At 37.2% G+C, this 68308-nt stretch overlaps 2 protein-coding genes and 1 long non-coding RNA gene across 3 annotated transcripts; 2 read left to right on the top strand and 1 right to left on the bottom strand.

Annotated features, from left to right (window-relative positions):
* Positions 1-31187: 31187 nt before the first annotated feature.
* LOC308684026 (uncharacterized protein) lies at positions 31188-36148 on the bottom strand. Its single transcript, XM_081355013.1, has 3 exons — positions 35993-36148; positions 35367-35532; positions 31188-33868 (listed from the first exon to the last, which is right to left on the bottom strand). The coding sequence occupies exons 2-3, from the start codon at positions 35495-35497 to the stop codon at positions 31309-31311; spliced, it is 2691 nt and encodes an 896-aa protein (XP_081211139.1). The 5' UTR covers positions 35498-35532; positions 35993-36148; the 3' UTR covers positions 31188-31308.
* Positions 36149-48873: 12725 nt separating this feature from the next.
* On the top strand, positions 48874-51871 carry LOC308683529. Its single transcript, XR_014029254.1, has 5 exons — positions 48874-48983; positions 49711-49805; positions 49889-49937; positions 50058-50208; positions 50849-51871. It is a non-coding gene; the product is annotated as an uncharacterized lncRNA (long non-coding RNA).
* Positions 51872-52362: 491 nt separating this feature from the next.
* On the top strand, positions 52363-55372 carry tdgf1 (teratocarcinoma-derived growth factor 1). Its single transcript, XM_081354005.1, has 6 exons — positions 52363-52704; positions 52797-52846; positions 52931-53086; positions 54099-54213; positions 54291-54400; positions 54936-55372. Exons 1-6 carry the CDS (start codon positions 52685-52687, stop codon positions 55034-55036), a joined length of 552 nt encoding a protein of 183 aa, XP_081210131.1. The 5' UTR covers positions 52363-52684; the 3' UTR covers positions 55037-55372.
* Positions 55373-68308: the final 12936 nt, after the last annotated feature.

Here is a 68308-nt window from a genome sequence, read left to right as displayed (position 1 = left end):
AATTAGTCGCTTACATTTACAAAATGAGCCTATAGCAGACATAATCCATTTTAATAAAATAAAGGTCCACGTTTTATAAAATGAAATGAAATTAGAAAATATTTGAGACCAATAGTGTGGTATTGGTGGTGATGTACTAAAATAAACATTGTCACATGTGGACCTTTCTTCTCACCGTTGATTCCTGATGGTTAAAAGGACAATTACTTGAGTCGCCCCCTGTCGTTTCACAGAATAGTACAATGGCTAGCGCGTCGAGTATAAACGCCTTGTCCGTTTGGAGAGGTGCGCACGCAGTCTGCGGAGACTCACGCTGCGGAGCCAGACAAAAGCATAAACAAGGCTTAACACGTTCGCTAGATTCTATAGCCTCCATGTAAAGCCGGTATCTTCCCGTATACTTGCCCCCAGTGGCCAGTAGCGTGAAGGACCCGTTCTTAGTGTCAGCTTGCAACGCCACTCCCGCCCCGCTGGGCCGGATACGTGTGTCTACTGCTCCAGTAGTGTTCCCCAGAAATGTCTAACCCTGTTGAGTTCCTCTGTCTCCCTGTCTTCCTCTGAAAATTAATGTCAAATGCATTCACATATTATTTGAATAAAGTAGGACTGCACGATTATGACAAAAATCATAATTGTCAATTATTCCCTTGATATTGTAATTGTGATTAATTACGATTATCACAACATTAAATGATGTTGGATGGGACCCACATTTCTCCATGGTCATCAAGCCGCGACCCACCTTTTTAGGAATTATATAGGCCTATTATAATACATTTGTTTACACAAAAATTGTTGACACACAAGTTCTGTCCCCCTTTACTTAACATACAAAAAAAAAAAAAATTGTAAGAATGACAAATACTGATAAAGAGTAGGCACTGCGAGGTTAAGCTATATAGCAGTCCCAAACAAGTTTTTGTTAATACAGTCTTGGTATGAGCCACCACAGTCATATAAAAATATACAAAATAACCACTAAGTGGCATTTTGTTAAGGAAACAACAACAATTAGGCTACCATGGTGATACACAATACTTAGAAGAACTTAACTTACTAATTTACGACGTTGCATGCTCGTATTTCTTTTGCGCTTTAGTGAAGTGATACAGCGCGCGCCGACGCATTTGCGCGTGCAATTGAAGAGTGCGCTACTGCAGTATAGCGGCTGAGAGGACAGGAAAGTCCGTTTTTCTGAGGTGAGACTTCGCGCTCCTTGACTGTTGTCGCGCTGCTGCTGGCGCGTCACGCATGGCGACAACGTCACAGATAGGCAGACTGAATCGAGTAACGTTTAACGCCTTTATCATTAAAAGTGCTAAGAAAAAACATCCATATAAAGTCTGACGTGTTTAAATCCAATGCGTTATTTCCTAGTATCGATACAATCGATTCATTGCCTTTTAAAACGATATTAGATCGATATATGTCGTCACAGATCGATGTAGTTGGATCATAGGAATATAAATCGATACATCGATGTAGTTGAGGAATCATTACACCCCTAGTATTTAGCATAGACAGTAAAAGAAATGGACACAGCGACCCCATTGGATTCAACGGAGACAAAGAGAAGTCAATTAGAAACTCTTACTTCCTGGGGGTCGAGCGTACTGCGCAGACTCAAACTGAGCTTGATGACGTTGATGTGACGTGAGCAACCCGTCTGTCTTCTAGTAGCTGTGCCAAGAGAAATCTGAATCATTCCCTTCCGAAACTTGCAGAGACGGAGATCGTGAGTAGGAGCTGTCCATGAGCTAGGAGCAGGAGCAACGTTTGCTATGTATTCTGATTAATTATTTTGTCACTTTGCCTCCACGTCCCCCCAATTGCCAGTGAGCTTCTCCTCCTGTCCATATGGTAATTCTCTACTGTGCGACAGAGAGTCGCGTGGTTATGACGCAAACGTTAGCCTATTTTTACAAAAACTGCTTCTACAGGGCCATAACGTAAGATACAAGGTAATGAAGCCTTTTATACATTTTCGTGTTTCTTTACAAATAAATAATGGACAAATGGAGTCTTTAAACGCCTCAGATGTGAAGTTATTCGCTGTCAAAGTGAATGGGAGTGAATGGGATGCTAACAGCAGGTGGGGGTCCGCTAGCCAATGACGGCGCCCGGGGGTACCTTCAAAATAATAGAAAACCCTGCCCCCCTGGTATTTAGTCACAGTGTGAACATGTCCGTAAATTGTTTACATTCCCAATCGTGATATTGCAGCTTTTGAAATCTGGCACAGACACAGTGGATGACATCGCTGCAAAGTTCCCCCCAAGCATGCAACAAAGAGGAACGGCACATTTCTGTGTGTGAACTAATCCCAATGATTGACACCCTGTTTACCTGCAACCCTTTAGAGCCTAGAAAGTGAATAGATCTCCTGTCAGGGCTTTCCTTATCTAGCCCTCTTTCCACTAGTTCAATATTTTCTGCAACCACCTGCCAAAAACACACGCTCACAAACAATAAATCTCATGTACGGCTTACTCAATGCCTGCACTTTACCTTCTTCCATTTAAATGACATTTCACGCATCAACAGAAATATTTGTTCTCCTCTGAGGACGCGGCCACGGTCTCTCTCTCGCATTCATCCGAGATGGTTCTGCCACAACTTCTGACATGCACACAGACTGGGGGAGGACAATCAAGCCTCGAAACAGCAAGGATCCCAAGGCTCTGCTGGAGAACAGGTAAACTCACTGAAGATTACTGCAAGCTCTGGAAATGGAAACATCTCATTTAATCAATCACTTACTTTTCTTTGTCTTCACACAGGCATCAAAGAGGATTTAAGAGCGCTGAAAAGAGGCCATCGTGTTTTCTGTTGGTAGCAATTTACAAAGCAAGAAAAACTGCATTCGGATCCTCACAAATGTTTAGAAGCTGTTGTTAGTGACGTTTGCTCGGATAGTACATTGAAAAATATGGTGTAAAAACTATTTTCACTCAGAAATTGCTAGTAAATGAAAGCAATTACAAAGAAACGTCAAGAAACACATTTAATTAAACATGAAATTTTGAAGTAGAAAATTTGTATTTTCTTGTAAAATGTACTTTATTTACATTTATTTTACACTGAAAATCAATTTTCGCTCATAAATTGCTAGTAAATTGCAAACAATTATAAAGAAACGGCAAGTAATGCACTTAATTAAACTTGAAATTGTAGGGGAAAAAATGGAATAGGATTATTCTGTAAAATGTACTCCAATAATCTTTGTTTCTTGTACAAATTTGAAAAATCATTTTTAACAGTGCAGTTAGGGTTAGTGGTTTGAACTGACCTCCAACCACTTCTATATTATATAGGCTAGTAGTATTATCACAGTCAGAGAATATTATTTTACACATTAAATAACGTCAATGAAGCGCATAGAAGCAGGGAGCTAACTCTTGCCATGAGTCCTTGATAATTGCTGTACTGTCCATGAAAATTGGACATAATTAACTGACAAGGCCCGAGATGATTGGAAACAAGATCAACAGAGGCCTCGGATTGAGACGGGTATTATCACGCACTCGAGCATGAAACGAAGGCAATAACTTTTCTTTAAGATATAAATGGAAAGATTTTCAAAGCATTAAAAGGGCAAATCTAGAGCTCAGATTTAAGGATTGAAAAAACTGACACGCATACAGGTTTGCTCTAAAACGACACTCGACATTTTCCATATTGAGGGATTTCGTGCTGAACGTTGCATACACAACGCTTAATTGCTTTTGGAAAACAATTGGGGATTGAAATCCCACATCATTATTCCTCCTATACAGATGGAAAAAAACAGTTGACACCAGCGTTGTTGGAGTGTATTCAATAGTCATTTGCCACTTGCCGGTTGGATTTCTTCAGACTGCAAATTTGCAATTAAATACAAGCCTCACCAGCAACCCTGAGGATACCGAAGCGACATACTCGCTCAATGAACACATAGAGCCTCGGTCAGCAAACACGACGCTCTGGCTTACAGAGCATTATGGGCACAAATTCGCCAACGTCTTGTTGCTTGTCTTGTATGATTCCAAAGCTAATTAAAACGCACTGCCACGGGAGACTGTGCAGAAATATTTGCACCCGTGCAAACGACATGCAACATTAGTCTCAGAGCAATTTCTCAAATGCCACTCAATCAATCAAACTGAACACAAGAGTGTGGCAAGATGGGACAATGATGTCACAGTTAGAGATGTGCACAACAGCACGCTTTGCAAATCAACTGCGAAGCTCGGTTTAATTAGGCTTGTTTAGGGTCATGTGACCCAGACATCGATCAGACATTTCTTAAGGGATGTTCACATAAAACGTGTTCTTGCATTCAAAAACAGCTCCATGGAGTCCTTTATGAATGCAATAATGCAAGATGTGTCAACCAAACAAACAAATGTTGTCATTTTAACAGCTTCTCAGAGATACAGTGTATACATTTTTTGATATATATTTATACTGTAAACTATATAATTTATTTTATGGACCATAAAAATTTAGAAATTAAACAAATTACGTTATGAACTATTTTTAAACTAAAAGGGTGCAAAAAATGTTGGCCTGTCAAAGTTATGAAGTTATTCTAACGTCTTTAAAATGTCTTTAAAATACATCAAATTTTTTAACACATTGCTTTGGAATGCTCTGGGAAAAGAGCTTTATAAACAATCGAATTGAAAATGTCACACTGAAAATGTGAAAGTTATTTCAATCACAACATTACTCTAATAGGCACTAGGCAGAAAAAGTAACTGACTACAAATGCAAAGTAAATCTTTTTAAATAATATTTTCATAATTTGCATAATTTTACAGTGAATATTATTTCATATATTAATGCCAGTTGTTTAATTTAGGAAATCATCTTTCTAACATCATGCTTAATATTTTTTCTCTCATGGATGGATTTGGACCAAAACTGTTTAAAAGTCCTGGTATAAATGGGTTTTTATACAAGGAAACAAATAATATAACTGCCTTGCAAGCAGAACAATATTGGGAAATATAAAGAATAATAAAATATATATTTTTTGTAAAATATATACATTTATACAACAACAACAAAATGATGATCTAGTTGACCATCCTGATCCATCCTTAGGATCACATTCACATCATGTAAAGCAGGAAAATATCTACATTATTAATATTTGAGATCATTATCAGGAGACAAAAGACTTCATAAGAAAGTATGTCACAGAGGTCAACATGAAGAATTACATTTCAAATTAGAAGTGTGCATGACTTTCAAATGATGTGCAGCGATTTGCCGGCCAATCTATAATAACTCCATGCCTCGGCTGATAATGAAATTATTCATGTTTTAGAAGGATTTCTCCAATACGAATTGGCCTGAAATCCAATTATGCGTTTGCTCAGTGGAGAACATTTTTTCACGAAAAAAAAAAAAAAAAAAGGAGTTAATAATGTACTACCAACTGTTCTGTTAAACACTGACAGTACAAAAATTAGCTATGCCAGTATGCAATATGTTGTCTGACGTTAGACCTGCAAAGTAGTAGCCAAGGTCAAAACCTTTAAGATACAAAAATACACTACTTCTCCATAAAAGATATTACAGCAGAACAATGGTCTCAGAGGCCCTGTATCACAGCAGAGCTTAGTGAAGTCTTTATTTTTAATGGCATTAGTCTCTATTCTGTTCAGCACAGTTCTTGTTCTGGGATTTGGCAAAAAAACTACTTTTGCTGAAGGGGTGCTAAATAATATTACTATCATTCAGGTAATTACGCTGAATTTATTTTTGAAACACACTAGAGGTGGGCATAGATTAATTTTTTTAATCTAGATTAATCTAGATTACTTTTGAAATTAATCTAGATTAATCTAGATTAAAATGGCTCATTTGAATTCTGCCGAAGGCATTCAGAATATGTGTGCTACCCAAATAATGACTATAAAAGTAAGTCTTTGAGAACGGGTTTCTCAAGCCAGGTGGCGCATTAGACCAGGGGCTCATCTCCTGTTTCCAAAATGCATCACAAACTGCTTGAGAAAGCTGTTCTACTCATAGACTATAAAAAGTTACTACTGTACTGTTACCGTCCGTAGGCAACATTAGGTAGGCCTATGTTATTATCAACTATATCAATTAGGGATGGGCGATATGGCCTAAAATCCATATTGTGATATACACAGAGGTGGAAGTAACGAATTACAACTACTCACGTTACTGTAATTAAGTAGTTTTTTTGGGTACTTGTACTTTTTTGAGTATATTTTTAAAGCTGTAATTTTACTTGTACTCAAGTACATATTAAACTAAGTAATCTACTTCGCTACTTGTAAAATCACACTTCGTTACTGAGTACAATTTGGATTGATATTCAAATCTTTGACCAGCATTTCGGTAGCCAATAAAAATATTCGATCGTAAACGGACCAATAAAACCCCTGATATTTGGACTGAATTAAAGCCGCCGCAGTCGCAGCAGGTTTTGAAGAGCTGTTCATAATAGTGACGGATCGGGAGCTCAGAGTGATTAATGGCTGGACTGAAAGTTTGGAGAAACAAAAATCTACATAGAAGTATTGTCAAAATATCTATACTTTGATACCAATACTGTAATATCTGTCAATACTCATTTTGGCCTATACACCGATACGATACCAGCTCATACCTGTCAACCCTCCCGTTTTTCCCGGGATTCTCCCGTATTTTACATTGCTATCCCGCTATCATCCCGTTTAAATAATTTCCCGTATTTCTCCCGTATTTTTAATCTTTCTATAATTTTTTTTAAAAAAATCCCAAAGGGCGCAAACCAGTTAAGCGGAAATCCCGCCCTACAGCTAATTTCATTGGTTAAGGTTACAATGACGGGTAGGTTTAGGGGTCAGTGTTTGGTGTAGGCAATCAGTACTGTGATTCACATGACCAATAAAATCTTTAAAGTCGGCTGCAGGGCGGGATTTCCACTGAAGTAGTTTGGGGGGAAAAATCGCGCAAAGAACAGCAGCATCCGAGGATGGGTGAACATGAGAGAGATGGCATTAACCAGACATGGGGACTTGTGACTTGGTGACTTGGACTCGAGTCGACTCGAGTCGCTATTTTTATGACTTGTGACTTGACTTGACAAAAAATAAAATACTTGAGACTTGACTCGGACTTGGAAGTTCAAGACTCGGGACTTGACTTGACTTGAGACACGATGACTTGAATGACTTGAGTGTTAATCACATAATTTTTTCAGTTTGAATATAAAATATATAAATTATTTTAAAAAAATAAAGTTGATTACCCAGCTGGAGCGCAGGCTGAGAATAGCGTTGTCATGACTGGATCACTACACTATCATCAGTCGCGCCCTCTCGTACCTTGCACACCACGCCCACTTAGATCAGATATCACATCAACATGTCAGCCGGAGGGGTACTGAGGGTCATCGCTTTCGGCTTCGAGAATTATTCACAAGATGGCAAAAGACGAACAGCGCTTTGCAAGACATGCACCATTAACATCGCGGCCAACTCTCACGCATTCACCGTGAGACACACGCGACACTGACTTTTCACACGCTCTCATTCATTTTCTCACGCACAGAAAAATCGTGACACAAGAGCAGGTTACGATATAAAAAAATCTCAGCTCTCAGATTCTGTCATTTTTATTACGAAATTCAAACAATAAATACCGTTTTGGCGCTTGTAAATGTGACGCAGATCCCTAGCGCGGCACGTGAACCGATCATCTCTAGCTAGTAAATAAACACGAATGAACAGTGTTGAAAGATACAGTACAGCTGAACTTACCGAAATGTATATTCCTCATACATAATATCGACCAATCAATCAAACAAATGGGTCAATAAAACAGCTGGAGAACAATTATGTCACATAACATTTACCTCAGGAAAGCCATTTGATGACCATATAGGCTATAGCACGTTAGTTGGCTATAAAAAGTATTTTGCTAAATATGTGTACTATATTACATATTTATTATATTTTTACTTATCATTAAATAAAGTTGTTATTATTAAAAAAAACGCATTATATCTCTCTGTATGTTTACAGCATTAGGTGAGTTGTTTTTTTCTTGAAAAAAATTAGTGCCTATCTTGTGTAGCCTACCTAATATTTATCCAAATGAGTCAATATTAAGTCAGATCACAATAATTGAATTGAATTGAAATAATAAAAAAGCATAGCTTACCAGAAATTGTACCATGTAAACATTGTAACATGTTGTCACTAAACCGAATACAAATGTTTATACAAATGAATAAAATTTTAAAATGTTTTGACAATCACAATACACTTATTGTAAACACAGTTTATGTACAACATTAAACTTTGTTACATTTTAAACACTGTTGGCCGAAGTGAAAAATAAATAATTTTATGAAGTTACAATTTTGCTTGATTCCATGATGTATTTTACTGAACATGAGTATTTACAATGCAAATCCAAATTATTGTAATTTATTGACAGTAACTGATATCTTGTCTTTTCACTTTATTAAGATCAGATTCTGCAGGTAAAATTACAATAATAAGGTGACTTGACTTGGACTTGACTTGACCTACTACAGGACTTGACTTGACTTGACTTGACATAGCCTGTGACTTGACTTGACTTGACTTGCCCAAGAAAAAAATACTTGGGACTTACTTGAGACTTGAAGGTTAAGACTTGAGACTTACTTGAGACTTGCATATGTATGACTTGGTCCCATCTCAACACACGCAATTATGTCAAAATGTCCGTTTTGTCGAGTATCCTCATAAGAACAGTCTGAGCAGTCTATTAGTTAAAAAAAAAAAGTCGTAAATGAAAGTAAAGAGTTGTGAGAGAATGAGACGCGTGTGAGATCCGTCAGCGGCTGTTTTTAAAGAGACAGTAGCCAATAAAGCTTTCTGTCAGTAAAGTTAATCAAAGAACAAAGGTTAAGGTAACAGAGAAAAGCACTCACTGCTCTTGACTAAAGATCTTTTTTTACTTTAATAAGGATTAATCTATGTACAATTTAAATTGTATGCAGTGCAAACTGTTTGATAACTTCAATTGCTGTATATTTTTCCTACCTGTTAGACAAATATTTAAAATATACTGTTTTATGTTTTTCTACATTAATTTGGAGATTAATTGTGAAATTATTACATTATAAAATGTAAGTTTTTTAATGGCAATTAATCGTGATTAATTAATGTAGTTAATTGTTGCAATTGATAAAAATAAAGAAAGAAACATGAATAAGTCTTATGTTTATTTTAATTGAATAGTATGTATGTATTTATTTATGTTAATATCTGCGCAATTAATGTCTATTTAGCCTGCCTCTAACCCCCCCCCCCCCCCCGCGTTCAGATTTCCCGTATTTTGGTATCCAAATGTTGACAGGTATGTACCAGCTGCGCGTTCTCATTCTCTCATCTCAACGACAGCGAGTTTGACACACCTGCCTCCTCTCAGCGCGGGATTGCAGGTAGACCTATTACCAGGGGCGTCACTAGGCCCTTTTTAGGGGGGCTTCAGCCCCCCTAAACTTCTGCCCAGCCCCCCTAAAAAATATTTGATTAATACATTTTTGATCGCTTCAGTCCCCTTTAAAAAAACTCATTTGAAACGGCGGCAAGCTGCGTCAAGTTTCGGCTCCACCCCTTGTCTGAGTCTGCTTGGATTTAGCGCATTTTTCAATCTGCAGGGGCGCCGCCGAGCAGAGCGAACATCAGAGAGTACAAGGTGTGTCGTGAGTGCATTTATTGATAGATTGCTATGATATTACATCTGCATCGGTGCAGTTCTTTGTCATAAATGCATTGCAGTTTACATAATGTAATGTTACTGGAGCATTGAGCAACACGGGACGGTTTGGTTTCTCACCCAATACCAATACGTTTCGCTGCGTTCACCTTTCAGCCCTTATCACAGGCTGCGTTCGAAACCGCATACTCAATGAGTAGGTACTTAATTTCAATGAGTACTTACTTAACGAGCGCTAAAAGAGTAGATACTTTATAGCCAGATCTCGTTGAGTATGAATGAGAACCGGACATCTGCCATGTTGACGTTATCATGTGACCTACGACGCGTTATCACAAGCGCAACAACTTAAAAGATTTGAACGACACGCTTAATTAATCTGTCTGTAAATATCATGATATTGATTAAACTTGCTCATTTTGTGGTCTTTTTGAAAAAACTGCTTCCCATTTATTTTGTGAGTACATTTAGGGTTGATTTAAGTTCTTATATTTAACCCTACTAATGTGACCCACCGTTTTATCCTTAACGATATTTATTTTTATTACGAAATCCCAAAATTGTCATCTCTTGAATATGTTGTTAATTTCTTTATTTTATATCCAAACATTTTCATCCATAAGCAAAAGTGGCTTACTGCTTTGTTTTCCTCTTTTTCTTGTTAAATTTAACTCTCGTTTCATCCCTCAGGCCTATAAATAACAGAAAATGCTTTTTTTTTAAATGTATTATATAATTAATTATTTAAGAAAATAAATATTGATATTCAACCTTATAGGTTTTTTCCTGTGTATAAAATATCATAATATGTTTGCAAACCCATGATTGATATATATATATATATATATATATATATATATATATATATACATACATAGCCTACATGATATACCTCATAACATCAGTAACTCGACAGCCCTACCTAGAACGGTTTTCCTCAGCGTTTGTAATGTCTGCACAAAGGGAGATTCACCTTTGGAGAAAACTGTTGATTTTATACTCGAAAAATTTAAGTATCATTATTAAAAATTAATATTACCCCAGAATGAATTGCATTGCTATTCCAGCCCCAAAACATACAATAATAACAACGATAAATGCTGATCAATTAATTATATTACTTTTTACTGTAAATTATATAATTCAATAAAACAAACAAAATGTAATGTATGTCATTTGAAATAGCTATGCATGAATACACTCTAGATGTGTATATAGTGAACATCTACATTTTCATTCAAACAATAAATAAAGCATTAATTAATTGTATTTTATTTACTGACAACAATGAGAAATATTAATAAATTAGTAAAAGAATGAATCAAAGTCACCATCACACAATAAACAAATGCATATACAAGTCAACACATGAAACAAAGCTTTATTAAAACTACAGTCAATCATGTATGTATGTAGGCTACAGGCGCTGAACCACATCCTTCTGCCATCTCAACACAGCGGTTCCCATTCTGCGGCTCTGATGAATCAGCTGACCGCCAGAGGTGAGCCGTGCCTTCGTGCCGGAGGTTGTTGCGTGATGTGTTGTGCTTCACAATCTGAGGCAATAGAGCTTTTTTTCCACAAATGCCGCCACATCATCTTTCCTTGCAGGTCCTGCTCCACCACAAAAGCTGTGCAGCAAATGCACAGAAATCAAGAATCAGAAAAGTGCTGTAATAGCTCTGTTTGAAACTACAATAATTAAAATAAACTACAACTTAATATTTAAATAGTTGTTGTATTCATTTCTGTAATGTCACAGAGCCTTTGATGGCAGCATTCAGCTTCATGAGCCACTCTCCACCGGATAAACACACATCTGTTCATCTGTCCCTGTAACATCCAGACCAGACTCACATTACCTCTGTGATTTATGAGCTCAACACTACATTTACATGTTGAGGTTGTTTTAACTTTTTATCCTACATAAATGTTCCTTAATTTATCAACAGTACTAATGGACAAATAAAATAGATAACTTATGTTTAGTTACTTTATAGATTTGTTCTACATAATAGCACACATACATCACTCAGATGCCTATTTCATATCTATATTAGACGTAGTAATCTGCAATTCTTATAGAAGATTTTCTTGCCAGATATTAAATAGACATTTAGTAATTGTATTTAAGATGTATACGGTTTAAAATGTATGCAAATCCACTTTGGAGACGTATGTGTCCTTACTGGAGCTTCTCTGTTAGCTACATAATAAAATGTGATTTACAGCAAAATCACAAATATAGCGTCTTTACATCTTCAACAATTCAACAGTTTATTGTACAGTAGTTCAACACATGCGATCATTTGATTTGTAATACTCACATTTGAAAACAGTCTCGTCCGTCATCCTTTCCGTCACGTTCGAGTATGACCTATCCTTCTTCTTCTTTTTTATGACGTATCCTCTCGCGTGGCCTCCTGGGATAGAAGAGTATCCATCGGTCGAGCACTCAAAAATCTGGCTGAAAGCAGTAAGCCATCCGGGAACTTCTCGCCTACTCTTTTATGAATACTGATGTTTCGAACGTACTGCTTCCTTCACGTACTGTTTTCGCCTACTATATAGTAGGAAAGTAGGCATATTCGAACGCACTTAAGTCCGAATCTCGCGATAATTAGTACGTCACCCAGGTAATTCTCGCCTACTCTTTTGGATTCATACATACTTTTTCGCTCGCCTACTCTTTTTCCCATACTAAATAGTAGGGAAGTATGCGGTTTCGAACGCAGCCACAGTGTGATAGTTGTTTTTTATTCCTACAAAAATGAAGCGATTAACACCCATGAAAACATACTTTAGAAAACGATCATGATTTATTTTAATTTACTTTTTAAACTTTAAAACATATTATTTTGTATTTCGGCATTACATTATGCAGCCATGCACAGAAATGATTAAAGACACACATAATTGTCTGAAAGCACTAGATGGCCCAGAGAGAGAAACATCATGTGGAGTTATTTTGTTTTGTATTAATAGTTTTGTATTAAGTAATAATGAATCAGGAGGAGTGTATCATGATACATATATTAGAGTAAGAGTAGAGTAAAGGGATTTGTGATTTTCTTTTAACCTGTTAACCGGTGGGCCCAAATTCATTACATATTTAAAACAGTAATATCCTATACTAAACCTAAACTAATCTTGACAAACTATATATCATTTGAAAGCTTACAATCTCTAGTTTTCATATTTGGTGACTGATTTTCAAAATAAATTACAGAGGAGCCGTAATTTATCAATTTGCAACAAGACTATTTTCATATTCCTAGGTGTGTTCAGACCTTTATTTTGAAATAGCAATGAACATTTTTATGTGTTTCTTAGAGGTTGAATTCATATCAAAATCTGCCAAACTTCCCATATTACTTCTGAATAGAATGTCTACTTAATAAATTGTATGAAAATTGTGGAAATAATGGTTCAGATGATCACTCAAACCACATATGGAAATGGAGGCGCCCTTATATGGGCAGTAATGGAGTCTGGTTGTCACCTAGTGAAAATGTTTGGTACTGCGCCCAAACAAAATCTTACTGAAAGCTCATTTTTTGAGATATCAACCTAAATTTTGAAACACAACTTGTTCAGATTTTTTACTTTGATTTTTTTTGCCGTTTTAGAGTCACCCAGGTTTTAAAAATATATATTTTATATAAAATATGAATAATTAAATTTTTTACATTTTACATTTCCATAAACTCAAACTTCTATAACTTTTTTTCTGTTTCACTTCCTTAATTTATTTCACTTCTACAAAAATCTGCCAAATGTTTTCTTTAAAACAAGACCAATTGTACATCTATACTTTCATGTCTACTCAAAAAAAGGGGGGTGACAGTTAACAGGTTAAGTACTTGATTTATAGAAGTGGCAAATTGATAATTCATGTTGTTATTTTTAATAAATAGAAATAAATATAGAACAGATTAATCATATTGCCAATAGACAATTACATTAATACATGTTGGTTAGTTAAATGATTTGAAATTAAATAGATTTTCACGGGGTAACTTGATGAATAACCAACCGTATTGTTGATTATAAAGGCTAAAAAGCTTAAAAAATAAAATAATTTATATTTCATTGTAGATGGACTTAGTTACCTAGCTTTCCTGGTAGCTTTGTCTGAGAAAATGATTCATGAATCAACCTATCAGTTGACCCTATGTTTACTTTCTTCACTGACAGACAAAAATAAAAAGCCTATATCAGTCAAAGCTCAGCTTTAGGAAGGGAAAAGACAGAGCAAGATAAAAACAAAGAGAAAAAGAGTGTGCTGCTGATGAGGTGAGAAAAAAACCCAGCTGCCCGCACATGGTTTTAAAGCTATTGTCATACAATTTTTTTGGCCTTCAAAACATCTTAAAATGCACATATGTAGATCAGAGAAATCAAAATTTTCTCGGGGAAGCATGCCCCCGAACCCCCCTAAATACCTCACATTCGGGACCTCAGTGATTAGAAAACCGTGCCATATGCATGTTGCTGGATGAATGAATGAAACTAGTTAATAATGAGCATTAGACCATAAACTAACTTTTTTTCTTTCTTTTTTTTTACATCATACCCTCATTGGGGGCTGAGCCCCCCTAAAATGAAAATCCTAGAATCGCCCCTGCCTATTACGCATAATTTTATTAATACCTGCAAGTTTCTATGGCATATTTTAATGGCAAATGTCACGAGTGCAATATTATACGCGAGGGCACATTCATGTAATCGCAGAAAACTGGACGAGAGCTCTCAAATACGAATGAACTGGACTTGGATATTGAGTGTGCGCTCTCGGATTGTGTCATATCATGTGCAATCGCGAATCTCTCCAAGTGGTGCTCACTGCAGACTCAAATGACGTCCAGCTCCAATCTTTCCATGCTCTTGAATTAAACGTTGTCAAAAGTTATGAAAAATCTAGCCTTTTTTGCAAATTAAATTTAGTTTGAAATCAAGCTTCCTTGTGCTGTGTGTGAGCTATTGCAACAGTTAACGTTACCCTATGTAAAGACAAATACACTGAGTGAGTAAATATTTAAGTTAGATTATCAATGTTTAAATATGTAAACAAAAGCCTAAATATATCTAGATATCTAAAAATATCACCGTATAATGTGTACGTGTCTCTTCAGAAGACTTGAATTAAAATTTTCCATTCAAATAGATTACTGTTACAATGAGTGTTGTTTTCCATGCTTGAAAATAATGATTGCCTTGACAAAATGGATGGACAAAAATGTAGATATTAAAATATTTAGTATGTGGTAGTTTTCCCGATGGTTTTAAAAATTATAGGGTAGGCCTACTGAATTCTGACATATTTCATGGTGTCAAATTCCAGTAACATGACCACTAATTAATGTCCTTCGACAATAAGGTAAAAACGTGTTAAAAGTAGCTATTTTCTACATAAATCTATGATTTGGTTGAATATTTATTCGTAATACATTAACTATCACCAGCTAAAAAGTAACTAGTAACTAGTACTCCAAATAGTTTTTGAGAAGAGTAATTTGTACTTTTACTTAAGTACTTTTTTGACACCAATACTTTTACTTGTAATTGAGTATTATTTCAGCAATGTAACGGTACTTGTACTTGAGTACAAATTTTCAGTACTCTTTCCACCTCTGGATATACATTGCAGCCTCTTGCGATAACGATATTATAATAAAACCATTTCAGAACAGGTTACACAGACCCTGCTAAACAACTGCTAAATGGTTTTTTTTTTTTTTTTTTAAGGGTGCATGTAGTTTTGAGAACATATATTGTGCAAAACTGTAAGTATACAACATCATTTTGCAGATAAATAAAATGTAAGTACACTAGCTGCAGAGACTTAAGTAGGTCTAATGTTTATTATGGCTTGGAGCTTATGAAACCCCAAATTTAAAATTAGAATATTCTAACTGATGTCTTTTCAGTTAAAAAGAAACAACAACGATTCTTTAAATCAGGCGCAGACAGAGATTATGTTCTACACCACTCAGATATATTGGGAATAATACGCGCGCGCTGGTATTCAGTGATATGTTTCGTTTTGAATTTGAGGTGGTAGAACGGATTAGTCGTGTGTTAACTTACCGAACTGTTACACCACACAGTCTACGTCGGACAGCTTAAATCCGAACCAAGTCCAAATAATGGATGTTGCACCGATCTTTTACACCAGCTTTAACTTTCAGCCGTGTTTACTTAAGATGACGACGAATATGATGCGTTGCAGCCGTGTCTTCCTCGCGGCTGCGGGTAGATTGCGTCATCATAGCTTGTGTAGCTTGAGCCAGCTCCCAACCCAACTTGGAGAATAGATTAACGGCGATATTTTTTTTATCGCGCGATAAGAGTCGCGTTAACGCCGATAACGGCCCACCACTAAAACACACACATTATCAATTCCTGATGGGATAAAATTTTACCCTACGTGTTCAATTAGAGAAGTAAAATGGGTTGGAAATGCCATTTTCGGTGTTGTGTTTTTACTGTCAAAAGTATTTGAGGCCTTTATGTTATAATCTGTTTAACTCAAAGAGGAAATAACAAATGATCACCTTTACAGAACAGTGTGAATGCATGTACCTTCAAGAAAGGCCATGTTTTTGACTGACAGGCTCTAAACACTAGGCTCTCCTTGAACGTCCATTCTCCACACATAATTACCCATAATCACTTGTACATCCTGAGGAGGATTTGCTCCAGTGAAAAGCTTCAAGAGCCAGGGACGAATCCAGGCCTCTCTCTGCTCTAAGTGGCAAAATCAGAGAGAGAAAAAAAAAAGAGAAAATCAATGTGGTCAACAACTCGATGGGTCGAACACACATAGACCTTCATCTGAGCGTGCCTTTCATCCTCTATATGCGGAACAGTGCATTACTTTTCATTTTCTTTACGAGACCTTCATCCACAATTACTCTTCTAGTGCTCTCTTTCCCATTGTCGTCCTTTTAAAGCATTAAGGTGGCTTGTAACAGCTTCACTGAACACTGATGCCGAGCAATTATTTCATATACAGCCACGTCAGTGTTTACATTCCTATGCAACATTACAATTCAAACAGGATTTCCAGAGATAAAACTCACATCAAGAATAAACTTCGAAACTAGTAAATATTATATAATTTCAGCAAACCACTAATGTTGTCAAGATATATTTATCTTATCATCTGCTCAAATTATTTTAGAACAACATCAAAGCAGAGGAACATGATAGGAAATGAGTCTCATTAACACAACACCGGCAACAACTTACAGCACTGTGCATGTCATGTGGATGAGAGGAGATGAACCCAAATGCAGACGGAATGCAATGTACACGGTTTATTAATACAACTAGACAGAATAAACAGGAAAACAAAACCCACGATGGGGCAAAACAGGACAGGGTGGCAAACTAAGGACTAGACTAAGACTAAGACTTTACAGCTAACTAGACTAACAAACAACAAATACGATGTAACAATAACTCTCAACAGGACTCTAGACAAAAGTACTCACACGGAGTGTCTCAGAGAGATAAACACGCAAAGTAGGACAAGTTTAGACAATGAACCGACACAAGACAGCAAACACAAGGGGATTAAATAGGGAGAAACTAATGAAGACAGCAAGGTGACACAGATGAAACAATAATGACAAAACGAGGATAACGAGGCGGGGCAAGGTAACGAGACAACACAAGCACATGGCCCAAACACAAGGCCATGTGCTTGCACACAAAACACAGGTCTGTCATGTTCCTGCCTCAAGACTAGAGAAAATCAAGGACACGAGGGCAGAATCATGACAGTGCATGCATAAATGAGGAATATTTTCACTTAATGTCATTAAAAAAATTAAATCACAGATTTTTTAGGTTTAATATTCATACACAGTAACTAGATATAGACAACACATAAAAACACTAGACTAGAATATTACTAGGATTAAAAGTAGACAAACAAATTTATTATAACCAAAAATCATAATGTGCATGGGCTGTAATTACATGTCTAACACACTTGGTTTATCTGCTCAGAAGCAACTAAAGAGGCCAATATTATGACATAATGATCTATTTCTATGTGGTTAAGTACAAGGATACAGTTCAATGCTGCTTTTCATAACTATAATAAAATACCTGCTTCAGTTTCATTTGTAAATAATGATTTTCAGTCTGCTCCAAAGGACATTCGACTTTAGATTTAGCACGAGTGCATGCATAACCGTTATTTATCTGGAGAGAAAAGTCATGTAACACATTTAAAGGTCCAATGAACAAAACATGAAACACTCCACATACCTATTTAACATGATATCTCAGAGGGGCGTCCACTGGAGGGCGATGTTACAGGCCACCACAGGTTTATAATGGCCTGCAGTGAGAAAACTGAATTATGCATTCAGACTAAAGACCTCTGTGCTACTTTTAAGGGTTGCCTTATGGAGAAAAGCCCCGAAGACTGCTTTTCTGAAGGCTTACTGTTTGGGGTAAATGTGAAAACCAATAAAGCTGAAGTGTGTAATTTTTTGGATGCTAAAACACTTTGTTCTGTCCCAGTTTAATACGCAGTCAATTATACCAGTATGTAAGTCATTTCTCCAAAAAGTGAAACACTATGGCTGCATCCGAAACTACTTCCCTACTATTTAGGTGAAAAATAGTATGTGACAAGTCAAGAGTAGTATGTCCGAATTCACAGTACTCATAAAAGAGTAGGCCAGAAGTACCAGGATCACCTACTAATTCTGCCAAGATTCTGAAGTGTGCATACGATGAACACTTGACTATCCCATGAGGCCACGGGAGAGGATTTGTGAATGCCAGTGAAGTGACGTAACTGAACCGGTACTAGGTCACATGATAATGACAACATGGAGGATATAGTACTTCAAAGGGATACTCCAACTCCCCCAGAGTTAAACAGTTGAGTTTTACCGTTTTTGAATCCATTCAGCCGATCTCCGGTTCTGGCGGTACCACTTTTAGCATAGCTTAGCATACATCATTGAAGTGGACAAGACCATTAGCATTTCTCTCAAAAAAATTACCAATGAATTGCGATATTTTTCCTATTTAAAACTTGACTCTTCTGTAGTTACATCGTGCAGACCGACGGAAAATGTAAAGTTGCGATTTTCTAGGCTGATATGGCTAGGAACTATACTCTCATTCCTGCGTAATAATCAAGAAATTTTTCGCTCCCTGTGCAAGCAGGTTGTCACGTTGGTTATGTTGATGGAAGGTAGCCTATTTTCAGGCGCTGCGTCATATCATTACGCCTGCTGGACTCATGGTACGGCAGTAAAGTTTCTTGATTATTACGCAGGAATGAGAGTATAGTTCCTAGCCATATCAGCCTAGAAAATCGCTACTTTACATTTTCTGTCGGTCTTAGTGCACGATGAAACTAAAGAAGAGTCAAGTTTTAAATAGGAAAAATATCGAAACTCTTTGGTCATTTTTTTGAGAGAAATGCTAATGGTCTTGTCCACTTCAATGATCTATGCTAAGCTATGCTAAAAGTGGGACCGCCAGACACGGAGATCGGCTGAATGGATTCAAAAACGGTAAAACTCAACTGTTTAACTCTGGGGGAGTTGGAAAATGAGCCTATTTCCAAAAAAAGCGGAGTATCCCTTTAATACTACACACACTCATACTATATAATATAAGTTTTAGCAGAGTAAATACTCATTCAAAATAAATAGCTATTTAAAACTGTATGTGATTTCAGACACGGCCTATAACTTTGGCGCTTTCTAAACATTGATTCGTTTGGGGCGGGACTTTCTTTTTGTCTGACCAATGACAAACAGGAATTGCAATTCTGTTTGGAGACACAAATTACACACTTCAGCTTTGAAAATCGGTGAACCACAAACTACAAGCATCAATCATCACTGCAATAGAGAATATAAACTCAAACTTATTAGTTAGAAATCAATAAAGGAATTATAGACATAAATTTGACCTAATGGCATTTCTCAATTGGAAAGTCCAGATCCAAATAATGACAAATGGTTAGGCCTACACAATGGAGAAACAGGAATAGGAAAGAGAAGAGCTTTCCTACACAGCTCACTTTTTATTCTTCTATATCAAAGCAATAGTGAAGTTTCTTTCAAGCTATAGTCAGCAGTCTTACAAATGCCCTCTGCAGCTTCCTATGCATTTCCCATGGTGCATTTAAAAACCAAATGTGGCATCTCTGGAAAAGAGCGGCTTTAATCCGAAGTGCATTACTGAAACAGTGACGGGAGCATGTCGAGTGACAGCACCCCTGCATATTTGATGCTTTATAGTTCCCATTGGCCCGCTTTTCTTGCTGATCTTTTAAATGTACTTAACCTGCTATCATTTCACTTAGTCATGCATTTCATGCAATGACAAAGAACGCACGCATTTCTATTAATACTCTCTTTCTCAAATGCATCTGAATAAAAAAAGGAATAATGTGCATTTATTTATTTTTTATAATTTTTGTATTAGTGCAAAAGGAAGTGAGGATGTGTGATTCCAAATGAACACAATAAATCTATTTCTCTTTGTCAGGTAGTAGGTAATGAGTTGCTGGGGTTTCTGAATAATTGAAAATGAACAAAGCAAAATAAAAATAAATCATATTGCGTTTCCTTCACCAGTTTTTAATAACTGGGTTCCACAAATACAATCTTCCTCATAGCGAATTTGATGCAAATGCAAAACAGAGCTCCTCATACAGACTGTTTTCTCTAAGCCCAAAAAAGCAGAAAGATTCTTTTCTCATATCACCTTCTCAGGTTTTGGTGTGGCAATAAGTTTTTCTCCTCTGGACTGGTTCAGGTACTACTTTGCTGTTCATAGTCAATTTGTTTTTATTGGATGGTCACAGATCAGAGGTTGGTCCTGTTAGTACTGGTGTCCCCCAGGGCTCCATTCTCGGTCCTTTGCTTTTTAGCATTTATACTGTATGTTCCCACTCGGTCAACTACTAAGATCTCTTGAACTTAACTACCATTTTATGTTGACGATACTCAGATTTAGATTCACTCAAACCCAGTCAATGTGTGGACATTTCCCATCTTTCCAATTGTATTTCAGAGACTAAGATATGGATGACAATTTCCTGTGCTTGAATAGTGCCAAAACTGAAGTCATGCTTCTTGGCTCTCCCCATCAACTGTGTAATGCTGGTTCTTTAGCTTTGTCTGTTGATGGTGTTATATTTGATGCCAGCCTGTCATTTGAGCCTTTTGTGGAAAATACGGTTTCTTTCATCTCAGAAATATTGCACGTCTACGACCTATGTTGTCATTCTCGGTTTCTGAAAGGTTGATTAACTCTTTTGTTTTCTCATGTATCGACTATTGTAATGCTCTTCTCGTTGAAGTTTCAAAACCCTATATTAACAAACTTCAATATCTGCAAAATTCGGCAGCAAGAATTCTGTCTGGGGCTAAGGTTGTTGACCACACCACTCCTGTTTTGGCGTCTTGCATTGGCTCCATGTTAGCTACCGTGTTGATTTTAAAATCCTTATGTTAAACATACGAGGCATTGCATGATCTGGCTCCTCATTACTTGGCTAAGCTTCTAGTTAGATCTTTTTAAATCTTGTCTTAAAACTTTTTATTTCAGGATTGCTTTTAACTGATCATTTTTTGTTTATTTATTCAGTGCTATTCTGTTTCTTTTTTGTGTGTGTTTGCTCTGCATTTAAATTATTTGAATTCATATTGTTTTGTTAGCTAAGCTTGTGTTGTAAAGCGATTTGAAAAAGCAACTTTTAAAAGGCGCTATACAAAATAATTGTATATTATTATTATATCGACTTAAAGAGTTTGAACATATATTGGCCACAAAAATTATTAGGACACTTAAGCCACACTTAAAATGTACACATTTCATTTTAATTGCATAAGAAAATATCAAAGAAAGTGTCTGTGTCTACACTCAAATGAGACAGGAGTCCACAGAACTCTCTTTCATTTTCTCTGTAGTTATTGCATTTTTTCATCTAGTGCAATGGCATTCAGGTGTTACTTTACTTTTACTATTATTACTTTTATTTTTTATTACTTATTACTACTTGGGTATTACTTTTGGGCTGCTGAATATGCGATAAACAAGCTTATCCCAAGTTGATCCTTTCCATAGTATATAGTACAAAAATCTATTTTTGAGTATAAAAGGGAACTTTATGTATACATACATCACAGAAGTTTCGGGTCTGAAAAAAATCAAGAAGCAATGTTTCAGAGAAGATAAATCAGAAACACACGACTGAATGTACGTTTTGATGTTTCCCACATCCAACGAGACTTGTTCTACTCTGATATTCTCAGTCAGATCTGAGTCAAGGGCTCATTTTCACAGGAACGTCAGAGATCTGTGGTCATTACTGCTCAGTCTGTGAGTCTCTGGAAGAGTGAATTCAAAACTGTACAAGCCCCTCCTGAGAACTCATTTAAGAAGTCCTACCATGCAGTTAGAGGGACATTTCTTTGCTGTGATTCGGTTCTTTTTTATCAAGCATTAATGATGTGGTCTACTGGTCTGGATATGCAAACGCTTGTATTTCCTCAAGCAAGAATGTGTTTCTGAAGGCAACTTCATGCAACTCGTCCTGAGGTGTTTGTGCTTCAGACATGGATGATTCCTCAATTCGTCTTGTGCTACTTTACTAAGTGATCAGATTAGTTTTTTCCTCAACTGGCAGATGATAAAATAAACCAAATAAATCCCATTCTGGGTATCAATCTGGGATTCATCGAGCTTTTAAACTGTAGAAAGAGTCAATCAGCTCAACAGGCCTTATTGAAGCACTCTCTAATGCTGCACCTGCCTAATAGTATGATATAAACCAAAACCATATATTATTGACAATGACAACTGTAAATAATTTAAATTAAAAGCATAAAACAGCCTAAATCGCCGACAACACAAAACAATATGGCGCTGTAGTTTTCGGCCGAAGTGTACGGCCACGTGCCGCGTTGCCATGGAAATGTAATTGCGCGGGCTTTCAGTGTTTTATGAATTCACATAACCGGACCTGGATCGTTTGTCAGCTCCTTTATGAAGCCATTTTAACCCAGAGAGTTTCACCCCAATTCACACATTCAAGGAGGCAATTCCAACAACCATTTACGAGTTTTATGCAGGCTGAATGGGTTCAACACAGGGTCTCCCTACAAACATTCACATCATGAAGTCTCTCGGGTGACTGGAGGAACGCCTGCAAAAGAAATGGAAAACCTTGGTGGTTATGAAAAATATATTTACCTTGACATTTCATAGTTTAGATGGTCGATATTTTCTAGATGAAATGCTTTTGATATTAAGTAGGTAATCCGAGTAACAAGTGTACGCTGTACTGAAGTCTGCTGTACTCGCGTGTGATTGGTCAGCGTGTGACAACCCTCACTCCTCATTGGCTGTTTAGACTGTCCATCACATATATCGGAGATAGGGTTCTTAGAAGTCATTTAAGTTGCAGTGTCTCCACATTTGTAATCTACTTCAGTTTGAAAGAGTTGATATTTTTCGGAGAATATATGTAAAAAAAATAAAGCAATGACATAATCAGAAAATAATTGTATTGTGCAAGATGGTGTTTGTTGCCATGTAATAGGTTTAGTAGGCCTATATTTTGTGGATGAGGTGATTCTCAACATATTTTCTTGCAAGTGAACAAATAGTGATCATACAGCACATTATTTCATGCTTCCCTGTTTATCTCGAAACCCCTCAAAAATCCTTAAAAAACCCATCAGTTGTGGCAAACAATAATTCTGCCATTTATGTTATGAATGCCTTGAGTAGAACCGCATTAGCAACGTGAAGCATATGGCACTGCTAAAATGAATAACGCGCAGATGAAGTCATTACAAGTTATAGGTGCATTAAGTGATCTAATGATGACAAAGTTTGGGCAAAGACAATAAGTAACATGAAATTCTGTGCTGAAGGATAAAGTGAAGGATAATTTTGCGAATCGGCAGCGAGAGGAGAATTGATGGATGTGAGCAGCTTCAGCCCACTATATCTCACTGATTTTTCTGTTCAAGAACAGTAGGACACCTCGAATGCTGACAGTAACCAGCCCAAATTGGCTCCTGAACACAGCCTGGGTTCCACCATTGGTGAAAGGGGTCTTAGAAATGGCTATATACTGGGTTGGGGGTCGACAGGTCCTGTACGCTGGAGACAAGCGGCTCAAATGTGGCTGCATCATTAACGATGCTCCTGCACAGGAACCTAGCATGAAAACAGAGCAAGACCAGTTTGATGTCAACCTGCTGTGAAACCTGATAGAAGGGCCTCTAGAAACGATTGTTTGGCCCGGGTGTTTATAGATAAATAAAACTAAAACCGTATAGAAACATTTTCATAATTTGAAATACAATAAACATTTAAATACATTTTCAATAAATGCAAAACTCAATTAGACTCCGCAAATTATTTAAAATTTAATTTTCAGTTAGTTGGATGTTAATGAAGTGCACTTATAAGATCAAGGACACAAATGAACTCAATGGTGTTTCGATTTAAATGTTCCACTTCTGAGCAGCAGCAAATGACTATGGACAATAGCAGGATTTTTTTTCATTAAATAAAACAGCTAAGCCTTTATATTGTATAATTTATTTCTAGTCTACTACAGCTCAGTTTCATGCAGTCAACGGTGAACAGAAATTAATCTCAGTCTGATCAGTGGGTGACTATCATTATGAAAATGATTGGTACCCAGAAGCTTTAGATTGGACAAACACACCTGCTGGAGTTTTAAAAGGCTTATTATTTTAAATCTCTTCCAGGATTAGACTTAAACTCGATTCCTAAGAGATAAATAAAGGATTATAAAACTACAGATTGGGGATTTAAAATGTTTTTTTTTTTTGTTTTTTTTTCTTGAGACCTGTGACTACTGCAAATACTAAAATATCTTAGTGCTTATCATGTCTTGTTTGAATGCTTTTTAATATATCCCTTTGTGTTCTTTTGAATAGAGCAGACTGGAGACTGTAGATGGCAAAATAATTTTTCTTAAAGGGATAGTTCACACAAAAATTAAAATTCGCTCATTAATTATTCACCCTCATGTCTTCCAAACCAGTACGAAAAAAAAATAAAAAAAATTATACAAACACAAAACAGATCAAAGTCTCACAAAATGTCAAATGAAGATATTTTTGATGAAATCTGAGAGCCTTCTGTCCCTCCATCAACAGCTATGCAACTGACACTTTAAAAAGTTTATAAAGAGATCTTAAAACTAATTCGAATTGAGCGGTTTAGTCCAAATTTTCTGAAAAGACTCGATCGCTTTATATGATGAACAAATCGAATTTAGACTTACTCACACATAAGTTTTTGTAAACAGAATATCAAGCATGTTAGCTTGACGTGCAGGAAACCAATGAGGTTCATTCTCGTGTTACGCATCACGTTTGAGCTTCAGCAAGAACCAATGAGGTTCATTCTCGTGTTACGCATCACGTTTGAGCTTCAGCAAGAACCAATGAGGTTCATTCTCGTGTTACGCAGCACGTTTGAGCTTCAGCAAGAACCAATGAGGTTCATTCTCGTGTTACGCATCACGCTTGAGTTTCAGCAAGAACCAATGAGGTTCATTCTCGTGTTACGCATCACGTTTGAGTTTCAGCCAGAACCAATGAGGTTCATTCTCGTGTTACGCATCACGCTTGAGCTTCAGCAAGAACCAATGAGGTTCATTCTCGTGTTACGCATCACGCTTGAGTTTCAGCAAGAACCAATGAGGTTCATTCTCGTGTTACGCATCACGCTTGAGCTTCAGCAAGAACCAATGAGGTTCATTCTCGTGTTACGCATCACGCTTGAGTTTCAGCCAGAACCAATGAGGTTCATTCTCGTGTTACGCATCACGTTTGAGTTTCAGCCAGAACCAATGAGGTTCATTCTCGTGTTACGCATCACGCTTGAGTTTCAGCAAGAACCAATGAGGTTCATTCTCGTGTTACGCATCACGCTTGAGCTTCAGCAAGAACCAATGAGGTTCATTCTCGTGTTACGCAGCACGTTTGAGCTTCAGCAAGAACCAATGAAGTTCATTCTCGTGTTACGCAGCACGCTTGAGTTTCAGCAAGAACCAATGAAGTTCATTCTCGTGTTACGCAGCACGTTTGAGCTTCAGCAAGAACCAATGAAGTTCATTCTCGTGTTACGCAGCACGTTTGAGCTTCAGCAAGAACCAATGAGGTTCATTCTCGTGTTACGCATCACGTTTGAGCTTCAGCAAGAACCAATGAGGTTCATTCTCGTGTTACGCATCACGTTTGAGCTTCAGCAAGAACCAATGAGGTTCATTCTCGTGTTACGCATCACGTTTGAGCTTCAGCAAGAACCAATGAGGTTCATTCTCGTGTTACGCATCACGTTTGAGCTTCAGCAAGAACCAATGAGGTTCAGTCTCGTGTTACGCAGCACGCTTGAGTTTCAGCAAGAACCAATGAAGTTCATTCTCGTGTTACGCAGCACGTTTGAGCTTCAGCAAGAACCAATGAGGTTCATTCTCATGTTACGCATCACGTTTGAGCTTCAGCAAGAACCAATGAGGTTCATTCTCGTGTTACGCATCACGTTTGAGCTTCAGCAAGAACCAATGAGGTTCATTCTCGTGTTACGCATCACGTTTGAGCTTCAGCAAGAACCAATGAGGTTCATTCTCGTGTTACGCATCACGTTTGAGCTTCAGCAAGAACCAATGAGGTTCATTCTCGTGTTACGCATCACATTTGAGTTTCAGCAAGAACCAATGAGGTTCATTCTCGTGTTACGCATCACATTTGAGTTTCAGCAAGAACCAATGAGGTTTATGTGTTACGCATCACGTTTGAGCTTCAGCAAGAACCAATGTGGTTCATTCTCGTGTGTCAAGCAGGTTCAGTTGAGCTTCTGTTTGTGTTTGCTGATTAATGTTTAGATGTGAATAAAAGCCTGAATTAAATCTGTTCATCATAAGGTGATTGAGTCTCTTCAGAAAATTTGGATTAAACCGCTCAATTCATATGGATTAGATTATAACTTTTCAAAGTGTCAGCTATGTAGCTGTCAATGGAGGGACACAAATCTCTCAAATTTCATCAAAAATATCTTCATTTGTGTTCTGAAGATGAATGAAAGCAACATGAGCGTGAGTTATTAATGACAGAATTTTCATTTTGGGTGAACTATCTTTAAATGTCAAAACAGTGGTTTCCTTTGACTTTTTTTCATTTTTTTCGTTTTGTTTCGTTTTGTTTTGTTTTGTTTTTTGTTAAAAACCTTTTGGAACTTTTCTTTATTAAGAGTTTAGACATTCACGCATTACTGTGTGAACTGCACAGGAGGCGAGTTGCAAACGATCTGAAAATAAGCTGGCTTCAGAAGCAAACAGGATAACAATAAAACTACTCTATACATTACCTGCTTAAATGTCCCTGTGGGATGAACGCAGAGATGCTGCTGAAGTGGAAGCAGTTTGATGATATATCGTGTTTGTTTCTGTGTGTGTGGTGGAGAGAAAGAGAGAGGGCTCTGTGCTGAAGGCATGTCTCTTTGCAGGAAAATTAACTGTCTGTGCGCTGCCTGAGACATCCACACTACCCTCTATAATTCGGTGTCAAACCCTCTGCTCATTAATTTTACTGCAGTGTTTCCAGAAGGCCTCTCGAGCGATGCGTGTGGGGTAGACAGTCCTGTTCTCCCTGCCATAACCATAGCAAGCAAATATGTGCTTAAAAATACAAACAGGGAGGCCTGTATATGTGTGTCTGATGGCGTTTTGCTTTATTTCTGTCCTAGAGAGCGATGACTGTGTCACTTCATGTGAGGTTGAGGAACTAATAACCAATAAAGACAGTCTTGCAGAAACAGATGTTGTATGGATGTTGAAATGCTGGGTTGTTTTAACCCAGTTTGTGTCAAATATGGACAAACCCAAACGTTGGGTTAAAAATCTAATTAAAAAATGTAACCCAATGGCTGGGTTTGTACATATTTGACCCAAAGTTGGATTGAAACAACCCAGCAGTTTTAGAGTGCAACAGTGTTGTTATTGTTAACTAAAACAAAAACTATTACAAATAATTTAATTGAAATAAAACCTTCAACATATAAAACTAGTGGGACACTTATTGTTCTTTTTTATTGCCTTTTTTCCCTATCACATATTTTAGTAATCATCATAAATTAGAAGGGGTGTAACGATACCCTCATGTCACGATTCGATACATATCACGATACTAAACTCACGATACGATATTATTGCGATACTCCAAGACATGTGATAAAAGGTTAGCAAAAAATGTACTGTTGATTAAAATGCTAAATTTGGTGTTACATTGGGTGTGTAAATGAATAGACTTGGACTTGTGCTGATAACCCAAAGCACAGGACAACAGAGACACCAGAATAACAATACTCATGATTCTGAAACTGAAAATACAGAATTATTTTAGACGAATATGCTACACTCTGTCACTGACTATATATATTTAAAATAATGTAGGACACTTTTTACTGGTGATATAAGACATTTGGCATTATCAGGAGGACCCAAAAATATTCAACATTGTATAGTTGTTTAATGTAGTTCTGACACTAAAAATCTGTAAATTTGAATTCTTTCACACACAGTAATTTTCATTTTTGGGTGAACTATACACAATAAATATTCTCATTGTCCACGATGCATATTGTTGCATTTTTGTATTACAATATATTGTGACATGATATTTTGTTACACCCCAGTAAATTAGGTATCATTCGAAAGCTTAATCACTCAAAATTCATCCTGAGAAATCGTTATAAAAAAATAACGAAAAATTTTATAAAATGCTTTTAGAAAGCTCCTCCCCCTAGAGGGCGGTGTCGTTTCTCAAGATTTACTGCACTATTTTATAATCAACTTTTTCTACTCTTGACAAATCACACATAGTCGGAAAGGTCTGAGACTCAAGGTTACCATATTTGGTGTCTGTTTTGTGATAGAAGTGATATTGTGACAGAAAGTTTTTAAGTTGTTACAGGAGAACGCATTAAAAAAATCAATGGAATGTGGATGGCTATTTTTGGCTAACTTCAAATTTGGTACACAACTTGGTTAGATATATGGCTTTGACTTTATAGCATTTTAGAGGGAAAAAGTACGGTACAATACATAGTTCAGTACATTTGCTTTAAAGTAAACTTAAACTTCTATAACTTTTTTACACTTTCTTTTTTTGAAGTGCTTTCACTTCAGCAATATTCCAACTTTGGGTCTGTATTCTAAAGCATTAATGAATTACAACCATTTAAGTTTGCATTGTGCATTTTCACATCTATGCTCTAAAAGGGGGGTGAAACTAATAAAATAAAAAATAAAAAACGGTTACAATTCTTTTAACAACATTATTTAGAAATCATTTTAACTCAAATTAAAATGCAAACTGGAAATATTCAAATAAAAGCTACCTCAAAATATTAATACATACTATTATGGTTGGCAAGTTTATCAAATTACTACTTTTATGGACTTAACTGCATGTCCAGATTCATGACTTTGAAAAGAACAGACATTAATCTTTAATTGGCCTTCAAAAAAGAAATGGCAAGGAATTCCTTTATGAACTTTAGGGTCATGTTAAGCTCAAGAATTCTGCCTTGAATTCTGGCCATCATTTAGAGAAGCATAGAGGTTTTAGTGGTCTGTGACAGATGGTAAACCAATGTGTTCTGTCTGTGCTTGAGCTCATGCAAAACAGAAAATGGGACCAGACGATTATCAGCACATTCTAGTCATTATTTAGTAGTTTAATTTGTGCAGTGTAAACAATAGCCATGCATGAAATGCCTTACTTAATGAAAATATCCATATTTGTGCTGCACTCTTTAAAGAGGATCTATGTCAACATGTCGGTGACAGACACTGTTTCAGGTATAAAGCTAATAAAGATCAGTTTTATTAAAAAAAGCAATCATTTAAGTTTGTCAACCAGTAAGCCAAATTGATGTGTTGAGATATCATGTAATAAATATTGTCTTGAAGTAATTGCCATGAACCATATTTGATTTTTTCACGTTTATTTTTAGTTGTTTGAACAGGAAAAAACAGAGATACAGCACATCATTAGCTAATCAGTTAATTAAGGGAGATTAGTGGAAATGTAATATTGATACATGCCAAGTAATTTGTCGGAAATAAAGATGTTGTGGCCATTTCAATCAATATGATCAGTTGGGTTAAAGTCCAGCTTAATTACAACATAAATCAACTATCTATGCTTGTCAGTAAGGATTGATGCTAATGTTATGTTTTTCATTGCCAGTAGGTGGCAGTATGGGATACCCTGTGTTGTGAGGGTATATGTGATTTATAATGAATTAAACATCCTACATGTGTTAGTGCTTATAATACTAATTGGTGATCTATGTATTACTGGATTTCAATAAATTTCTAAGAAGAACATTTAAATTCTAAGAAGTCATTTATGTCTTTAGAAGTCTTTAAAATCAGCACTGAATGATCCATTTATATGTTGTATTTTCTGTGTTGTTGTTTTGTATTTTTCTGTTAAAGGTATAGCGGAGGATTTTCTTTTTCCGGGTGGGTAGTGTAAACTATTGGTCCACCTAAGTGTCAATCATTCTGGTGATATGTTTACGTAAGGCCGTCGTACGTGCTCGTCCCTTAGTTTTCGCTTTCTGCGCATGCGCACTTTCAGGTGTTTATGTGTGGTGAGCTAGAGCTAAGCCATTCATTGAAGCTCGCCGTTTCACCGGGTCCTTTGAAAATGTCTGAGGGTCGCAAGAGAAAAAGTTTGTACGAACTGTATGAGAAGAAGAGAAAGGCCTCAGAAGAGAGAAACAAGATCAGAGTGTTTTTGGGAGATTGTTTCACACGATGGCGTGCGCTGAAAACACAGGTTGGGCTTCCCACTGATGCCTCAGTCGCGAAGTTTCTATTTGACAGGTAAAGTTTGGCATGCTATTTGGAGAAAAAGTGCAAATCTTCTTTTGGAAAGTAATCTTGTATGAGCGATGCCGACAGCAACTTGTAAACAGAGCGTGCACGAGGAGAACCTCGCACACGTTTAATAGGCGTTCCCTCTCGGGAACAGGTAGAGTGTTGCGCATGTGCATTTTTTCAAAAAGTGGAGAGGGCGGTTCTTATCTAAAATTCGGAAAGATCCTCCGCTATACCTTTAAGTACACTTCTCATTTGATTATGTAGTATCTTTGCATAGTGTGGTCGTTTGCAGGCAGTATTACCGCAGTTTTCAGTACTGCATCAAATTTAACAACACTTCATTCGTGTTTATGTTAGAAAGTGCTTGACCACATGCATGTCAAGTCATTGTTCTTTACGACTTGAAAAAGAATAAATTATGTGCATTGAAACTTGAACTAGAGCCACAGTTCACAGCTGTGTGTGTGACTGCATCAAAAATAATGATTTGTTACGGTTTGCTGTACTTTGACACAAAAGATGAGACAAAATGTATTTGTCTGCACATGCTACACAACTTTATTGTGGGTTGCATCTGTAGAAGTTTTAAAAACATCATTCGTCATATATTTTAAATGATTGCTCTAAAGCCGTACTCTTGAGCTCGGTAATCCTTACCGACTTTTGCTTGTTTTTGGGCCATTCTTTGGCACATACGGATCAAGCAGAAACTTCCAGGAGTTTTCCCAATCGCTCAGAGATATAGACACCTTTGCAGGCTCATGGCTTTTTAAATTATTTGAGAATTTCCAAGATTCCATCCATTCTGCAAACTTTCCTTTTCCATCTTCATCGTCCTTGTTGCCAGATCTAACATTACGCTTTGGTCGTGGTTGTGTCTTTGCTATTTTACACGCATCGCTCCATCTCTTCTGTTGTGGTTTCTGCTGATCAATGCTTGAGTAAATGTGCTGTCTTTTTGTTGCAGTCTTTGTCATTATCACAGATTCATCCTCAGCCGAAGCAGTGTTTTTCCCGTGCTTTGAGTCAAGGTCCATCTTCATGAACCTCCAGGACTTGCTCCAGATTTTCAGCTTTAAGTCTTTGACCAAAGCAGAAGGTAAATAATAGACGTGTTTGTGTTTTGACCAAAAGATCACGTCTTGTGCACTGAATGACTTTGGCTTTGCATCAGGCCATGAGGCGATGTTCTTTGGTGGTTGTGGGTTTGACATCTTCCACGATCGACCCCACTCTGACCTGCTCTCAATCTGGACGGATTTGAGCATCGCAATGCTACTGACATCCGACGTTAGCTGGAAATTCAAATAACATTCACCTTGTCTTTGGTAAAACTCTGTGCCAGTAAACATCCAAGAATTATCCCAATCTAGAACTTCTTTTTTTATGAGATGTGCAAGTCCAGGACCATCAGACTTCTTCTTAACCCTCCATGAGTCATTCCACTCTTTTGCAAGATGTCTTTCTTTGAAGGTCTGATAATCGAAGGATCTGCTAAATGCATTCGATGCTCTGCGAAGTTCCTTTCTGCCTTTGATTTCCATTGATTTCTCAAACCAAGTATGTTCAGGCTGGAAATCCTCCAAGCTGGAGAACCTCCAAGAATCCATCCACTCGGTCATGGAGGGTCTCTCATGATTGCGCTGATGAGTTGATGATTTCCATGATTGTTCCCAGTCTGCCACAGATCTTGCGTATGTCTGTTGGCGCACTGGCTGGGTTGATGCACCTTGCCCTCGTCTTTCCAGAAGATGCTGACGTCTCGTAGTCCTCCAGGACTCAGCCCAGGTACGAACCCCTGCTGGTCCATTATGCGGGAAATCCTCATTTTCTAGCAGTCTTCTAATAGGTGTGGGCTGAGCATTGGCGGCCCAACCCTGCTGCCATAAACTGCTGTCCTGATTGAGGGTTAGGTTTGTGTACCTCCAAGAACTGGCCCATTCAGTGAGAGTTTGTGATGTGGAGGAAAACTGTGGAAGTGGACGTCTCGGGTTCCTTAATGCTCTTTCTTCTCTACGCTGGCGTTTCAGCATCTTCCAAGAATCCTTCCAGTCAGTTTGCTCTGAGAACTGGAGCATCTCTCCCCGCTTTTGCATTCTTGGCAAAGCAAGTACGTTGAATTTCACATGTTCACTTTGTTGCTTTAAATGGTCTGGTTTCGGTGTCTCAACCTTCACTTCCACCTCCCTACATTCAGCTTTATTTATCTCTTCTTTATACTCCAACAGATTTTTTATGGTTGTCCATGATTTTTCCCAATCAGAAGGCGGTGCATCCCTCCAACCATACTGAATTGTGCGCTTCATCTCTCTAGGCACATTCATTATCACGTTGCAGATGTCCGCATGCAGTTCCTCAGGCAACACCGCTTGAGATTCGATTGATTTCGTCTCCTGTTGTGATATAGCTTTTGCAACCCTCCAAGCTTCACTCCATCCGAGGTTATTACCTGTTTTTGACTTCATATGAAGCTGCTTCTTTAAGTACATCCAAGAATCTTCCCATGGTAATTCAGGTTGTGTTTTCTCATTAGCTGAGGGCTGAATTGAATCGGGCATGATATCACCTCCTTTCACAGGCTTCATTGTCTTCCAGGATTCGTGCCAGTCTGATGCACTTTCCTGATTCTGATCCCTCCACAGGTTGTAAAATGTGTTGTTATCACTTTTATTAGTGCCTTCATGAGACTCTCTTCGTTTCTGAGTGAATATCCAAGACTTCTCCCATTCGGTACTGGCCAGATCTTGTTGAATGAGCTGGGAGTCTAATGCTTTGCTGAGCTTCTCCCATAGAAACATGTCATTGGTGCTCATATTGTTGTTGGTGTCAAACCCAAGATCAAACCAGGGTTTACCGTCAGTGCTTGGCTGAAGATTGAGAAACTTCCATGACTGTCCCCAGTCGAATGCACAGGGACTTTCTTCAGGTTGTGGCAAAGGCTTCGAGAACTTCCAAGACTTCGACCACACCATCAATCCCGGGCAGCTTTCATTGAGGTGACGTAACAGGGCAAGTTTGTTGGTTTTTGTTGTTTTCGTCGGGTCCACCTGCCTCTGAATCCGACTGCTCTGGAAACCTTGCGGCCTTCCCAAGTGCGTCTTTTTAGCCTTGTGTGCATCAAGAGTGGATTCTTCAGGAACCTTTGCTTTTCTCTCCAGTCTTTTAGGGGTTTTTATCTTGGAGGACATACGCGTCTGCCAGTCTTGATTGATTCTATGAACATTTTAATTTGAACGGACAACAAATGAAAATGATTTCTCATTAATTATGAAATGTGGTTTGCGTCTTTTGTTTTAACAGATTAATTAAAGATAGCTGTTGTTATTAAAATTAATAAACACAATTAAAGTTGAAGCGGCTACAAGCTCATTATTAGTTCTGAATGGCCTTATTATCTGCAAACAAAATATGCAGAGAGGCAGGATCAAACATTCAAATGCTGCATTCATGCCATATCAGAGCTACTGTAATTATGAGATGACTCAGAGATTCTTCTCTGAACTTTTCTTGTCTTTGTCAGAAGTTATTATTTTCTATATCAACGCTCAGAATGCATCATTGTGCATTTCTCCAACTTGCAATTATGAGTTTGAGAAAGATGTGAGTTTTTATGGGGTTAAAATTGTTGCATTATTCCAAAATAGATTGAGATTCACAAATAAATGTAAAGAGTTTCACAAAAACTAATAAAATGAGATTTGCAAATAAAAAAAAAATATTTACAATTGTGTTTTATGTGTGCAAACACAGCTCTGCCATGCATTCATTTGTGAATCGCTTCCTGTGCATTTGTAGATCCCTGCACCGCATTTGTGGATTTTGAAACATTCGTATTGTCAAGACCTGCAGACAAATCCACAAATAACTGGACTCCACCCACCATCTACTTAAGCCAATCAGATAACAGACATTTGCCCTGACCAATCATAGCACGCTCTTGCTCCAACCAATCACATCTGCACTGGCAGAATAGGAAGTATAAGGCCCATAAAATTGGTACAGTAAAAGATGTTTAAAATTGTGATTTCTTTAGACCATTACACTGTGTATTAAGCCAAGCCACAGTATTATATTTTATAAACCTTTAAAAATGCCACAGCATTCAGCCTTATGATAAACATGTGAGTTTGTGTAATTGGTGAAATTGCTGTCACACAACTGCCAACAGCATTTCACACTTCTTCAGTCAAGCAGTTTTAATGGCAGGATCTAACGTTGCATAGAGCATTTCAAATAGTATTTTAAACATTAAATACATGTTTTACGGTTTTTTTTAAACATGTGACAGGTTGTTGCATTCTAAAGAGAACATTTCATGGATTTAACATGATAAAACACATGTAAAAAAATATATATTTCTTTGTGAATTTTAATAATGTTTGTGAATCTCTTCACATTTATTTGTGAATCTCAATTTATTTGGAATAATGCAACAATTCTAACCCCATATTTTTTTTTATAAGTTGGAAATTAATAATTACAGTATTTTTGACATGGCATGCACAGCAATAGCATGATCATATTACAAAACTGTATGGAATGCAAAGGGTTAAAAATATTTTCATCAACAAAATATATCAGCAAACTGCCTCAAATGCACTTTAAGACATTTTTGAGCCACAAAGTAGTTTTATAAACACTGAGTTGGTCATTTTAGAGAGTTTTTCTGATTGACAAATGCAGTAAAATTAGAGATTCGGCAGGTCCTCACCTTTCCAGAGCACTCTTCCGTACCCTCTCCTCTTCCAGCTGTCGTTTCTGTCGATGCTCCCTCAGCCTGATTTCCCAGACATCCTTCATAATTGAAGAGCCACATACTAACACCTCTGCGTTTTTGTCCATTATTGTAGAGACTCCTGCTGTAAGCGGAGATGAAGCTGTCAGTGGAAGAACGAAATTGGATTTTACAAGACTGCAATGTTCCCTTGCATAAACTAACCATAAAATATGCATTTGTTTACAATAGCTCATCTAATAGCATGCATTTGATTAAGCTATTTCATTTAACCAGAGCAGGCAATTAAATATAAACGCAGTACAAAACAAATGCAGACATAAAAAAAAAAATACTATTTGGAACATTTGCACATTTTATAGAATACATTTAGCAGGGAACCATCACTTATCAGGCAAAAACAATACCACATGAAATTGCTTCCGTGATTAATTCTAAAATAGCATAACTGGATTGGTCTTTAATGCTATATTTAAAAGCAATAATCGTGTTTACTGCTATAGCAATATTAATTGCAATTTCATAAGTGCACAGCATCCAATCCTGTCAACATAAAAGAGAGTATTTCTCTGCAATAATGAAATAAAAAAATAAATGTTTACCCGTCTGACTGTTCTCTGTTAAATGAGCCTGTGGCTTCAGAAGCAGCTCATATAAGTGCCAACTGTAACTTAACTGGCCCGTGTAACCAGGACTCTTGACCCGGCTATTTATAACACCCTGCGGGACGGTTGCCACGTGGCTTTGTAACTCGTTAAAGAAATGCTTTTCTGCATTCATTTAAAAATATTCTTTGTATTTCATGGCATACTGTACTCGACTGTAAACCTGTGACGAGTCGATACAAGGATGTTCTCACAAAATGACTGAAAATGATGGAGCTGGTAATTAATACACTGCATTTAGGTGGTACATGACACAGTTACTAATTAATAGTAGGTAACTTCATTCCTTTAAATTAGGATGGAAGGATCAAGTACAGTGTTTCAGGGCGGTGCGCTCAATATAGCCACTAGAACATGATATTTCACGAGGTTGAAATATGTTATGAATGTACAAATGACTGGGCGTACAGTAGCGAGTAATAATAACCATGAGCCGTAAAGTCGTTCATTTAAAGGTGACACTTGCGTGCACAGCATGCAGATAATCAAATACATATAAATATTTACATAACTCATTTCATTGAGCTGTTGTACATTTTACAAACCTTGATTTCAATTCATTATCTCTTGTTATCAAGTTTTATCCTGTTGCTGTTCTAATACAAATTAGAAAAGAATAATTACAGTAATTCTCACATTGCATGAGCACAGCAATATTCTCAGATATTAAAGTGCCTCATTATGCTTTTTTACCTGTTGTATTAGTGTGTAATAGAGATGTTTGTGAATGTAAAAGGTCTGTAAAAGATCAAAGTTGCATGGCAAATAAAGTTATTATCTCCTAAAAGAAAGAATCAATTCTGAACTGCTGAAGGAGTCGTCAGTAATTCCAGTCTTATTTCCTGCATGAACAAACGTAGGTTTGTAACACATCTGCATAATGCCAGCCTGTGATTTTCATTGGCTGCAGCAAGCATCTACTTATCTCCTCAAACACTGTAGTCGTAGCCGAGACTGGAAGAGTTTAGTTTGAGAAGATGCTGTTTTCTGCGAGGCGAATCCACTTTGCTTTGCAAGCAGTTTAAAAGGAGGAGGACTCAGGCTTGAATTGATACGGAAAAGCAGCCATTGTTCCTGTCACTGTGTATCACCAGAGAACGTCTAATAGGAAGAGAATTGGCACTCTCTGGTTACTTCCGGTTTCTGGACTGGCTGCAGTAACACGTCTCTGTCCATGCGGGGGCGCTCGCAGGCGAGTGCAGAATGAATGGAGGTCTATGGCGCTATACCCCTCAAAATCCACTTTTCTCAGGATATATTTTTTTTCTAGTAATTTGAATGTTGTATTCGAAAGGAGATGCAAAGAAATTACACATTGCTGTTAGATTTTTTAGAGTCACTTATTTGCTTTAAAAAGTCTTTTAAAGTGTCAATGACGTCATACACATCGTACGACCAGATACTGCTTTACGGCAATCCTTCAGTCGCTTTGGTGATTTCGCGCTCTGCACTTTCTTTTCTCTCGAGGCGTCAACAGCACAGCTGACGTGGTAAATACACGTGCTAGACGAGTTTTTGTTTTATTTGTTTCTGGTCCCGCTTCGGATGCCACGATGCCATCAAGCGGTATCTCTGGTCGTAATCAGTCCTTCACTGACCAATCAGCGTTCATTAGCAGAATGCTAGCGTGTTATGGGCAACAACAACTCAACCTGTAAGAAATCGAAATAAGTACTCGTTCATTCAACTTTCGACCTATAACCCATGTTGAACTTGCAAAACCTACAATCAAATCTGAGATTTCTCAACGGCAATCGGGTGAAAGAGACAAATTTAGCCGTCTAGCCCCATAGACTCCCATTCATTTTGCACTCATGGGCGATCGCCCCCAGTGGAACTCTGGTGGAACTACAACCAAAATTCGGTACAATAGGACTTAATAGGGAGTGGGCAGGCTCTCCGTAGACGGGCTCTGGTATCACGCACTGAGGAAGCCTCCGCAGCTGAAACTACGGTAAGAAAGAGGCGTTTCGTTTCCAACACGCGCCAATCACGACTGACTGGGCCATCTGACCAATCAGAGCAGAGTCTTTCGGTAAGGAGGGGGACTTTAGAGAGACTGAATCTTTATATTAATTGTTTCCAGACTCAATATGAGGTGATATACAATATATATATATGAGAAAATTAAAGTGTTTTTTTTGCCCTTGGCTGCATGTAAACCTATTGTAGGAGACTCCAAAACAAAATTAGGAGCCTTTAAAATAGCATAATAGAGGCACTTTAAAAAACTATATGGAAAGGAATGAGTTAAAAAAATATAATACATTTTTGTACCTGACAAATAAAACTTTCTGAATTCAATATCTCTTGTTCTCAACTTTGCACCAATGCTGTTTTTCTCTTTTAGTCTCAATGCTTGCATGAAAACTTTTCATTTTGCACCGCATTTGTCCTTGTTTCTCACAGAAGCTGCTGACATCCTGAATCGTAACCTTTCAAACGGAGTGAAGAAACAGTGCTGTGCCATTCAGAAGGCAGACAGCTCATTAGGAGAGAGAGCGTCAACCTTTGCATGGCTGATAATGATTAGCTGTCATTACCGTGTCAGTTTTCAGAATAGAAATCACAATAATCAGGTCTGTCAAATGTTCCCCCTAAGAAGCAGAAACTTACACTCGTGTCACAGCCAAGAATGACATGCATATTCAATCAATAATGCCTTGTCGAATGAATCCTAATTGAAATATTTCATTACAGCAATCCAAAGGCAAGCTTGTTAAGTGTTTTGCAACATTTAAAGGAATAATTAACCCAATATTCATGTAAATCAAAACCTGTATGCTGTTATTTTTTGACAAACAGTGAAAGTTCATAGTGACCATGTCTGTCAAGCATCACAACAAAACAATAAAAGTAATATAAAACACAATGAAAGTGGACTTGTGCCTTACATTCAAAGTCTTTTGTTATTTTATGAGAAAAAGTACCAAATTTGATCTCCTTTTCTTGTTTTTCACAACAAAAAAGCAGCTTTTGGGTTTGGAACAACATGAAATGACAGTTTTCATTTTTAATTTTTGCATCAGGAAGCTGATTACAATTTCATCAATGGATGGCATCAAGTAGGAGCTACTATTTCCATAGTTGAAATTGGATTAAATTCCTGATGTTGTACATTACAGTAAAAGGAGAGTTCACCCGAAAATGGAAAAATGCATTTTGTTTTTTGAGAAATTACAGTTTTCATTTTTAATGCTTGATCAGGAAGTTTATTCCAATTTCATCTATGGATGGCATCAAATAGGAACTACTATTGTGCAAATGTAATAGGCTATATTTGGAAAATGAATAAACCCAAGTCAAGTTAAAATAACGGCACATCTTACCTGTGTTGATGTGTAAACATGCTGGAACACATAATGGGCCTGCACTGCCATTATCTGTGGGCTTGTTAATTATGGGAATGAAACACAAAGATATGTAAATGAATTATGAGCCAGCAGGGGGCTCATATGATTCAGAGCCCGAGAGCTTCACTCAGCGCCATGAACCGCTGGTGTCTCGTTTCCTTTCACACGCAGCACTGATTGCACTTTTATACCACATATTTTGGCCGGGGATCAAATGAATCCCATGTGATGAAGTGATGAAGTTACATAGATTTAATTAACTTTGACATGTCGAATATTTAAGGTCTTATATTTACATGGTTGGAGATCACTGTTGCTCATGTTTGAAGACAACTGTAATCCTTTCATTTACTTTGCACTGGCTGCAATTGGAGTGAAGATGAAGGTCAAATCACGTTTCTTGTTGAGGAGAGGTTTGTAAAATTGTAAAATGTGATTTTTCGAAGTTGTATATAAAACAAGTTTAAAGTACCCTTTATGGCAAGAAAACAAGATGTTAGTCTTTCTACATCAAAATTTCTTTTTTAAAGGCCCGTTCACACCAAGAACAATAACTCTGATTATAACTATACAGTATTATACCAACGTCCACACCAACGCATTCTGTTTATTCAAAGCGCACACTGCAGTTAATTCAACTGCAGCTTTAATCCTTGAGCTCTTTAAAGCAGGATGGATTCTGATTGGCTGTCAAGGTTTTTATCGTGTATCAGCTGAAAAAAAATCGTTCTGAAAGTGATTCCAACGATATTGTTTCTTTGTGCCGTTATCGTTATAGTTGTGGTGTGGACTCTGCCATTCTTTTACATTTAGAATGATTTTTAGATCTATATCTTTATCATTATAGTTGTAGCCTAGTTATCGTCGTTGGCAGGGTTTGACATTAACTTTTTTGTTTACCAGCCACTGTAGATAGTGGTTTTCCAAAGTTACTTGCCACTCAGCACTTTCACTGGCCACATTGACATCGATACCATGGGGAAAAATAGGGGTTATATTAGGCTGCTGTCACTTTAAGGCCTGACGCACGGATCCATTATACTGTTACACTAGTGTTTTCTTTCTCAACTGTTTACATTCACTTAAAACATAACTGACTGTGTTTACGTGAATACTCGCCAAGACCGGCATTTTGACAATATTTTGTGTATATTTGACTGTTTAAGTGCAATAAGCTACGAAAAATAACTCAATTTAGCACTGAGAGGCAGCTTTATGTGCCGCACTTTGAGTGTGAGCACAATATCTGCGGGAATGAGTAAAATTATGCACAATACGTGCAATCCCACGCTGAAATTCAAGCCCTGTAACACCAACAATATTCATCTGGAGCAAATCAAACGAGTGATTGAGTGAGTGAGTGAGTGAGTGAGTGAGTGAGTGAGTGAGTGAGTGAGTGAGTGAGTGAGTGAGTGAATGAATGAATGAATGAAATAACACGCACGAATTCAACACGAATGAATGAGTGAATGAGTGAGTGAGTGAGTGAGTGAGTGAGTGAGTGAGTGAATGAATGAAATAACACGAACGAATTCAACATGAAATGAATGAGTGAGTGAGTGAGTGAGTGAGTGAATGAATGAATGAAATAACACGCACGAATTCAACACGAATGAATGAGTGAGTGAGTGAGTGAGTGAGTGAGTGAGTGAGTGACTGAGTGAATGAATGAATGAAATAACACGCACGAATTCAACACGAATGAATGAGTGAGTGAGTGAGTGAGTGAGTGAGTGAGTGTGTGAGTGAGTAAGTGAGAGTGAGTGAGTGAGTGTATGTGCATGTGTGCGTGTGAGTGAGTGAGTGAGAGTGAGTAAATGACTGAGAGTGAGTGAGTGAGTGAGTGAGTGAGTGAGTGAGTGAATGAATGAATGAGAGTGAGTGAGTGAGTGAGTAAGTGAGAGAGTGAGTGAGTGAGTGTATGTGCGTGTGTGTGAGTGAGAGTGAGTAAATGACTGAGAGTGAGTGAGTGAGTGAGTGAGTGAGTGACTGAGTGACTGAGTGAGTGAGTGAGTGAGTGAGTGAGTGAGTGAGTGAGTAAGTGAGAGTGAGTGACAGAGTGAGTGAGTGAGTGAGTGAGTGAGTGAGTAAGTGAGAGTGAGTGAGTGAGTGAGTGAATGAGTGAGTGAGTGTGTGAGTGAGTAAGTGAGAGTGATTGAGTGAGTGAGTGCATGTGCATGTGTGCGTGTGAGTGAGTGAGTGAGTGAGTGAGTAAATGACAGAGTGAGTGAGTGAGTGAGTGAGTGAGTGAGTGAGTGAGTGAGTGAGTGAGTGAGTGAGTGAGTGAGTGAGTGAGTGAGTGAATGAATGAATGAATGAATGAATGAGAGTGAGTGAGTGAGTGAGTGAGTGAGTGAGTGAGTGAGTGAGTGAGTGAATAAGTGAGAGAGAGTGAGTGAGTGAGTGAGTGAGTGAGTGAGTGAGTGTATGTGCGTGTGTGTGAGTGAGAGTGAGTAAATGACTGAGAGTGAGTGAGTGAGTGAGTGAGTGAGTGACTGAGTGATTGATTGAGTGAGTGAGTGAGTGAGTGAGTGAGTGAGTGAGTGTATGTGTGTGTGTGTGTGTGTGTGTGTGTGTGTGTGTGTGTGTGTGTGTGTGTGTGTGTGTGAGAGAGAGAGTGAGTGAGTGAGTGAGTGAGTGAGTGAGTGAGTGAGTGAGTAAGTGAGTCACTCATGATGAATCACTAAAAGCACATTTTGCCCTCCAGAATAAACTCCAATGTTACTCGACCCTCAATAGAACCACTAAATTGGCCAGTTATCTATTTATTAAACATTTTAAAGAAAGACAAATCCTCTCCAAATACAGATTAAGTGACCATGATCTAGAGATAGAGAGAGGAAGACATAGACAAACATGGACAGAGAGAGAGCAGAGGATCTGTAGACACTGTGACCTACAGCCAGGGGCGTCATGCAAGCCAAAATTCTGGGGGGGCACAATCTGAGACGTTGCAATTGTTTTCTGACGGGTGATATGGATCATGTTAGGAGGGGTTAGGGGGTCGATATTTTTGACAACACTACTTACACTTAGTTTATTATTTCAGCTGCCTTTTAAAAAATAAATAATAATAACCTGTTAAACATGAAAGTATTATGCAAACATATTTTCTACTTATATAGAACATTTTTGCTTTAAAAATAGAGTCAAGAATCCTAGGGTTTAATATAGGACCCAATCTAACCTTTTTTTTTTCTAAGAATGTACAATAAAAAAAGATGTAAAATCACACAGAAGCACACTGAAGGACGGACCAGCATCAGTCTGGTCTCTTATGCACAGGCAAATTTCCTCATAAAATGTACTGTAACAGTCTTATTTGAATTGCAGTCTAATTTAAAAAAAACAACAACAAGTGAATCGTACAAGCACACATTTAATCTGGATTTGTCCCCTTAAATCGGCGTTTCGCTGTCCAGCTCTGCTACTCTAATTACCTCTTATATTCCTCTGGCAGCAACATGACAGGCTGTCAGCCGTAAGAGACAGAAATGCACCTGTGAGCAGAGAGAATAAATCACCTTTTGACTCCTTCTGTGTCTATAACAAAAGGGCATCCGACCAGAAGACAGCAGAGCAGCGTGAAGATCGTGACCTTGGCGGCTCACTTGTTGCTCATTAGCGGACATGGTTTAATCCTACTTTATGTGAGTGAATTATCTAATTAAACCTCAGTAGCCCATTAGCAAAAACAAAATACATGTATTTATGAACTCTGCTTTGCATAAAATTATTTAATAACTGAAGTCCAAATTAAATGGCATATAAAATAAACTATTTTCTGGTGGGTTCTTGATTAAACTTGCTGGTTGCCAGGACTTTGCTATAGATTCAGTGTTTATTTTAATTACCAAAAAACTATTTTTAAAAATAGAAAATGGTTTAAGGAAAATGATTTGGTTTCCTTTTTTCAACTAAAAAGGAAAACTTTTTATGTGTTTTAGCCGTTCATTTACACGACAACAGCGTTTTGGGGGCTTGAAAATGCAAACTTTTGAAAAGGGGATTCAAAGTGCAAGTGCAACTACAAAAACGGTGATGTCATGCGTATGAGTACTACCAGAGCCCGTCTACGGAGAGCCTGCCCACTCCCTATTAAGTCCTATTGTACCGAATTTTGGTTGTAGTTCCACCAGAGTTCCACTGGGGGCGATCGCCATGAGTGTAAAATGAATGGGAGTCTATGGGGCTAGACGGCTAAATTTGTCTCTTTCACCCGATTGCCTTTGAGAAATCTCAGATCTGATTGTAGATTTTGCAAGTTCAACATGGGTTTTAGGTCGAAAGTTGAATAAAAGAGTACTTATGTCCTTTTGATTTCTTACAGGTTGAGTTGTTGTTACCCATAACATGCTAGCATTCTGCTAATGAATGCTGATTGGTCAGTGGAGGACTGATTACGACCAGAGATGCCGCTTGATGGCATCGTGTCAACCGCAGCGGGACCAGAAACAAACAAAACAAAAACTCTTCTAGCACGTGTATTTACCTGTGTCAGCTGTGCTGTTGACGCCTCGAGAGAAAAGAAAGTGCAGAGCGCGAATTCTGCACTCGCCCTGTGAGCGCCCTCATATGGAATCAGAGAGGAACTGCAACCAGTTCAGAAGCCGGAAGTGTACTGAGAGTGAAACTTCTCGCCATATTAGACATCTCTGGTACTCAACATTATGAAGCTGCAGACTCGGAGCCTGCATCTACAGTCCCGCACCCAGAGTCCCGCATTCTCAGACCCCTCGTTTTTCGAGACAGCGCCTTCTGCTGTTCGGAATATCGTATAACACCCTTATCCAAATGCCACTGAAAACAATAGGATGCAATATTACGGTCTCGTTTTATTTAAAGTTATCCAAATAAATATTTGCGTTCCCTGCTTTATGCATGTGCCAAAAAAACTCATTGTGTTCTCTGACTAACAAATGACCCAGTAGTTATTTTTTGAGCGTGGGTGTAATTGAAAGAAAATTACTGATGGAAGGGATACAATTACAGATTGAACTATCTTCTGAAAAAATATTATGTGATATTATATTGCTACAATGTTTTTTATTTTTTTTTATTCAAATTCCATTTTTTCTTTCAGTTCAACCTATAATGGTCTAATTAACATTATACCATGCTAACATTACAAAACCTGTTTTTTGAAATTTTGAATGCAAAGCAAAACTCAAATAAGAATAGACAAAACACCAATAATAAACAATTCTGTACTTTATTTAACGATCACCTAAACATCATCTTGCTGTAAACAGGACAAAGCAAAGGAAGAAAGAATTGTGTTAGTGACTTTACTTTTCGTCTTCAATTGCATTAAAAAAAACTCCTCATTTATAAGTCGCTTTGGATAAAAGCGTCTGCTAAATGAATAAATGAAAAATGTAATGTAAATGCATAAGGTAAAATAATTACTTTCTGGTAGGCGAATGTTCCTTCTTTTTTCATTATTTTTGCAATCGCTCTGTCAAATTCCTCGACTTCACTAAAATAAAAGATGAATGCCATTGTCAAAAATATTGTGTAATAATAAATACTTTTTTTTGCAAATGCAAATTACAAGCATACCTAAGGTGATAAGTAGGGCCACGGAGGAACACCTCCTCAGCCTCCTGCCAGGATAATGACTGCATCTCATATAGGCCATGAATGATGGCCTGTCCATATAAATAAATAAATGAATATATAAAACATTTCAGTCAATACAAATTAAAAAAAGGAACCCAAACAAAAGGCCAAATGACACATTCTAGCTCACATGTTAATACCATAGACTGGTTAATACATAGTGAAGGCATAGTAAATTTGATTATTAGGCAATTGTATGAGTTGTAAATAGCTGGCAACAACTTCATATCATAGTTAAATTAATATTGATTAATTTTAATACTTACATTTCTAATTTAAGTAGTCTACATAAATTATATAAAGTAAAATAATTACTCTGGCAATAATTAATTCAATTTATAGTTTTAGGAGAAAAGGTCCGGAAATTAAAAAAAAGGTCAAAAGGTAAATCTGATTCTGATAAATCTAAATAGTTAATGATGACATTCTTTGATATTAACACACTTAAAGTATTTAATTGGTCTACTTTAATGTCAACTAATTTTAATCAAATTTTTAGGCTAATGTTAGCTATCAAAATATTTTCGGGGAAAAAAGGCTAAAAAACATACATTAACGGCTCAAATTTTGTTACAAACTATCTTTACAAATATTAAATGAACTATTCATATGTTGGTGTATCGATGAGCTATAAAGTAGTTTGATTAAAAAAGAAATCGAATGAGTATGATTCGCTAAATAAAATTGACGATACTCACGTTTCGGCTTAAGTTCTTCAAATGTTTATCCGATCCAATTTGATAGGAGGCGCTGTCTCGAAAAACTAGGGGTCTGAGAATGCGGGACTCTGGGTGCGGGACTGTAGATGCAGGCTCCGAGTCTGCAGCTTCATACTATACTCCTGGTACTACGTGTTCGGTCTATAGGCGCGTATAGTGTTTCTATACAAAGTGACATCGCGGCCTGGCAGCAGAATACAGCATTTTTTCGCAGATCCATGTGAACGGGGATCGTTTTGACAACGTTGCCATCTGTATGCGAAAAACGCAAAGGAAATACTATTCTGGTTTTAGTTCATCGTTGTCGTGCAAAAGTACCCTAAGTTAAAGCAACACCAAATATTCTTTTGTACCTTAAAATAATGTTTCCAAAATCGTTTCAGGGATTCATCAACTCGTATCAGGGTGAACGGCACTTCTGCATTCGCTTTGCGATCCTCTATCTGCTATATCTCTATCTGTAGTTCGAATGAGACATAAGAAACTACAAGTTTGACTTGCTTTACGGCAAGCTTTACAATAGCAAAAAAAAATAGCATTATTTTGTTTTTCTTCATTTCTGATGTCGCAATACATCATACTTTCGTAAAATCATGCAACATACTCTACCTTGTCTGTGGACATCGTTATTTCCAAAGCCGGTGCTAGATAAACAAATAGCGCGTGTGCGACCGTAGGCTGCGGTACGCTAAATTATTTACGACAGCAGCAGTAATGGACAATTCCGCTTCCAACCTGTAGGGGGACCGCAGAGCAAAAGTGCTTTGGTGCTGCTTTAGCAACAGTAAAAACAATGACAGTGATGCATGACTTACTCTTTTAAAAATCAAGGTTTTTTAATGGCATCAATGGTTCCGTGAAGAACCTTGGAATGGTTCTTTATTGGAAAAGATTCTTTAGATTATTCAAATGTTCTTCACACTAAGAGAAAATTGATCTTTATTAAAGAACTGTTCACTGACAGGTTCTTTGGGGGACCAAAAAAACTTCTTCTATGGCATTGCTGTGAAAACTTGCTTTTTGCAACCTTTATTTTAAAGAATTAATTCTAATAAATAAACATGAATGTTGATTTAATCATTAAAATATTATTATTAAACTCAAAGCTAAAACGTCTGCCTGTCATGTAATATACCAGCAGCTTTTAGTCTGACCTTTAGCCTTTCAGGGTTGGCCTGTGTCACATGGTCCACCAACTTTATTTAGCAACTGGTCTTGTTCACGTGGTCGCTGTCTGTGCTGAAGATCTTTCCTCTAGATGGACAGAATGGGTGTTCATGCTGTGAAACAATTCCATGCAACAATTAGTGGAAATGTTGGCATGAATGTAAAAATAAAAACATTAATGGCACTAAGAGGAAAGCTCTCCCAGAGGTGAAGCATTGTGCTTTAAAAAAAAAAAAAAAAAAATGCATCAACCTGAGCCATGTAATTTGCATGCAATTTCTTTTTCAAAAGGATGATTTTTTTCCCCCACCAGACAAAATTACATTTTTTTCATTATGCAGAAGACAGACACACATTAAATGTGAAATGTAAAATAGGACAAGTCCATCACTAAAGCTTGCATTTGGATAATATTATTGTTCTGTCTAAAGATAATAATTTTGAATTCAAAATGAAGTTGAGGTTTAGAAAGAGAGAGTTTGTGAAAAGAGAAACCAGGGCATACATATACATACATATATATATATATATATATATATATATATATATATACATATATATATATATATACTAAAGAATATTTTGACGTTTCTGGTTAGTTGAAAATGACTGAATCGCAAACTAAAATGTTTGAAAGTTCTTCACCTCACAGGCTCAGAGAAATGGGCTAATTAGAAACCAATAACCAAGAAAAAGGACAGAAATAGAGACGGAAGCGTCTGCTTGTGCTTTATGCACCTCTTTAAAGAAGAACTGCGTCAAACACAAGAACATTCCTCAAAGGAAACTTACTCTAATTACTGTAGGCTCTCAGAGGTTATATATATATATATATATACTGACGTTCCTTTGGAAATGTCAGCCTGTGGGAACAAAATCACCAGAGAATTCATTTGATTTTCATGCATAAATGTTATAAACAAATTAGAAATCACCATAGCAAGTGTGCATCAACAACAACAAATACCAAACTATTTCCAAACAACTATAATTTGATGTTTATATCTGTGTTTTTCTTTTAATTAATTAAGCAATATAGAAATATGTAAATACACTGCATAGAAATATGTAAATACACTGTACAATGTGCAATTAAGATGTGCGCTTTGTGCAAAAGCAGGTGTGCACTGGATTTTTGCAGGTGAATTAAACTATAAATATAAAACTGTGAAGGGGAAAAATATGCAAAATAGCAAATGTTTGACTTAATTTATGTTTCCCTGATTTTGAGTGTCCAGAGTGAACCGAGCTGGACTTTTATATTATTGAAACGTGAAAAATAGTCCGAATAAATAATGAGTACATGCACTAAGCAATGATCTAAATAATGTAAGCGTTTTTATTTTTAACTTAAAGCAAAACACCAGAGGTGAACATAAAGCCAGGTTTAAAATTCTTGTTTCTTTTTTTTTTTTTTTTTTACATATTAGAGTCAAAAGCTTTTAAAGAGGGGAATTTGGACATTTTTATCACTCCATAAATCAGAAAATACTGTCACCAGCCAGGGGAAAAAAATCACTATTTTTAAGGAATAAAATGTTGTATAAAATCAGGCAAATATTATATAAACAACCCCCTCAGCAAAAACCTTCAGAATATAAAGTAAAGTTTGGTGTATGTAAGTGCTGCTGAAATAAAGAGTTCTGACTGCAGAAGAAAAACTCATTTTTCACCCAAAAATGAAAATGATCTTCTTTTGTGTTGAGCAAAAGAAAGAAACTCATACACTCAAAAAACTCAACTAGCCACTTGCTTGATTTGCTAAATAAAAATATGTCTGATTAATAAGAATATAACGAGTTTACTTGTGTTAAATGATTCATTCTTGTTAGTTGGAACTAAATTAAGAAATAATTGAATGAAATAGATCTGCACTTGTTGATTCAATGAGATTGAGGCGCTTCATATCAACAATTCTCTCTGGTGAGTCACACTGCGCATGCTCAGTACTGTGGCGGGAAGTTCGGGGACACGCGGCCGGGCTCAAATGTACTGTGGAGAAGGCTGAAATTCCTGACGTTTTGTGAGCGGTCTAACGTTAATCGTTCTGCATCCTTGATATTGAGGGTAAGTACCTGATATATGTACCTATTTGTAATTATTACTGTGGGATAAAACTAAGTTATTAGACACTGTTGCGATGTTTCTAAGCAGGCCTATTTTCCCAGACTTGAAGCACATGTGTTGGTTCAATTCTGTGTCTTTGTCGATACGAGTTTCACCTTAACGTTAAAGGGGAATATCATGGCAAGTCTAGCAATTTTTTCGCTGATTTTCAGCAAATATAACTCTACCCCAACAATGGGAGGGTAAAACAGGAGATAAATTGAATGCAGACGTCAGAGTCGAAAACATCATACACCCGTTTTTTCCCCGTTTTTTTTTTTCTGTTTGTAAGTTAATGTAACGTTAGCTAACGTTAACGTTAGCGTAATGTGCCATTTTTATGTTGGCCTGGCCTTCATGTATGTATATCAGCAAAATATTAATTTAAACGTTCTGTATCTAGCCATTTCTGTCTTTTCAAACATGTTACTTAATGCTACCCAGCTTATTGATTACAGTGTGCAAAAATTGTCAAGTAAAATCTATGATGCAGTCGACCATATTTGAAGTGTCCTAATAAATGGCAGTTAAAGTTATGATTGAATAGGTATACATGTTTTATTTATGGAATATACTTATTAATATAAGTAAAACTTTATATTTAGTAACAGCAGCCAGTAGTGGTATTTTCTTTGGCCCATTTTTTGTAGTCAGTCTTATACACTTTTTTTCTTTACTTTTTTTACAGCGAAAATTATTCTTTTCTTCATACAAAAGATGAAATACATCACAATATAAAGCTGTCCCCATGCTCTTCTGGTGTGAACCTCACCTTAATTACATGTAAGTAGTTTTTCTTAACACTCACATATAATGTATAACTAACTATCCTTGATTACTGACCTTTCCTTTTCTTTCTCTTTCAGTGACGTTTATTTGGCAGTGCAGGCAGTGTGTTACAAAGGAGAGTTGTAGGTACAAATTGCTTAAGCATTATAAACTACACCATTGTTTTGGAAACGACAATCATTATGTTTGTGTATATTTAAATTGTGTATATTTAATAGTCATTCTCAATGCATTTTCTTCCCAAAGAGTACTCTTAAGCTGTGCCGCCACTGAAGTTTGAGTTAATCTTGTCCCCACCCCACAGAATGACACTATACATACCCGAAGAGCCTGTGTCATCAAGTCTCTGTGCACCTACTTGAATGAAGACCCTGAAAAACTAGTGAAGGCATATTTGGTGAGTTGATAAGAAAATACAGTTTTAAAAGCCCATTGAATTTGTACTTGGGCCGTGTTTTCCCCTATTTGCTACAACAAACATGTGACTTGAGAGAACACTTAACTTTGTCAAATAACTGAGCTGGACAAATTGTTTATTTATAGGAAACTGATGGTACACAGTTCATATGTGAATTGGTTGATGCACGAAAACAAATATTTTTTTATTCAAATCGGTTGAGCTCTCAAGGGGCCTAATTTGCATTTAAAAAAAATGGCATCAGAAACTGTACATGTATGCTTTTGTTTTATTGCAGTGCATTATATTCCAAAGTGGTTCTAATGTTTTAGCCACCTAATTTATTTTAAATATGGTGGCCAAATAAATTATTACAATCTTATAATATAATGCACCACATTATACTCCAGCACCCACTGTGACCTCAATAATAAACAGTAGAATTATCACCTTTCTGACAGTTTCATCTTAAAAACTGAATAATTATAACCTTGTAAATGTAGGATTCACAGCAGAGCTCCTGTATTGGATTGAAGTTTACTTTACAGGTTTACCTAATAAAGTGGCCAGTGAGTGTTTAAGTGTGCATTTCTTGTAATAAATATTTGAGCTAATTTTTGCTTGTGCTCTTATCCCACAGGATTCAGAATTTGAGTCACAAAGTACCATGGAGCAAACTGTGATAGGAGTGTATGTCATACTGAAGGAGGGAGCGCTGCCTAACGATGACCCAGCAGACATTGGTGTCCTTGAAGGTGTGGAAGTGCTCAGTGACTTGAATAGTCAGGCTTGTGCTCTGTTATTTGGACTGATATACTGTTTGAACCTGAGTTACCCACCAGAGCTCAAATGCACTTTTGAAGTCTTGCAGAAGATCTTTCTAAATCTAAATGGACAGATGTTATCATCCAAGGCACAGTTCCTCAAAAACAAGCTTTTGGAGTAAGTGAGCTTGAAAAAGATGGACTGAGACTACAACAGTGTTTTAACAAAGGGACAACTGACTGGAGCAGTTGTTACACACTTGCTATAAATTCATGTTTGTTCAAATTTTACTTTTATTTTTTTTTTGTGTGTGTGTCAAGGCCAAGGTTTACACTTACAAATTCCCAAAATGGGTATTATTAAAATGGCTTAATTTTTAAGATGTGAAGGAACATAAGCTACACTGGTAATTTAGAATTATCAAAATAATTTTCATGTGATTTCATCACAGCAAGCTGCTGTAAGGTTTTTATTTTTTTAAGGTATGTATTTATTTATTTTTATGTTTTATATATACACCAGTATTTCATCAGACAATCTTTTTTTATTATTATTTTACAGCTCAAATTGTTACTCACAATTGTTTGTTAAATTCATGTTTATTTTCAAATGTAACATTTTTCTGTATCAGGCCGTGGTCTACCTTACAAATTCCCAAAAAGGAAAGTGTTAAAATTGCTTAATTTTTAGAAGTGTTAAGAAAAAAGGGGCGTTAAAGTCCTGCAAGCGTTGCTTGGGGATCAGTTTTCTCAAGAGCCAAGATTTTGTTAGCTAAATGTTTCTTATATATCATGTTACAAACACTCAGATGAATGGGATACTTAAAGTGAAGAAAGCAGTTCAGACTTAACTGGTGCATGTTAAAGCCCAATTAAAAAAAAATTTTTTTTAAATTGTTTGCATGTTTTCTGTGTTTTTTTTTGTACACTCGAAGTAATCTCACTAAATTAACTAAGAATGAACATGTAACTCAAAAAAGATTAAAATGAGTTTAATGGAAATGTTAATATCATGTTTAACCAACACATCTATTTTGTGTTCAAATAATATGATAAAGGTTGGTTGACTTAACTTGGTTTGTTTAGATGGAATATAGGTGGCATGATAAAATCATGTTCATCCAATGAATTTTTTTTTTGAGTGTACAGGTCTGGAACAACATGAGGATGAGTAAATGATGATAATATTTTTTATTCTTAGGTGAACTATCCCTTTAAAAATATGTGTAATAAAGTGCTCTAAAAGATCCACTTAAAAGTGTATTTTGGATGTTTTCTTTCCACTAATCTGAAAAAACACTTAATGAAACACACACACACACACACACACAAAATCCCCAATTATAGAGCATCAAAGTGCTCTTATAGCCCCTAATCGCTTCTCTGTGATACTGAAGAGAATCGATTCATTTCAAACCGGTTTGACTGACGGAACGAATGTGAATGGAGGCTCGTTTGCATTTGTGGGTGTGCGCGCGCAATCTCATGTATGACTATGGGAGGGGTTTACAGGTGTTAATGGCGCGTCATGAGGGAGTCTGGAGCACTAAAGACCCCGGAGAGGGACAGATAGAGGGTGGTCTGGTTATTTGGTGTTTGTGATGGTGACACTGCGGATGTTTTGATGGTGTTGCAGTGCATCAGTGTTGAGCAGACCAGTCACATCACACGCGCGCGCTCTGGATGTTTTGCAGTTTGCCAGCGCGAGCGGAATGATGAATCAACTGTTCAGGTGAGAGAATGATTCATTCATAAATGATTCACAATCGGAGCGTTTGTCTTCTTTCTCCTCAGGCCTCACACATTTGCTCTTCTCCTCTACAGGCTCTTGCTGTCTGCCGTGGTGGTGTGTCAGGCTGTTTCTACTGAAGCAGGTAAAAGTTGAATCTTTAACGCAGGATGTTGTGGCCGGTTGTTTCATAGCTACTTTCTAACATGGATAGCGCGTTTTCTCTTAGGTTGTGAGGGCTCAGAATGTGGGAAAGCTGGCGTTTCTGGAAAGCCAAAGCAACAGGCGGAATTCTTGAATAAGTTCAATGAAATGAACACGCAAACGCCGCAACGTCAACACCGCAACGCAGAGGCCGCGTTACCGTTCATAGGACTGACTGGAGGTGAGCGATGAATGCATGCATGGATTAATAAACAAATAGACAGATATAGATGTGGTCAATGTATGTGTCGTGTATTTATGATGTGTAAACAAGTTTATAGTATGGTTGGAAAGTCACAGGGTCAGAAAAAGTTTGGAAACATTACTATTTTTAAGTCTCTTTTGCTCATCAAGCCTGCATTTATGTTATCAATAATACAGAAAAGGCATTAATATTGTGAAATATTATTACTATTTAAAATAATGGCTTTGTATTTTAATATGCATTAAACTATAATTGATTTTTGTGATCAAAGCTGAATTTTCTGCATCATGATGATTTATTATCAATGCTGGAAACAGTTGTGCTGCTTAATATTTTTTTGGAACCTGTGATACTTTTTTCAGGATTCATTGATGAATAAAACCGCATTTATTCAAAATCTTTTCTAACAATATAAATATAAACAATATAAAAATCACTTTTTATCAATCCTACACATCCTTGCTGAATAAAAATAAGATCTTTGGAAAGCCATGATAACTTCTAGAAATTCCTAAGTGCAGTTCAGTCACGTTTCTGGACACAGGAAGATTATTGGAGTTTGTGATGCTGGCTCTTTCCTTGTAGTGGTTTGTGAACAGCTGTTTACTAGCAATTCCTGAGTGAAAATTGTTTCTACATCAGTTTTTATCTTCATTTAAGACATGGACAAAGGAAACTACTTGACTTTAATTGCACACCATTGTAAACAACACTTACAAACATGAACCAGAGTAAACGATGTGCCTGAAGTAGAAAACTGTGTGTTCTGAGCATTTAAGCTGGAGTTGAGTGGATTTCTCCATTTATTAATGGGAATTCCAGTGTTGTCAAGCGTAGCGGCCTGCACAGTGTCTGGGTGGTTCGTGTTGTGTTGGGAAACAGATGTTGGTAGCAGCTGTTGAGATTACACGTCATAAATTTTTGGGGCTGCTGTTTTGCGTTTGCTTCCTTGTTTTTAACATCTTCATTTTGCTGTTTCTCATCTCAGTTGCTAAACAAAGTCGTACCTGTTGCAAGAATGGTGGAACGTGCATTTTGGGAAGCTTCTGCGCCTGTCCGAAGTACTTCACCGGTCGGAGCTGCGAATACGACGAACGCCTCAGGTAACGTCGAGATTGAGCTGTACAGCACTGTTGTGGTCGCACGGGGTTTTTAAATGTGTGTGTTTTTACTTTCACAGCGATTGTGGTGTTATTCCACATGGAGAATGGGTTCAGAAAGGATGCTCGTACTGCAGATGTGGATATGGAGTTCTGCACTGCTTCCCGCACGTTTTCAGCAAAGACTGTGGTGAGTTTATAGATGCGTGTTTGTTGTAAAGGCTACGAGTCTCGTTATATTACAGTAAGGCCAGACACACACTTAAAGGGAAAGTTCACCCAAAAATGAAAATTCTGACATTATTTATTCTACATTAAGTTTCATTATTCTGTTCAACACAAAAGAAAATATTTCAATGAATGTTGGTAATCAACTGTTTGGTTGCCAACATTCTTCAAAATGTGTTTCTTTGTGTTTTTAAACTCATACAGGTTTGGAACGACATGAGGACGAATAATTGATGATTTTTGGATGAACTATCTCTTTAATGTCCTTTAGGTTGCTGTAACTAATTCAGTTAGAGATAAGCAACAATAGGCCTCAGACAGAAGTTCTCACCTCCAACGATTCCCTAATAGGGCTGTGAATCACTGACTAGCGCTTGATTCAAACGGACAGCAAATGATTATTCATGGCGTCTGTTTCTTGTTTGAGTGGCTGTTTCTTCAAATAACATTCCTGTATATCACTTCATGTACATTTTTTTATTTTTATTTTTTCTCAGACGACTCTCAGGAAGTTCGGTGGTACCGTTCAAGCGCCCTCAGAACGTTGTCATCTTCAGTCATCATGTTTGTTGCCTTAATTTTACCCTTTCTTCTGTAAATTAGATTTCTTAACTGGGTTTTGTTCGTGGCATTGAAATATAACACAGCAGAGACGGACTACAAACAAAAAGACGTTTGTTTTAAGTTGTCTTTCTGGGCAGCATTTATTGTCGGCACTGAAATGCATTTTGCTTCCAGTGGAAGTGTAACTAGCTGTGTTAAAAGCAACTGTTTAGTGAAGGAACGTGTGTATATAGGATTTATATTGAAAATATATTGTGTTTGTGTCAGTGCGCAGCCAAACCAAATGGATTCTGTCTTTTTCTATGTCTCTGTATGAATTTATTGTACCAGAGAGTGCACTGGCTGAAAGTAAAGCTTTTTTTATAATCAGTATCTGCAAATACACCCGTGTTTTCCTTTCAGAATATACATGTCATCTTAACAATGAGCCGCAGTTCTTGATTTAAAGTCGAGTTCTCGCCGCTCAAATGGTCTCGTCCTCATTTGTGCTCAACTTTCGTTTGCTGTGCTTGTCATTGGAGAGAGAGTCAGATAATGCTCAGATAGCCTGTGATTGTTGACCTTTCGGCTATTTTCTCTTATCTTATATAAACAAGTCGTCCGGCCAATCAATCTCAGTGGCTGGAATGACTATCTTGACCTTCTTGAGTTGGCCGGTGATGCACTGTAACACTCTGTATGATTGAGCGAATGAATTTGTCTCATCCAATTAAAACTTGCATCAATAACTGAGATGGCTGACTGTTTACTGACTTCAATTAAGCAATTTATCATGGGCGCTGAAAATTAGATTGGATCCCAACAAACTGAGGCTATGAATTACCATGACTTTCAGAAGCAAAAAATGTTCTATAAAGTGTCAACTTTTTGGGGGGAAGAAAATAAAAGGTCATTGTAATGTTTTTTCCCTATTCTGGTAATATTTATCCAAGCTCATTTTTCAACTTCTAGTACATTTTCTAAAGCCCACAATTGCCTACATTCTTCTGGCTAAATGTAGAAAATCACTTGGTGTCTGTCTCTCTTCCTGTTGGGCTGAATAAACACAGAGACTCTGGCCTGTTTTACACTACAATGCTTGAATCTCTTTGGTATTAATAGCTGGGTGGGGTTGGGGAGACCCTCCTAAGCCCTGCATCTTCTCCATTGTCAAGCGTGATAACGGCCTCATTCTGCATGAAGAATGTACTCTTACATGCAAAAGGCCTCGCATGAGTTCAATAGTTAGTCAAAGAGATGCTTATAGGGGTGTATTATGTGATAAGTGACCAGGATATGGCCCAGCCTGCTATTCGGGATTTAGGATTAGAAAGTTTACTTCAGGCAAACTCATTTTGACATTTATTTTTGTGTAAGGAGAAAGTCACAAATTGTATTTTCATTATTCTTTTTCTGTGCTTTCTCAATATTCCCAGTGGTGAGTCTCATTATTGAAATGCAATAATTTTTAATTCTTATTTACAAAAGCAGATACAACATATATGGCTATAAAATTATATATTATGTTTAAAGTACTGTCGATTTTTAAAATGTTTTTGAAAGAAGTCTCTTATGCTCATCAAGGCTGCATCTATTTGATCAAAAATACAGTAAAAACAGTAATTTTGTGAAAAAATATTATAATTTAAATGACTATTTTCTATTGTAATGTATATTTCAAAATAAAATGTATTCCTGTGATCAAAGCTGAATTTCCAGCATCATTACTCCAGTCTTCAGTGTCACATGATCCTTCAGAAATCATTCTAATATGATGATTTGATGCTCGAGAAACATTTATGATTATTATCATCAGTGTTGAAAACAGTTGTGCTCTTCTGATTTTTGTGGAAATGTGATCATCTTTTGTGAGGATTTTTGATGAATAGAAAGTTCAGAAGCATTTATCAACAGCTTTTATTTGAAACAGAAATTTTTCATAATGATAAATGTATTTACTCACTTTTGATCAATTTAATGAGTTCTTGATGAATAAAAGTATTCATTTCTTTAAAAAAAATCATACTGACCCCAAACCATATATATATATATATATATATATATTTTTTTTTTTTTTTAAAGCATGGTATTATAAGAAATTTGATCCCTATTGATGAAAAAATACAACCCAAAAAAAAATGTTGTCACTAAAAATAATGTAAACTACTGGGACAATAGTTTTTTCTTGTGGTTTTGTGGTCTGTGTTTCTCATTGGTCAATAGTCGCCAACGTCAGAGTACGTTTCTGCAAAAGTTAACGTTTTCTCAACTTGCGCCACTGTCACAAACCCTCAGGTTTTTCCTCAACGTCCTTGCGACGCACCCTTCCCACTGAACTCACTGATTCTCAGGCGCCCCGAGGCCTCAAACTCTAAAGTGGCATTAGACATTCTTTAAGTTTCATTGATCCCCTTAAAATAAGCTGCTCTATCTTCTAACCTCCAGAGATTAATCCAGTAGCGACAAAGCTCGGCACATAGAGAGACTTTTGACCGTGTTTCAATTCTTTGAGCTTCAGGAAGTCCCACATTTTCCATGACATTCAGACACTCCGGAAAGGGGATTAATGGGAGCGTTTAGAAAGTGACTCCTAAGAGAAACTCACTCTGGACTATAACAAACCTTTGTCCTGCTGGGAGACTAGTCTTCCCTTCCTCTAACGTCCCGCTGGTTCAAATGCGATTGCTTGGACGATAGCGTTTCATATGCACAAGTTGCTCGGTTCCTTTGATGGAGGCCTAGCATGTGGGTTTAATTGGGCTGAAGGCTCTCCGCAGGAATCTCCTCGCTGAAAAGCCTGGAGGTTTGGGATTACATGCAGGAAATCTGTCTGGGATTGTTGGCTGGTTGAATGGGGGATGCTTCTGTAGCAATTGCAGGTAAACTTTTAAGTGATTGCATCACTTACGGAAAAAGGAAAAAAAACAAGGGTTGGTTTCAATCCAGTTCCTGCAAGAGAGTTTATCTTCATCTTTTCAGAAGTTTTATCCATTTGATGAGATACAGGAAGCCCAGACACTTCAAACACACACACTTCCTCTCTCAGCTGGTGTTCTTTTTCTTTTCAAAGTGTTTGATTCAACTTTAATGCTCATATAGGTTTCATTGTCTTAGATATGCATGGACCAGCTCAATCCAGGCCGGGAGTCATATACTATTGATAAAAAGATGGCATTATTAATGCATGGCACCGAACCCGCATATTTGACTGCGGAACGTTTCATATGAAAAACCAAACGTGCAAGCACGCACCAATCAAAATCAACATTTTCTTTTCCAATTTCACGTAGCCCTAAGGTTTGCTCGATCTCCCTCTGAAAGTATTAGACAGAAGTTTATTGAACTTAGAATGAAACTTAGTTAAAGCTTACAGCTCAAGGAAAAGCTCATGAGACGAACACAGATCTCTCAAAATATGAAAAAAGCCTGTTCTTCTCGATCTATAAGGTGATGCTAAGAATCAAGATGTTCTGTTTATCTTCATTCTTTCTCTAAGGCAGCCATGGGGTTAAATGGAGGGCAAAGAAAGACTTTCTGACTATTTCTGAAACATAAGTTTGGAAGTTGGTAAATGAAACATAACTAAGCTGTTCATCTCATGTGCATCATCTCTTAATAACTGTACTGTAAATCTCAGTCATATGATCTCAACGTGTATGTGATTGGAGGCATCATCTCATGTGCATCGTTTTAAACAGGTGTCAAAACTATATGTATTTCTTCAGGTGAATGCTTTTTGGTGTAAGTGTGTAAAATATTTTACAATTTTATTGGAGTCTATATTGAGAACAGCAGGACTACACTGAATCTCAGTGCTAAACCAGCTCATTTCTGAACACGCTGATCTTTAACTCCATGAATAATGACTTTAATCTTGAATAAGGTTTTACAAATTTTCATAGCAAGACATAAATTCTTTTTCAGGTGTGAATTTTATATTGTGCAAATTCATCACTACAGTTTGTTGCTCTAAAAAGCTGTCGGTATTATAATCGTAATCATGCAAATGATGCACTGAAACCACATAAAAAAAATCTAGGATTATTTATAATTAAACTTGGAAATAAACAATGTTTTCTTCAAATAAATAAAAGAGCTGACAAGGAAATATTAGATGTGTACTATTTCTGTAAGTTTGTTAAAATGTAAGTTTTTAATCAAATGTAAGTAAGTGAAGTGCCAATAATCATGTGACTAAGAGAGTCCATTGAAGCTTGAGATGTTTTTAGGCCCTGTTTCCACCTGGTATTAAGATGTTTTGGTCGATCGGATCACAAGTGGACGACTCTAAATACGGGTGTAAACGGGATCTAAAACATTTTGAGCTCATCCACTTTCTGCCACTTCCAGAGGGAGTGGAAAACACATTAGACTGGATTGCTTTCGTAGTGTAAACGCTCATGTGGTCGACTGTGTTCAAACAGCCACTAAAGGCCGTCTACTGACCGAATGAGTGAACATTATGGGAAGAGCGCTAGTCAGACGGGATTTAAACTTTATCGGCTGAAGACTCGAATTTGGTTTGAAGAAGAAAATCGTACCAAACTCAATGTTCTCTCACCATTCCTGATTTCTAACACACACTCACAGCGTTCGGCTGATCTCGCGGCTCAGAGCAGAAACTAAAGCTGATGTTTTCTGTCGTTCATATGTAAATTGCGTGAGCTTATTTTGCCCATTAGATCGAAAGATCTGAAAAAGCCCATACATTTACCCTCCCCTCGAAGAAATCAGGACAGAAGTGGTTGAAAGTGAACTGATTAAACGAGAATGTGTTTCCCTCGTCTACTAGTGATCCGGTCGACCAAAACGCGTCTTAATACCAGGGCCTGGAAACGTCTCAGATCAGGCTTAAGAACAGTTTATTCTCAGAGACACACTCCATATACTGAGACAATCTCACATGCATGTTCATTTTTCAGTTAAACGATTCACTTAAATTGTGATGCTGACGATATAAGTTGCATTGAAAATAGACATAGAGGGGTCTCAGAGTTTTGGACCACACTGTGTGTTTGTTATCCAGAGATATAGTGCTTGTCACCGAGCTGTTTCTCAGGTCGTCCCAGTGGAAAGCTTGTGTGACAGTGGCAAATGTCTCTGGTCTGTGGCAGTAAACAGAGGTATATAGGGTAAACAGAGCGAGGGCCGTCAGGGGCCAGGACTCGGGTCGGGGGACCGCAGTAATAGGGAGGGAGTAGTGAGTTAGCAGCAAAGTGCTGTCTGACTTACACTCACACAACAGACAACCCTATACATCACAGAGACGGAGGACATATTTACCCTGACCCGCAAAGGGAAGGAGGCGGAGACACTGGCATTACTTACAGAGACACTGTTCTTCTGCAACGCTGCGAAGGTACACCAGAAAAAAGGAATTGCCTTGTCTTATTTTATCATCTCTCTCTCTCCTCGGTCACCCTTTGTACTGTCATCATCTCTTATCCTTTGTTCTTGCTTCTATTTCTTTTTCGTCTGTCCCCTATCTCAACATTTCCTGTGGCTATGTTTAAACTCATCTGCGCTCTGTCGTTTCTTCTTCTTCTCATTCGGAGATTTCTCTTCTTATCTGAAGGTGGTATGTAAAGAAGGCAGGGCTGGCCGATAGTCTACAGCAGTGGCGGGTCACGACCCAAAAACGGATGGGTCACGGACCGGGGCGGAAAAATAATCATGCATTGGATAGGAAAAAATACATATTTTAACAAATGTTCATAAAAGAAAATATAACTTTAAATATGGTTTCATTCACATTAATATGCAATAACTATGTGTTGAACGCATGTAACCATTTAAAGCACTCAATTTGATTTTAAAATATATTAGTCATTTATAATCTTTATATTATATCATAATATATATTTGATACTTGATATATAGATTATATTATAATTATATTAAAAATAATGTATGAAAGCATTGAAATTTAAGGTTCATTTAAAAATGCTCAATGATATATTAAAATTAATTATTGATATTATAATTGTATATTATATCATGATATATTATTTATATAATATATCTGTATATTATATCAAATATATATATTATTCATTATGGTATTAAAAATATTTATTCGTAGTTTTCAAATATTCATAATTCAATTTTTTTTAAAGTAATATTACTTTTGAACATGAAGCCAAAAGAAAATTATAACATTAAACGTTTATTTGTAATAATAAACATGTGCCAAAATGTATGCATTAAGCCATCAAAATTCAAGATAAAAATGCTCAATACTTTCATAATGAAAATTGATATTAAAATATATGATCCATATAATGTAATGTTAATAACATTATGTTATATTATATTATTCATATTGCATAAATGCATTTTCATTATTTTCAAATACTCAAAACATATTTTCAATGTTTGTTTTAAGGATGCTTTTGATACTTTGTACATTAAACCAAAATATTACTATTTAGAATAAGTTATGACATTAAATATGGGTTAGTAAATATGCAATATAAACACAGTTTGTGGAAAAATGTGTACATTTGACAAAAAAATGCTAAAAAAAGTTTATAATAAAATTGTATATTAAAATATATTATCGGTACACTACATTAAGGTTTCATTAGTTAACTACTTTATTTATCATGAGCTAAGAATGAACCTTCTAAAGCATTTATTAATCTTAGTTAATGTTAATTTCAATGTTTACAGTATTAAAATCAAAAGTTCTATTTGTTAGCATTAGTTAATGCACGTGAACTAACATGAACAAACAATAAACAGATGGATTTATTAACTAACATTAACAAAGATTAATAAACACTTTAATAAATGTATTGCTGATTGTTTGTTAATAACTAATGTTAACATTTAAACCTGCAAGTGTTCCCATATTATCCACATTGTAATGTTTAGCCTATATTATAATATATGAATCACATTAAAATGTTCATGCATTTCATTTTTTTTTTTTTCATAATATTTTTTAACAGACATTTTTCTTTACTTTTGCACATGAAACTATTTTAGTTCTCGGTGTTGTCCGTGACTAGATGTCCAGTGTAAAATCAAAAGCACAAGCACTGGTCACAGAAGCTCTGATCTACAGGCCATCTGTGTTCCACACTGTTGCTCAAACCCCGGCGAGAGGACGTACATATGGGCCGCGGGATCAAAATTCTGCTCAGAAAACCCAGCGAGAATGTCACGGTTTAGTTCTCCTCCAACCCAGTTAATTGCTTAAAGGCAGACTCGTGGAATGAAATATGTCTATACGCGGGTGCCAATAACCCCTCCTGACGACAGACGCTCTCGCATAAGAATCAAACCCTCCTCATTACGCGAAGGGCAATTGGAGCTGAATTAATTGACAGGTGGTGCTGCCGTAATGAGCCATAAATTAAACACACCATGATCCAATGCATTCACATTCAGTACCAAAGATGTGACATTTTTGCACAAAACGACTTGACTGATAGCCCTTCAAAAAAGGGAACTGAATACCAACTGGATCTGGACGTTTCCTGATGAAAATGAGTTGAGTTTTCAGTGTGTTGGTGTTCTTGGTGGTGGCTAGGAGGTTGCGAGGACCTTGCTTTGCTTTTAAAGGTGTTTTTATTCACGATGCTATGCAGTTACAGGGAGTTCTGGGCGTATGCTGCACTTTGGGTTTGTTAACATAACTAACACTCAGACTGAGTCATATTTAATTAGTGATGCTTGACTTAGATGAAAACATCTCTAATAAATCTCATGTTACAATTAAAGGCTAGTTTTAGGTTTTTAAGGTGCCGTCGCTTAAGATCAAGTCAGGCTTTGCATGAAAACACAAGCCAAACACGAGTGTATAAATTCACAGGGGCGTGAGAGATGGAAAGCCAGTGCGAGTGGGAGTGAGACAGACAGAGAGAGAGGAGGAGTGATTGAGAATGGGGGTTTGGTGGAGGGTTGAGACCAGAGGCCTGGGATAATTACTCCAGGAGATCCTGCGATCCATCATTCCCTCCATCTCTGGGATTACACTCCGTCTAAGCTCACAACACCTTGTTTCCCTCCAGGGTGGAGTTGTATTTACATGGAAGAGCTTTAGACGCTGTGGATTATGGGCTTCTTAATTAAGTGCAATGTTAAGTCATGAATCACTGCAGTGATGCAACAGAGCCGGGCAATATACTGAGGGCTCAGGGGAATCTTTAACTCAAGAGAGTTTGTTTGTTTGTTTTTTAAATTATTGTTTTAAAGTATATATGTCATATGTGAAATTAAACATCATGAAACTCTAGACGGCGCAGGCTGATAGGTCCTTAACTCAATCTGCTTGTAATCACATCATTCTCCATAGGGCACAGCTGATTGGTTCCTGCTGTATCAGTAGCCAATGAGCTTGCTGTTAAACCTTCAAATACTGGTCAGCATTTGCAATAGCCGTCATTTCACCGTCTAGGTTAACTATAGACCCGATGTAGTCCGGCTATGAGTAACACACTTCTAGACAAAATAACCTTGAATTTGGTTACATTTCAAAAATAACTTGCGAAATGTACGATATTCCATCATGTAAGCAAAGTAAACAGTGATTACAAGGTCACACTCATTTCATTTCTTTGTTATCTAATTGATGACTAGTCTATTCTTGGGCTCTGGTTTAGACGTCTATAAAATTTTCACTGACAGCCCAGATTTCGCCTTATATTAGCCTAGACGTCTGGGCTGTGTTTGGATGGCATCTTTAAAATGCAAAATTGCATGCTGGGAGTTGCAGCACGCTTTCAGAAACCCTCCACCTTCCCCAGCTCCACCTGTGTAGATCTGCTATGGTTAATTCATGTATGCTATGTTGTACAGCAGCAGCAGCAGCATCATGTCTTACTTGCTCACAGCAGCGCGTCGTGTTCGTATTAGCAGTAGCAAGTCCCGTATTTGCTCTGCAGCAGCAATAATCAACAGCAGGAGCGTAGCAGATCTATTCTGCCAAGACCAAACATATCAACACTGTCATATCCATTACCATGCATGCCAAGACGTCATGACAGAAATCCGGTCCGGCTTATGCTTTCAATCCTCGAGACAAGTAATGTTCCCTTCAGATTCCAGGTGGACATGTAGCTCTCACACACGCAAGCTCTGTAATCTCAACTTCTTCAGTTGACACAGTTTGAAGCCCTGTATAAACTTCATGTCCGTCAGTATATTTGACTGTGAATCCTGTACAAACTGCTTTCTCAAACACTGTAAATCCTCCACACATTTATTTCCCAAGGCAAAGCAGATAATCATTTTTTAATACCTTATTAAATATGTATTTTAAAGGGGTCCTACTGTATTATGCTTCTTTATATGTTCATCCTTCTTTAGTGTGTAATGTTGCCGTTTCAGCATGAAAAAGCTCTGCAAAGTTACAAAGCACAAAGTCCCTCCAGCGGGAGTTATTCTCTACATCAGTGTCAGTGTTTCTGAACTCCTGAAACGCCTCCATTGTAGTCCTGAGTTTTCTTCCGGGAACAAACACATCACAATATTCCTCATTTAAATAATTAATATACAGAATAAAGGTGCGGGGCCTGGTTGAGTTAGTTAGTAGTGTGTATTTATTTATTCATTTATTTATTTATGCATGTATGTATTTTGTGATTTTTCTTTCATACAGGTTTGCAAACACACTGAGTCGATGTCTGGTTGTTTAACTACCTTTGAGTCGATGAAGCTCATCTGTCATTAACGCTCTGTGTGAGTTTGCAGGTCACAGAATCTCACCTCGTCCTCACGATTCCCAAACCTGATCGATTCGCCAGCCGCTTCCCTTCCCTGCAGCTCAGATGGAGTTCATTAGCGCTGTTAGCAACCCAAATCTCAGCAGATCGTGAAAATTAAACACTTGTCAAACACAACAGCATGTGACAGCATCTTCAAACCAAATCTAGTGCTGTTACCAACTTGTAAGTAGGCCTATAGATAAAAAGGTTTACTGATAACCACCGAGGGATCTTTCTGTGGCTTTTTGCACTCGAGTCTCTTCTATTTTTGGAGACAATCACTCGGTCAGTCCCGGCTGTTTCCATTTTGTCAATAAAGTCGCCCTCACGTCACCGGTCTCTTTGTCTAAGCCTAATATCCACTTACCTCGAGGCAGCACGGATCTCAAGAGAACATCTCCTCAGGGGGAAACAAGTCTGCGGGAGCTATGAAATTCACAACTTCTATCACTTGAACCAAACAGCATGTTATAACCAGAGTGCTGACACCACGTTTGGTGATTTTAAACTCAACAGTTCACTGAGCAAGAAAGAGAACAAAAATGAAGGCCAAATGTGTCTCTACAAATAGAGTTATCATCATTTATGAAGCATGCAAGTGAGAACAGGTGTGTTCGAAATAGCATACTAACATACTGTTTTGCATACTGTGTACATTCTGTATGCAATGAATGCTCAAATGCACTGCTAGCCTGTATTTGCCAAAACATACAGCACTGTGCATTGATGATATCACACAATGCAATGCACCCTATTTTCCATTTTGATGAAATACATCAAATGCAAATTTGAACATTCTTCTACTGTCGGAAGTGAATGGGATGGGATTAAAAATGTAAAAACAACCATTTCTCAGATGATAACTGGATGACGACACTCGCTGAATAAAACATGCAACACAATGACAACATGTGACAAAAATGCATTTATCATTTCAAATTACTTATACTATTTGTCGTCCTGCGTTGTAAGCAGTTCACGAGGCACTTCACCTGAGGGTGTTTTCAGTGGGGTTCATGTGTCTGTGTGCAGTACATACCGTAACGGTTTGTCATCCGGAAATGTAACACTGCCATCTAGAGATTGGTCTGGAATGTGATTGAAGACAGGGATCGTGTTTCTGTGGGGTGTAAATGAGAACATGTCCTGTTGAATCTCTGCTGGGCTGCTCTTGGCACCGCTCTGCCGTGGTTTAAACAGCCGGAGAGATGAATTTATTGTGCCAGGAGCGCAGGTCATGGTGACTTGCCTTTGTCTGCACATGAGCAGGAAAGAGAAAAGACAGCAGGAGACATCAAGAGAGTTGCTTAGTCACTTTTCCTCTGCATTTTTTATAGAAAAAAAAGAGCGTGAAAATGTATAGTAAGAAAGAGCCCCTGTAAAATAATTACTATTAGGCTAAATCTGTCAATGGAGATTACCATATAACGACCTGAGAATCATTTTCCATGATAATATTTAAGCAATCATGTCCTGTGTTTTCGATCAGAACCAGAACTAAATGACAGATTCATGACTGAATCACTCTATTGATCTCATCAGGTAAACGGGTTTGAAGGGATAGTTCACCCCAGGGGCGTAGCCAGAATTTTATTTTTGGGGGGGCCCATCTTAAAATGAGGGGGCAACTAATATATATATATATATATATATATATATATATATATATATATATATATATATATATATATATATATATATATATATATACACGACACACGACAGCATCAAACTTCTGTCACGCTGACACTTTGACCCCAGGGGATCTTTTGAAAAACTTTCAATTGTTTTACTCAAAGTCAACGAAAACCGAGCAGGACCAAGCCATTTTACAGCTGATCGCCGTCAAAAAAGTTCAGGAGGTATTTCTTAGCGATGGTGATTTAATGTCGGCTATTTTTAGTCCAGTGCCTAAGTTATATAAGATTTGTATTGGCCAAGTTCAGAGGCTGTCATATGTGGATCAACTTACTTTGTTGTGTATTTTCAACAGTTAAAATATGAAAAATAACTTTTATATTGATTCAATGGATTAATTGCATTTTGGAAAAAAAAGTGTCATGAATTTAGCCTTTTGCATTTTGGGGGGAAACTAATCCTTTTTTATAATAAATATTTGAAAATCAAAATCTGGTTTTAAAATTTTTTTATGTTATTATAACCTAAATATGCTATGTGAAAGTTTGAAACAAAAAATAGTGGTTTTCATCTTTCCACTCTCTTGGTAAAGAAAACACATTATTACTCAAATTAATCATAATGGATTTATCGCGTTTTGAAACCAAACTCTTCATATACAACAGATATAGGCTATACAGGAAATGTGGTCATCTCTGGTTGTGAAGGCGGTTCATCAATTGCAAACAAGTCATTGCGCATTGTGCCGATCTGAGTCGAAGTCTCACCGCTATTCCTGTGATGAAATATGTGCGTTTCTGTCTCCTAGCCGCTTCACTCGCTGTCGTCTTGTAGTAAGCTGAAACAAACTCAGATGTAGATGGCTTATTTTCTCCTTCTCGCTCATCTTTTCGTGCGTAATATTGTACTTTGCACAACGCTGCCATTCACCGCATGAACTCTCACGCGAAGATGACAGCGTAGGTTACGCACAACACGTCAAATTAAGTTTGAAAACAGTCGCATTTTACCGCGCAGTATTTTGATTGGTCAATCTATCAATTAGACTAACACATCAACAATTTCTTATTTTTATTATTTTAAGCAATCAGAAATCTGAGGGGGCCGGACATGTAAATGAGGGGGCCTAGGCCCACCCAGGCCCCCTCGTGGCTACGCCACTGGTTCACCCAAACATTTAAATTCTGTCATCATTTACTCACCGTTACTCATCATTTTCAAAATGTCTTCATTTGTGTTCAGCAGAAGAAAGAAATTCATACAGGTTTGTAACAACATGAGGGTGAGTAAATGATGACAGAATTTTTTTTTTTGGGGGGGGGGGGGTGAACTGTCCCTTTAAGAGAACACAGGAGTGAATTTTAAAGCTTCTACAATGAATCCTGATGATTTATTCAGAAATATTTCAGGTGTTTCTTAAATTTTCACTGGTCTTATTGAAAACAAAACATTTTTCTTGGCAATATTATTTTAATTTAAAAAAACAAAAACAATTTATACTCTTTAATATTGAGTGGGATTTTACATACAGTAGCGCTTAGGTCTATTTTTGCTCCGCCAATGAAAATAGTTCCAAACACACAATAGACTGAATCCGTGTTTGTGAACGATTCAATGACTCACTCATAAAAGCAGGCAGTGCGTTCTTCACCAAATCAATGTTGTTGAACGAATCGCTTGACTTAATAGTTTGAAGCAGCACTGCGCTGACCGATCAGTGTATAACATCAAAATACAGCGAGAACGATTCGAAAGAATCAGTATACACAGTCTTGACAAACACTCAGATGAACACAGAGAAATACAACACAATTAACACAAACAGGAGCGGACCAAGAACTAAGGAGAACCCAGGGCTTAAATACATGGAACAAACAAAGGGAACTGATTAGGAAACAGCTGAACAGAATGACTAATAATGGAGACTAATGGGAACTCAGGCAGGCAGTTAAAGGGGTGGTTGATTATGATTTGAC

This window comes from Scardinius erythrophthalmus, assembly GCF_964197995.2.
Source record: "Scardinius erythrophthalmus genome assembly, chromosome: 23".
In the NCBI taxonomy this organism is placed as follows: domain Eukaryota; kingdom Metazoa; phylum Chordata; class Actinopteri; order Cypriniformes; family Leuciscidae; genus Scardinius; species Scardinius erythrophthalmus.
This window is presented reverse-complemented; position numbering and strand designations above follow the sequence as displayed.

Coding starts and splice junctions, on each gene's coding strand:
- LOC308684026 (XM_081355013.1), bottom strand. CDS start 35,497: ATGGACAAAAACGCAGAGGTGTTAGTATGTGGCTCTTCAATTATGAAG. Junction 33,869..35,366: donor CGGAAGAGTGCTCTGGAAAG/GTGAGGACCTGC, acceptor AAATGTTCATAG/AATCAATCAAGACTGGCAGA.
- tdgf1 (XM_081354005.1), top strand. CDS start 52,685: ATGATGAATCAACTGTTCAG. Junction 52,847..52,930: donor GGCTGTTTCTACTGAAGCAG/GTAAAAGTTGAA, acceptor GTTTTCTCTTAG/GTTGTGAGGGCTCAGAATGT. Junction 54,214..54,290: donor GAATACGACGAACGCCTCAG/GTAACGTCGAGA, acceptor TTACTTTCACAG/CGATTGTGGTGTTATTCCAC.